General features: G+C 36.0%; 2 protein-coding genes across 3 annotated transcripts; one reads left to right on the top strand and one right to left on the bottom strand.

Moving 5' to 3' along the window:
* Positions 1–23,052: 23,052 nt before the first annotated feature.
* LOC128992999 (uncharacterized) lies at positions 23,053–62,475 on the bottom strand. Its single transcript, XM_054416750.1, has 21 exons — positions 62,396–62,475; positions 56,894–57,156; positions 55,230–55,529; positions 54,219–54,354; positions 52,850–53,079; positions 50,665–50,787; positions 49,519–49,666; positions 48,258–48,344; positions 45,506–45,698; positions 45,146–45,201; positions 44,902–44,990; positions 43,461–43,541; positions 38,554–38,981; positions 37,552–38,293; positions 31,128–31,298; positions 29,418–29,555; positions 28,017–28,304; positions 27,275–27,410; positions 26,213–26,469; positions 25,460–25,567; positions 23,053–24,759 (listed from the first exon to the last, which is right to left on the bottom strand). Exons 1-21 carry the CDS (start codon positions 62,427–62,429, stop codon positions 24,595–24,597), a joined length of 4,173 nt encoding a protein of 1,390 aa, XP_054272725.1. The 5' UTR covers positions 62,430–62,475; the 3' UTR covers positions 23,053–24,594.
* Positions 33,866–48,499, top strand: LOC128991547 (BTB/POZ domain-containing protein 6-like). Of its 2 annotated transcripts, none has more exons than XM_054414532.1 (6): positions 33,866–34,004; positions 35,828–35,973; positions 36,776–36,915; positions 44,820–45,027; positions 46,698–46,848; positions 47,618–48,499. In XM_054414532.1, the coding sequence occupies exons 1-6, from the start codon at positions 33,917–33,919 to the stop codon at positions 48,355–48,357; spliced, it is 1,473 nt and encodes a 490-aa protein (XP_054270507.1). In that variant the 5' UTR covers positions 33,866–33,916; the 3' UTR covers positions 48,358–48,499. The 2 variants fall into 2 exon arrangements, with proteins under 2 accessions (XP_054270507.1, XP_054270508.1); XM_054414533.1 differs by lacking the exon at positions 33,866–34,004 and adding an exon at positions 34,037–34,402.
* Positions 62,476–72,089: the final 9,614 nt, after the last annotated feature.

Genomic DNA, 72,089 nt, shown 5'->3' with positions numbered 1-72,089 from the left:
AATTTCAGCAATAAAAAGTTTGGGAATTGATAAGGAACATTATTTTATTACCCGTCGAAAGTCGAGTGAGTTCTACAGATTGAGTGGTAAGTAAATGGTTAGGGGAACTTTAACCTAATTTCCACCATTTTTATTTTCTTTTAACATGTGTCCACTTTAAGGTTACATTTACCTCTAGTAATTTCAGCAATAAAAAGTTTGGGAATTGATAAGGAACATAATTTTATTATCCGTCGAAGGTTGTCTGTAAGCTAAGCGCCAATTCGTTAGCTGGACTTCTAGCTCAAAATAACTAACATTTTATTTATATATTTTTTTTATTTGTTATGCATTTAAGTATTTCCCCCATTTAAATCGTTAATATGAGCTGGAAAACGCTACATTATGTGTTATATTGTTAAAAAAAGGTTTTAAAATTTTTAATAAATTTGAGGTCTATTTCCGTTTTATTAGACTGTACACAGAATGGGTGGTGGGGGTATGGAATTCTCCGCCCGCCGTTAGCTGGCGATAGCTGTCTTCACGATCGTTAGTTTGTTTATGTTTTGCAATTCACTCACTTATTGTACTTTTAACTTTTATGGGAACTGCAACTGAGTGAGAGAGAAAGTTACAACTATTAGGTTGTTTGAGGTAAGTTATTATGATTATGAGGTAATTTGAGGTACCCTATTATGATTATGAGGTAATTTGAGGTACCCTATTATGATTATGAGGTCGTACATTACTTTAGTGTTTGAAATCGATATCGTTGGATGGTCAACATAGCCTAGGCCTAGGTCATCTAGGCCCCTACATTAGATTTTCTTTATTTAATCGATCTTAGTGTTAGGCCCAGTCATTCACAGTTTTATCGATTGACGTAGGCTATAGGTATTTTAGGCCTAAGTTAGTTGTTTAGGACCCCCGCTTCACCTAAACCGTTCTGAAATAACTTTGAAGCTACCAGTAGCCTATTAAGCGTAGGCCCTACTCGCTTGCATAATGGACAGACATTGATTTTTAACCATCCACTATTGTTTCAAATTTTAACACAGACCTTCACTTAAGTTATCTCACCTGTGTCACAAAAACAAAGGAACTGATCGTTTGACTGGTAGCCTAGGCTAGGCCCTAACTTAAATGATTTTTGGGCAAATATTTACTGGGCAAATAGGCTATTTGATATATCAACAATGCGATATTGTGTAATCTTTAGATGTCTACTTACAGTATTTTTCACGCTGAATCCAAAAATGCAATCAGTTTTTGTCGGAGAGATTCATAAGTGGCCGTAAAACGAAGGTTAAAATTACGAATCTATGGTTCATTGAGCTATACTGATGGTAATTTGGCGTGGTCTTGATGGGTCGGTATGTGTACTGTGGACTGAGTGAGTAGGAGAGCAAACATCTGTTTATGCTAGAATTAATGCGGAATGAAATCAATTCGTTTTGAAACCAAATAATCAGTTCTTATTTAGGCATGGTGAGGAATGTAGGTCGGGTTTTATGCGGATTCGTGACTGTATTAAGTGTTTTGAAGTGAGGTTAGATTAGGAAGGTAAAGGTTAGGTTACCTATAATAAACCGGTTTATGAGTATTCGTGACTACATTAAGTGTTTTGAAGTAAGGTTAGATTAGGAAGGTATAGTGTAGGTTATAGGTAGGCGATCGGGTTGTTTATTTGTGTTGCACCATATAATTTTTTAACTTTTGGAATGGAATAGTTGGTTAAGGTTAAACGGGGAAACGATTTCAAAAATGCTTGCATACGGTCTTAACTTAACAAACCATCTACAGTATTCTAGCTTTGACTTTATATAAAGTCAATGATTCTAGCAAATTATTACATACTGACCAAAAGAAAAGAGAACATTTGGATTTGTACCTTTGACCATAGCAAAACTAACATATAATTATGGAATGTGAAAAGTTGTATATCATTATATACTATTCTGTAATATTAATAATTGTCCGGCAAATCCTCATTTTAATGGCTCGGCTGAAAATGGAATCTGCATTTTGTGAAACAGTAATTTGGTAACAATTCAGTTATTTCAAATGTTGATAACAGTAGCCCATCCTATACAAATACTGTTATTTGATTGCCAAGCCACGGACTATACATACGTCCAGTTACAACCGTTGATAAGTAAACCTGGGCTTATAGAAGTACACTTTTAACCACGGTATGGATAATTCTCTAGGCCTGTCCAGAAGTAGGCTACTAATTTCTAATTATATTATCTACATTGTATATTTAAGGCATGTCTTCCCTACTTATTATATTATTCTGTTTTCACTTAAATCAGCTGAATGCGATGTTTACTTATTACTTATGTTTAGGCCTACATTCCAGCCATTTTATGTTGCACGGTTGAATTTAAATGTCAAATTTCCCCTCCTGTTGTTATACTTTAATACTCGTTTTTTTATAGTTACTGTTTTTTTTATACTTAAATACTTTAACCGATTGTAAGGGTGAAAAATGTAGCCGTTGCATTTGAATGTTAAATAACCTTTCTCATTTTTATACTTTACTTTTTGGATGTTAATATCAGATTCCAACTACTGTAATATTTTTCTGGTCAAAACTACCTTATGATTCTCTTGTTTACATTTTTCTTGTAAACAAAAAAACTGTCATAGCTACTTTAGTCCCATAAGCCCAATGTTAAAAATTTTAAATTTTAAGTTAGTTTTAAATTGCATTAGCATTATCTAATTGAAATTTGTTTGTTTACAAACCATCTCATTATTAGTCTAAGTAGTCTTGTTAAGTTTGGCTGAAATGTGTTCAGCCGTTATTGAGTGATGGTGTTATATTGTTTGCATTGAAGTTGATCCCAAAGAGCTTCGCTCGCTTCGCTCGCTCCGCTCAATAAACCGACTCATTAATTTATGCAACTTCCAGACTGTTTTTGCACAATTGAATAGTGGGTGAAACACAATGAGATAACGATATCAAAAATGCGCAAGCATAAGTTAGTAATGGCATAGTCCATAGTGTCCGAAGTACACCAATGTTTGCATACACAGAAGATTTGGTAATTTTTGCTTAAAATATACTCCACCTCACTCAGTTTGTCCATAAGAGATTGAGCATTTACACTGAACATTTTTACTAGGCTCGTAGAATGTCCGAGGTTAGTTAGCGGGTCCTCGGCTGCAACTGTCAAACAAGTTTGCTTAGAACTTGTATTGTCTATTCTAAAAAAACGCTACCATCAGTCCTGGGACCAACACCATTAAATTTAGGCTTGAATTTCATAACTAGTCATAGCATCTAGAGGAACTCATTCAATTAGGCCTATCTACGTCAGTAGGCCTAGTTAATGACGCAAATCACTGGTAAATGGCTTTAACATAAACTCGGACAAAACACAATAAGTTAAATTATTTTTAGGTTAGCAAGTTTAGGAACCTTTTAGGAATTGATCTAGATTGTGGTTTAACTTCGGGAGAATCACTTAAAAAGTGTCAGTGGCAAGTTGTCTAGAGTATTGTGTCTTATTAACTTATTAGGAGGCTAAGAGATTTACTTGGGTGAACCTGGCAATAACTCCAGCCATAAGTAGTGCGCACGCCCGAAAAATCTATTGCTGGCCGATTTGCGGCAAAATACGGCCGCGTAACATAATTCCGATGATGTCACCAGATAGAGGACACTTTAAAGGACACGTCAGTATCAATATCATGTACCTGGGGGATAAGAAAGGGGGGGGTAAAGTCAGCAGTAAGTAGTAGGCTTGCCCGAAAAAATCTATTGCCGGCCGTTTTGCGGCAAAATACGACCGCGTAACATGAAACCGATAATGTCACCAGATAGAGGACACTTTAACGGACACGACAGTATAAATATCATGTAGGGCCTACCTGGGGGATAAGAAAGGGGGGGGTAAAATCAGCCATAAGTAGTGCGCGCGGCCTCAAAAATCTATTGCCGGCCGATTTGCGGCAAAATACGGCCGCGTAACATATTACCGATGATGTCACCAGATAGAGGACACTTTAACGGACACGACAGTATCAATATCATGTACCTGGGGGATAAGAAAGGGGGGGTAAAGTCAGCCATTAGTAGTGCGCGCTCCCTCAAAAATCTATTGCTGGCCGATTTGCGGCCAAATACGGCCGCGTATCATAATACCGATGATATCACCAGATAGAGGAAAATTGACGTACGTTGAACATTGTGGTTTAAGTGTTTGTGAACGAAGACCACTAAGAGGGAAATAAAGTATCATAGGCTATATGTTTATGGGGTTCAATTTAAGAGAGGGGTGGTTAGGCAATTTCTGCTTCAGGGCGCTCCAATCCAAACCTGGCTACGCCAATACAATACCTTAATGTTGATTCAGGGACTTACCATGAATAGGCTATACTGGGATGGCGAACAAAATGCCTGCTGTAAAATGTAGTTAAATGCCAACCGAGTCGCCGAAAGCGTCCCTTGGGCCAACACATACCTGGTGGTTGGAATGCTCGGTAAGTTGCAGGAAAAATGTAAATAAAACGTCAAACTCATTTACAATTTGTGTGTAGGGACAGTTGTAACATGTTGGCCATAAACTAATAACCAGAATAACTGTGCATAACTTGCAACATAATAACAGCTACTTCCGTAACATGAGGATAGTATTTGTAGCCTATTATTGGTTAGAATAATCTCAACATCCTTTATTACTCATAGTTTGGAATAATGGCACAATATAGTATATTTCGTACCTAGGGCCAAAAACGAGGTTTTGCCGGCTCGAGATAGTTATTAAGTTCGATGCAAAGTCGAACACTAAAATCGATCGAGAGCTGCAAATCAATTTCGGTCCGTGGTACGAATACTATTTTTCACCACACTACTACTATATTCACAATAATAGTAATGAAAACTTATAGTCAACGAAGTTTAACAAAAACGTTATTACAGGAAATCAGCTGATTATACAACAAGTCGTTGCACCACTTTCAGTGGCACTGACAATACACGAAAACATAACCTCTCTAAAAAGTTATCAGTAGTGATTGTTAGTAATTAAATCCAGATTGATAGTAATTAAAAAAACGGTCGTAGGTAAAGTAGTGTACGCAACTCGCGTTAATAGTCTTTACGACACTCGTAGAAGTTTTTAAGGCACTCGCCAAGGCTTGTGCCTTAAATTTTCTACTTGTGTTGTAAAGACTCACTTAACGCAATCGTTGCGTAAACTACTATTATTGCATGTATTGTATATATTTTAATTTATTGCAATATCTGTTTACAGAGCAATTTCAATACAACGAACAATGTGTTATTAACATCCTCCGCGGCTGGAGGATGTTAGGAAGACGGAGGGAATTCGTACGAGGAGGTGCGAGAGGAGGTGCGAGAGGAAGTGAGAGAGGAGGTGAGAGAGTGCGTGAAAGAGGAGGTGAGAGAGTGCGTGAAAGAGGAGGTGAGAGAGTGCGTGAAAGAGGAGGTGAGAGAGTGCGTGAAAGAAGAGGTGAGAGAGTGTGTGAAAGACAGGAAGAAAGGGATTTGGAAAGAAGAGCGGAACACATAGTAATGAGAGGCCTAATGGACGAAGAGAGGAGAGGAAGAGAAGAAGGGGATAGGCATAATGAACAGTAAGTTATCACATTACCAAAACTGTAATATTAAAAATCCAGGAGTGCATATTAAAAATATGCAAACCTTTATTAATTTATGGTTACCTATACATAAATTAATATCATACAGCACAACAGTTACATAAATCTTAAGTGTAAACAATCCTACTTTGACAGTTCTCATTGTGTATGACAGATTTAATATCATCATAACTAAATTGTATGTCGTAAGGTTGTACAACACTCAAAATATGTTACAGGATGTTTACACTTATGTGTGATTTCAATATTGATTTAACAGATACAAAAAAATATTCAGTGAAAAAAATATAATGCTATTGCATTAATAAGACATTTTAAAAATTACATAAGTTATTCAATTAAACTAAACTTATTGTTCTGAACAAACTTTACCTATAGCAGAAAATATGGGGTTAGAGGTATCAATAAAAGACAGGAGTTGTTAAACATACAAACAAACGAAATTGGAAAACAATGTAGGTACACAAAAACACATAAAAAATACTACTTTTTGTTTTCAAACTAGCCTTAGCCTGATGGACTATGTTACCTTTGAGAATGAAAGTGTATTATTGCATGTCAATTATTCTTTTCCAAACTAACCTAATACATTAATTGTAATAGTATCAAATATTATAATGTTGGTTAGTTTGTTTTGTTACTGTTGGTTGGTACTTCTTTTGTTTGCCTGTTTTGGTTAGGTTAGCAGTGTTGCCACAAACCAACGTCTAGAGGAAAATCACTAGAACGTGTAGTCAAATATCCCTAGATAACGATTAAATCTCTAGAAGTGACAACCTGATCTTAGGATTCGTAGACGTAGACGTAGAAGTAAAGGGAGTGAAGAGAACAATAAATGCAAACAAAAAAACAAAATCGATCATTCTTGGATGGACTATAATATAATCCCTAGTTCATTTCTCATAAAGTGCTCCTCTTGAATCACAAATTACAAATTGTCCCGATTTGCCATTGAAATTCCCATATTTTAAAATACTTTACAATTGGGTGAAATCCGCGCAAAATCCGCTCACAAGCCTAATCCCCACAAACATCCGCGCAGCCCCCCAAAATGTGCGCAAAAAGTGTAACTACGCGTAAAACGGCAACACTGGTTATAAACTGTTCTTGAATAATCAGTTTTTATTTTTTTTTACTTACTTTCACCTCAAAACACAAAAATATGTACTGTCGCATGTATGCGACGTTTGGTCTATTTCAAGAAAACTATGATAATTTTCACTATTTTCTTCGCTGTAGACCGGGCGTCGCTTATATGCGCCATTACAAAAGGTTATAAAAAATACAAAAAAACAAGAATAAATTATTTACAAACACGATTGTAGCGTATTACAATGTAAATGATCATTGTTTTACAGGTTTTCGCCCGTGGTCTGTGTGTACTGATATCCAAGTGACAGCCGGTCTATGTGTAAGATTCAAATGTATACCTCGGTCTGTGGCGATGACCGCGGCGTCGCATATATGCGACGCTCAGTAGCGAACGTGTTAAAGTTAAAGTATTGAAGTAAGTTAAGTAGGCCTATAGTAAAATATAGGATTGACACTTATGTGAGTTATAAATGTTTTCGGATGTACTGATCTTTACATAAGAGGCTATACATTATTTGTAACGGGATTGATTCTATGTAAAACACGAGGGTGTTATGTACAAGTTAAAAAAGTTAATAATAACAAGTCTAAAATCTTTGAAAAAATTTCTTACAATCAAATCTATTCATATTTCGAAAATAGTGATTTATTTACCAATACACAATATGGTTTTAGATCTGGGAAAAACACTATATCTGCTGTCTCAGATTTCATAAATCAGGTTTCTGATGGCTTGGATGGGTCTCAGAGCACAGCTGTGGTGTTCCGTGATCTATCCAAGGCATTTGATTGTGTAAATTACAATATATTAATGAGTATAAACTTAAATATTATGAATTTTCTGATATGGCTCTGTCTTGGATGCATTCATATTTGACTAACAGACATCAAAGAACAATAATCGTAAAAAATTTAAAAAAATGTATTTCACAGTGGCTTAACACTAAATGTGGGGTTCCGCGAGGGTCAATACTAGGCCCCTTGCTATTTTTTAATTTATTAATGACTTACCTCGAAATGTATCGTCTTACCTTATCTTATATGCTGATGACACTACAGCAATAGTTAAATAAAATAATTTGCAAAATCTTAAACAAGAAATCAGTCTTTCTATTCTTAATTTATCTAATTGGTTTACAGCCAACGGGCTAAAACTTAATAATTCTAAAACACAGGTGATGTTATTTCAAACAATTCTGAATAGGTTAAACTCCACTGTTGAACTATCTTATGATAATAATATTATATCCTTTACTGAAAATGCAAAATTATTGGGGTTAGATATTGATAAGAATTTAACATGGAAAACATACATAAAAATGGTAGTTGGTAAATTAAATACGGCTTGCTTTCAAATGTATGTTTTGAGAAATGTAATAGATTTAAAAACTAAATTCACAGTGTACTATGCAATGTTCTTTTCTGTCTTGCAATACAGGATTGAATTATGGGGAGCAACTTTTTATTCTAAAGCAGTTTTCAAAATTCAGAAGAAATTTATAAGGATTTTATCATTTATGCCTAAAAGAACCTCATGCAGAGCTTTATTTGCTAAATATGAGATATTAACTTTGCCTTCACTTTATATATTTAAAATGATGGTGAATTTTAAAATTAATTATCAAATGTACAATGATAAACAGATCAGTCATACGTATCCTACACGCTCAAAAAATTTTCAATATTCAACACATCGCCTATGTTTATATGAAAGATCTCCTTATTATACGGGATTAAGGCTTTAAAACCGTCTACCCACTAATTTCAAAGAAATTAACAGTATTTCAAGATTTAAAAATGATTTAAATCACCTTTTACAGAAAAATTATTATAAGATTTCCGATGATTTAAATGATAAGTAAATATATTTTAGTTTAAGCTATGTAGATTTTAGTTTTGTTATGGTCTTAGTTTGTAAATGCACAATGTTAAAATGGGTTGAAAATAAAGTTATAAAAAGCCCTCATAACTTTGGAATGGATGGAGATTTTAAAAAACGGTTTGTGGCATTGTAATCAAGGCAAAAATCTAGTTCGAAATAATGGGACACAACCCCACCTTTACATTTGAAAAAAATATTTTGCATCTAATATGGCGAATCCAAGATGGCGACCGGAAATGACGATCTGGTCAAAATGAAGTACTTCCTACCCAAAAATGTTTGGAAGTGGTCTGAGATTTATATTTGAAAAAATGTAGAAAAATTTTGGGGGGGGGACGATTAAAACTCACCCGGTATAAAACTAATTTAGGCATCTAAAATGAGTTATAGATAGGAATGTGTCGATTATCGGTACCTCTGATAACACCGACATTGGTATTGGTATCAAGAATCGATTGCCAAAAGTTGATTCCGATGTCAAAGTAACTTTTCATCCATGGCCCTAAAATACTATAAGTTACCCAGGCTCAATCTGTATTGTATTTGCAAAACATTGCATTACAAAGATCTTAAACTGGCAACAATTATTCTACTTTTAGTTTTGGAGAAACCAAAGTTTTTGAAACTTTTTTAACCAAGTAGAAGGAAGTAGGCAGAATTAAATATTCTACTATCTCACACAGACATAGACAACTACTGGATGAGAACTGTTGGCGGCCAGCGTGTTTTGCCAAACACGAGTTGGGCAAGAGAGATGAACAAAACCATTTCTGAAGAAGTCACGCGACTCGCGTTTGTCGAAAGACCAAAAGAAATACAACAGAATATTTCAATTTGAGAAAAAGAATTGAAGAAAAACTGGGCCAAAGTCATGTCTCTTTCTTGCAGATGCTCGGCACGTTATCAAAGATAAATGATATTGCGACCTTTGTCCTGTTTGGAACAAACATGGACGGGTCGGTATTTGCCACTGCCAACCTTATATCAAAAACGATTATCCTAACGTGGAAGATGAATAGGCAGTTTCCAGTGGTGGCCCACAGTGACTTGATTATAAACGTTCACTGGTCTCTATCCTTCGCATACGTGACGCATCTGCAGGGATTCGGACAGTTCTAGAGGAAACCTCCAAACCAGAACCTCGCTGTACGATTGACGACTTCCTCAGGGACGGGCTTGAGTTGGACGGCTCGTACCGAGAGTAGACAGCCGGGGTCATCCGGACGGATGGAACTGAGTCTGCTGTTTCCTGATTACAATAAGTAAATCAGTTAATGTAGTACTGGACTTTTTTATATGGAAATTGTTTTGTAAAAGTATTATAATTCATATGCAGCTCCTTGGATGGAAACCAAACTACTTTAAATACTTCCGTTGATCACAATAGTCATCCCCTATTCTTGCCACGACTGCCGGCACACTGGTAGGTCCCAAATACTCAAGTCCTATTTTAAACGCTGAACGTTCGAGTACACCGTCTTCGCTATTGGACAAACGCTGGTGGGGATCCAAATAGAACGCCATCAGTGCCGGGTAGGTACAGAAAACAGAAACACATATTATTTTCAGACACGTATAAAGACATCATACCGACGTACGTACTCTTAACGAGATCCACGTCATAACAGATCGGCTGACATGCGTCTATTCCTTGATTGTGACCCGTTTAAATGAGAAAGGCGCTTCTTTTGCCAACCCGTTGTCTGTTTCAAGACCCTTACATACACACACCCTTTCCTGGAAAATATGGGTTACAACTGATGGTATTACAACCGGTTTTATCGAAAAACCATTGAGTCACGATCGCCATTTCGGTGACCTCTTGCAAGTCTTTATGTTAAATCTCATGTTCGAACAAGCTCGACTGTATCTCGGTTTAAGCATATTAATTGACGCATAGCCACACGCGAGTGACCGTATGAAAGCCTATGTGAGGTGCTTTCAACAACAGCTAATTGCGTCTGAATATTTTTTTCTGGTGCGAAACGAATAGTGAGAGATTTCTATTATCTGTGTTCGTTTAAAACGCCATGAACTAAACTTAGTACTACTCGTGGCAAAACCAACAGTGAGTGAATAAATACAGGATCATTACATCATCCCACTGTAGTGATTTTCCCTTAAAAGATTTTTGCCAATCAGAATGTCGAATGTTTTTGTTAATTAAAAGTCCCTTGTCGTCAAAACCTGAGATTGATTTTAAGATGTTTTTTTATTTGCAGGATCAGCTACCACCTCAGTCAGTTGGTTACGGAATGACCAAGGAGTTGGCAGAATCGACCAGCCAACTGTCGACTGTCTTGGATCCTCAGGTATCCATTCCTTCCACTGCTGAGAGAGAGACATCGGCATTCTTTCCTGTGAGTAATTCCTTGGCTGGGCAAGCTGGATTACCGGAGCATCCGAATGTACTGGATGAAGAGATGGTTACAACAGACACCGATGTGTGTATTATGGGGTTGGCATATAAGTATAAAATCATTATTGCAGTTATGGGAGAGGACACGGTTTAAGAACATATGGTTCTTTTAATTTAGTTAGCTATAGTATAGCACATCTACCATAGCCATAATGTTCTACCACTCCACCTAAACCATAGAAAAAAGTAAAGTTCTGATTGTGTACTACAGCTTTTTGTTGCTAGTTGGTTCAAATTATCTGTTCTCATAAAGGCCAAAAAATAATAGTGCAGCACCCTGTTGGTAAACCTTATAACTTTTAATGCTAAATATCATAGAACCAACTTGTGTAGTTGAAACAGCTAACAGAATTTGTAAACTCATCCTAATTGACAATACGTACTAATTGACTTACCATAGAATGATAGCGGTCATATTGTCGGGACCACGTAAGTTTGCAGTTGAGGGAGGAGCCTATTTACCATATGGTTTTGAATGAACCAATGAGAACCGTGCGGTGTTGCCAAATCTGTTAATACCAGCTGATTTTAATATATTGCTTAGTATATTTTAATTAGTGTTGTCAACGGGCGATGTGGCAACGTTGCACTAGCCTTGTCTTGTGATTGGCTGCCACCAACTGCAAACTTACGTGGTCCCGACAATAAGTAGTGTTGCTCATGCAGTGGATGTTCCTGGAGACCGGAGTATCCACTGCCGATGGACATGATGCCGGCCACCGCTGCTGTGTTGACGTCCATCTGCTGGTTGTTGTTTTCTTCAGACCAAATCACGTCACTCAAATTGCACATTTCACACTTACACTTGTACCCAGATTTCAACCCGTTTGTTATTTCACCTTGGAAAACCATGTTTCCAAAATGGCAATCAAAAGGCCCGTCATGGTGGCTAAGCCGCCGGATTTCTTCGAAGAAATGTTTTATTTGTACAATGTGCCGGCCGGTCAATTCAGGGAGGTTTTCTCCAGCGGAAGAGGAAGTTTCCATGGGCAAGGGACTTGACGACATTACGGGTGTTTGGTATGCAGGTGTGTGGTTAGCGTTGACTGAGGAGGGGTCTTGTCTTGGGTGGAGTTAGGACGACTGCACCACGACAGTTTGTCGTAGTCATGAGATTATCGTATAGTGGGCGAGCGCTCATAAGATCCAATGAATGGTTCACTACTGAAATGTTGTCGTTCCGACACAGTGTCTTACGACCGAAATCGTTTAGTGGGCGAGGGGCTTTACTGGCAGTGGTGCCGGTTCAGATAGAGTTGGTGATATTGACGTTGACGCCTGGTTTCTATAAGCCGCCTTATGTCGCAGCAACCGCCACTCCACCAACCTTTCACCTCCAACGGTTGCACCTCCGCGGTGCTAGAGTTTGTAGGCCTACTGCGAAACCAACAATGAATAAACAGTTTTACGTGAAGTGATTAATCTCGCCAGTGCCAATTTTAAGTGTTAATATATCTGTAAAGTTTTATTTTGTAGTCAGGCGTTGTTAGAAACATATATTGTTGCACCAATATACGAAAGCTATAACACTTATAATAATAGTAAACGTTATTAAAATATCTAGGGAATTGTGCTCAAACTATATTTTTAATACAGTACTCGCAACTTAGGCCTACCAATTAGTGCTTCTATCGCACTCACGATACGATGAATATCGTAGTTACTGTAGGGATAAGGTTGTATACCTCATGTAATAGTAACGTCACGGAATAAGCTACGTCATTCTTATGTATGAACACAAATTACTGCGTGAATGTATGGAAGCGCCTCACTTTGCTGCCAGGATCGCTCAAATCAGTGCGCATTCCGCGATGTAAGGGTTTGCGCGGTCCCATTTTGTGCCCATATTTTTCAACATATCAATGTAATACAATATTATTTGAACAAATAATACTCTTAACTACTTAAAATGATTTTTTAAATTTTGAAAAAAGACATAAAATAAGTTATATTAATATCCAAAGTTGATGATTTTCAGTTGACAATACAAACAAATTATTTAAGTTATCGAAATTTCTAAAAAGCAATTCTAGTAGTTTGGACTTTTCTCGTTATGAATATATTAAGTTTATAATTTTCGCTCAATTACTGGGGCGTCTATATGGGACCGCGTGAAAGCTGTTTTATGAAATTTGCGACTGGGTGTGGAGGACTCTTAAGGTGTCAGTAGGATGGGCTGTACTTCAGGTCGCCAATCATAGAGCAACTTATTATCCCCACCCTACCCTTAATATTGTGGTTAATTAAATTAATATTGTTGGTTACTAAATCATTAATTATTATTATACTATTATAGTGTTATATGTTATGTTATAGTTAATTAATTAATTAACATTGTTTGCCTATTTGCCTTATCCTTTCTAACTGCATTATAATCAGGATCTTTAGTTAGAATCAGAATCAGAATACTTTATTCTTGAACGTAGAGTACAGAATAGGCGTCAAACATTACAGAGATTTAATTATAAAACTGCATAAATTTGTTAGGCTTTGAGGTGTTGTCGCTGTCGGTTACATTTGCTATAGCCACTACAATCACACGAGGAAGAGACAATTTATCTTTATTATTTATAACAATTCCTCCTCGTGTTCTACATTCCTCATCAAACGTATTGTATAACCCCGGCCTTACTCTCCCAGAACCTATAGAAAGGTTAATTCTAGTGCATTCCACTCGTTAAATTTGATGGATTCAGAGTTTGATTGCACAATACCACCAAAGATTTGCCACAAAAAAAATTTCATCAATATCTTTTGCCGGACAAAAATGTACATAGCCGGGTTCTTAATATTTATCTAGAATATCTCGTTTAGACTTAACCAACTGATAACTGCACTTACTTTCTACAGCACTCTTATTTGACGGAATCCACGCCTCAGTAAAATTGGGAATCGAAGGAAAAAAGATAATGTATATTGGATGTAATGCAAGCAATGAGCTCCCCTACTATTGAGTTACATTTGCATATTGTTGTTAGGTTTCACAGTTTTTTTATAATTATAATTGTATGGTAAATTAATTGCTACTAGTGTACATGTTGCTCGAATTCGAGCAATTGCAAAGTATTACAGGAGTTATATCAAAACGAATAACAGTCATATTTACAATGAGTTTAAAAGAGTCAACTCAAAAATTACCGGTGTGTAACTCAGACCATGTTTATCTTTGAAAAATCTAAAGTATTCCGGCCGGTTTTCTTCTTCTTATAATGCGTCGTAGTACGGGCAACACAGGTCATTGATAGAGGGCCAATTGAGAACGAAAAGTCGTTTTGGGGTAGTGTTAGGGCGCATTTGTAACCTAATAGTTGAGATTGTCCAGGGTCAGGTGCTGACTGTGATGAGTTAAGCCTATTACGCGCCACTGTTAGCTGTGGTCACTATCACGATTACGCCTCCTGTCTATGTTTCGTTGTCGTTGCGTCGGAGGCATTTAAAAGGAAAAAAACGACAAATAAACAAATTATAGCTACACAATACAACTATAAATGCACAAATTTAAGTTACAAACATGCTAACACGATCCGTCATAGCGACACAAAACAACTATAAATACACACATTTAAGATACAACCATACTAACACGAATCGTCTTGGGGGTTATGTTTACACAAACTCAAATAGTAAATAAATGTACTCAATGCGTTTCATTGAATTGAAAAATAAATAACAGCAATTAAATTATACAGCTGATCAAGATCAAAATGTAAACAATTATGTTCTTCATAAGAATAACATGGAAACTTTCAATGCCACTGGGGCAGAGCCCAAGGGACTTTTTCAAAAATGTAAGGCCAGTTTGCAAATCTACGCGACACGCTCTTTCCAATGAGACGTCAATGGATAAAATCGGTTAAGAAATGGCGGAGGAGTTCAACCGACAAAGTTTCATGTAGCGTATTAATTATATAGATGCTTATTTTACTAAGTTATTGTTAGATTTTTTTATTTTTATTGTGTGAAGTGTGGAGAACTTTTATTTTGATTTTAAGCAGCCAAATAAGGACTCTATCATGCACTGGTCATTGTGACCCATGTGATATTTTTATTTGATTCATGTAATGCTGCAAAATAATTTGTTGTAAATAAAGAATTTTTCTCTCTCTCTTACTTTTGATTTAAAGTTGAGACTCTCCCAAGTAAACCCAAGTTGATCATTTTCAAATGCTTGCTCTTTCATACAATTTAAAATTTTTGCAAGCCCTTGTCTCAACCAATCAATCTCTTTAGTCTCTGGAGGTGGATTGGTAAATTTAATAGGCTACTGTTTTACTGACATACAATCAAAATTTATTTACAGTACTAATCAAAGTAACAGGCTCAGCTACTTTAACGGGTTCAACTACTTCATCAGATACATTATCAGACATACTAACACTAACATCCATTGTCGTCAAATGCCAAGAGCAAAGTGAAAGAGACACAAGATCTAGTGGGAGTACAGCCTGCTCACGCATGAGGCTGAATATAGCACAGCGATTGCACAATATGTTACACAAAAGAATCAAAGTTCACTCATCATAAAACATGTGTTCTATACCCTAAATAATTAGGCTATCATTAACGACAGTAATAACTGGCAAAAATAGCCTTTAAAACATCAAACACAAGAGCACACGTCTAACACGTACAATTGCCAAACGCAAAGTGACAGAAAAGTAGTACTGAAAAGTATAAGTAAACTACACTTTGTTACGCTTGGTTTACACGCACTTGGCTTATGCCAAAGTGGTGCATAGTGAACACACTTAGCTCGTTGATTTGTTACAGAACCTTGGCAATAAAGAAGAAGAAGAGGTTTGAAGATTTAACAAAATTTAGTCTTTGTAAATATTTTTAGAAACATGTAAATATAAATTGTAGACAAATAGTAGTATTAAAACATATTCTATACTGAGCATTGTGTTTAACTGTCAAGGACGTGTAAAGTTCGGCCAAAACTTCTTTGCGCGTGGACGGGTCGCTACTAGCCGAACTAAAACATACGGGTACCGGCTATTGGCAGTGCTGGGGGTAGGGGTGAGTGAGTAGTAAGAATCAATAATGTTTTCACAAAAGTACACCCGCCAAACCCCTCACCTAGACTCAACCAGATCTGGTCGCGCGCACAGAAACTTTGGCCAAACGTTACCTAATTAGACCCGTGGGCCGTGACCCCACAACATTTCCAGGTGGACACACTATAGTATTTGCTGGGGGCGTGGCTTAAGGGTGGGGTGGAGATGAAATGCTGCTCTGTGATTGGCAGCCTGAAGTACAGCCCTTTCTACTGGTGTCTAAAGGATTCTTTAAGTGCGGTACCGGTATTCATTAACTATCTATTGGTTTATTGTTATCAGGCCTATTGTCCCGCTTTAAAGCAACCAATAAATATTTAGTGAGCACAACTTACGACCCTCTTGTAGTACACCCAGGTATTCCAGTGAAATAACATTGCTACCCACATACACCTAAACATGTCCTTCATCAAGTTATATCCCATCATCCCATCACTTGGGCCCATTGTCTGGTTTTAACGCCATCAATAAGTTTTGAGCAAGTGCCAATAAAAATATCCACTATCTTGAGTTAAGAAGTTTACAATAAGGTTTTCTGCTGCCATTAGACGGAGTGTTAAAGAGAAGTTCTATAGTCTGTATGATGGAACTTGTTGCCTGACCCTCTGTCTACCTGGCGACTAGCCAATAGTTTAAGGCCCAGGCCAGTCCCAGGTGAATATGTGAACCCAAAGACATTTACTACCAGTCTTTAACTGACCGGGTGAGTCATCAGCCCTAATCCTAGTCTGTTGGTCATCATCCCTCGAGGTACTGGTCGATGGACTAGGGAATACAAATTAATTACACTATGTGTTCAGTGTCCAACATGATCTCTCTGATGCTAGTCGTTAATGATTTCATTCAAAATTATTTATATCACAGGATATGTGCATTTAAATTTGAGTGAAGAAGAAGACAACGAAGACACAGATTCGGAATTTGGGGTTAATTGAGGGCCGGGAGGGTGGAATGAGGTGGATATTGGGGACTGGGATGCAACCTCAGGGTTTAGGGTTAGTGCTTGGAACTCTCTTTAATTTCCAATTTCCATGCTAATCTTTTAATTTGAAACTTTTTTTTATGATAATAAATTTAGCCTTTGATTTTTTTTTTTACTAAATAATTTTATATCGAATTTGGATAAGATTGTTCTAAAACAAAAGTCTTTACTTGAATCAAGATTTTAGGCTATAGAAATTTTAACAGCTATGAGGCTACTCGATCCACCTCAGAAGTAGGCTAATGTTCTCAAATTGTCCAACACCTAAATAGGATAGTCTGTAATAATAAGATGGAGATTACCAAGTTTCTTCCAAGTTTCCACATTTCTTCTTGTTTAAACTATTTGAAATAATTAGACTATTTTGGTTTAGCTTTTCACTTTTTACTGGAAAATATTATAATATAAAAATCATACAAACTAGTTTTTAAACTCTCACCCAGGCTAGTTCATGGTAGAAGAAGGAGGAAATCCAGTTGTTACCTAACACATGTTTTTCAGCAACAATGTATTCAGGTCTTCTAGATCTTGAAGTTCACTGTTCACTTTTAGTCACTCAGGCCAATTAATAGTATATGAAATTTAATTTGGGTAAATTACTTTTTGAGTTTTTGTTTGATTATATATATATTTATTTTTACTTTAACTTGTGTTTGAAATAGATTGTAAACATAGTATATTTTAAATAGGCTTTTAGGCTTAATTGACTGGTAATAGGCTATTTATATATTATTTAATTATACAAAATTGTATGAACTGTTGCAGGGAGGACTGGAGTGATAGTGATAGTGATTCAGGAGTTGAAATTTTGGTGAGTTTTTTTGAATTTTAAACCCATATGGAAGTGTATCATAATTACTACCATGTTTCCTCTTTGGTCCCGTAATTTTAAACTGTTTGACCTCACTGATTGTAACTATATTCCTATCCTTTGTTCGTCTGATTCTATTTTCCTCAATGTCCAATGTTTGTGCAGCATCACCAAGGACCATCTCTTTCAAACTGTCAAATCCAATCTTTTTAGAAGTTTTCATGTTTAATGTAAGCCCTTTTACTTTACATACAGGAATCAATTTTTGTTTGTTTGTTGACCACACGAGGTATGCATAGGTTTTTGGCCCTCCAGATACAAATTCTGTTATGTATGAACCTGGTCCATACTCGGCCAACTCATCAGTCATTTCCCCTAGATAGTCTCCCGTGGGAACTTTGTACAAACCACCCTTATATACATATAATACAGAATCAGTATCGTAATACAACACTTGACCACCCAGAGCATCTAGATGCTCATAGAGCTTCAATCTCGCTTGGGCAGGGGTGTAAGCAGCCACCACGACATTTACATTTTGCAATGGCTCCCCAACCTCATCAATGTACTCCCAGCTTACAACAAGAACCTCATCATTGACAATCTATACTCTATTTACATCTATTTCAGGACTGGTTAACATTTTGAAAAGTGTTTTGGGGTCCCTGACGATTGTAGCTTTGGTCTGATTTTCACGCTGTCCAAATTTTCCCCAAAACGAGTTCAACATCAGTTTAGCCAAAGACCTCAAGCCACCATTTTTTACAATTTTGTCTTTTTCCAGTTGGACGCCCTCTTTCTTAAAATAGTCGTCAATGTACTTGTTTTTGTCCTCATCAGTTTCACACCAACTAGGGAACCCAGACGCTTCCTGTTTCTTTTTTAAAAATTTATTTATAAAGTCAGTGAACAATCCACCGTTTTCATATGTGGCTACCTTATACTCCCAAAGTTCATACATGTCGAGTACAACATAACGGCTTTACACGGCTTTTCTACGGCTTTACGAATTTCGTCCACGGTCCAGGTTCCAATTAGTGCTCTGTCACCACTTTCGTGGTCGCAATCACTTTGAATCTCACCATCTCCACAAGTCGCGCACAAAACAAACATTAACTTGTCATTCATTTTGGCCGGGAGCACAGGATGGTAAAGATCGCGTGGTGGGAGTACTTTACACTTTAACAGGCCTTCGACATTAAGACCTCTCTGCCTACACTCTCTGTCACCTACATAGATTGTCGGATGGCCTACAGGGTACTTGCCGTATTTACATACCCAAGGATAGAGAGAGCATACATCAACGTATTCAATAGTTTCTCCCTCTACACACTTGTGATAGGTTTTGGCATTACCGGTTCGACCCCCCAAAAATGCTTGCCTCGGATTCAGGGGTAAATTGTTGAGGATCGGCAACTTGTCTAGATGTTTCAGGTTTTTTTTTAACTGTCTAAACTCACATTCCCACATTTGTACGACGTTATCACCCAGTTTTGCTATTTTTGATTTAGTCCGTTCATACCGCAAATGGAGTGAGTCAGAGGGGTCCTCTTTCAAAGCAAGTTCACGATCATAGGGAAAGCATTTAGGACAGCCCTGAAAGTAGCAGCCTTGAAATTCATAAATATTTTGACCATCATACCCATCAACTTTCATTCCATTGATCTTAACCTCTTTTACACGGCCAGCGTGTTCAATTCTAACTCCATGTTTCTCCTCTTCCCACGTTAGCCACTGTAACGCGACTGCCGATTGGGCGTCTGTAAGCCTATAGCCGTTTTTAGGAACGATGCCGATAGTATTTTTCTTCAAAAAGTTCCGACGGAAGGCCAGGTTACAAGCACTGGCAATGGTCACAGCCTCGAGAAACGGGTCCACATTACACTCTTCCAGGAAAATTGAACGGAACTTTAAACAAGCTTGAGCCAAGATATCAACGTCAGACATACAATACTCGAGGATTTCTTTCTTAAAGTCAAATGTAACGCGGTTTGCAACCTGATCATTATACCAGTTTTCAAAATATTTGTGATTTTTCAAACATAGATTCTGGACAGTAAAACTCCTTTGCTGGCATAGGGCCCACATAATTTTGATTCTCAAGGGTGTTGAAGAGGTGGGGAAAATAGCCTTTCTTCTTTTCTGGAGGCAAATCAAAGGCCTTGGGCAGGGCAGCAAGAGACATAGGGAAATAACTAAGTGAATCAACAAACCTCACATTGTCAATCTCCATCAAAATTACCTTAGTTCTCCGCATTACAAGTTTCGGGGTGAACTTTGTATATTCTAGCACATACTTGAGCAAAAATTGGAAGTCAAAGCCCTGCCCATTGTGAGCAATGACACAGACATCTTTGAAATTTTTACGGACTTGCATCACATAGTCCATGAACTGAGTGACTGGTTCAGAACTAAACACTCGCATACAATTTTTACAAGCCATACAAAATTTAGCCTCAATACACTGATAGCAAAACTGTTGGGATACACACAAATTTACTTGATGCAATTTAGACTCGGGATCTGAGGGCAGAGACTCATCTTGACGGGTTTCCAAGTCAAAGAAAATAAAAATAAAATCTTTTGACTTAGGTAGGCTTTCTCGTGTCAGGTTTCATGAAGCATTTGTGGTTAGGGTCTTCAAATGAACCACATGGTTTACAGTATACTTCACCACATTTGTGAGGCTTGGACCGTTCTCTAATCCAGACCAGTTTTCCACAATTAAGACATTTCTTTACATTTTTACACTTGTCAGCTTGATGTGCAATAAAACATCTCTGGTTTTTATAAGTCATGTTACATTTAGGGCACAGAATACCGCCATGTTCCTCTACACAAGGGGGTGAAATAGTCCGGCACTGTAGGCAAATGTTTGAGCAGCGGTGGGCTCCTTTGTGATCATACGGGACGTGGCAAGCTTCACAAAAATATGCACAAACAAAAGCGGCAGTCAAACTATTAATCAGATTGTAGTGTCCATCGTGAAACAGTAAATTTAGTGTGAATTTTGCATTTTCTACATTTCCCTCAAAGTAAACATCACGTCCTTTCCTGTCATAGTTGTACACAACAATTTTGTAATCCCTTAAAAACCCCTGAAATTTTTCAAGTTCCGGGATCCCAACTCCACCCTCTAGGGCATTACAACCCTAGCTCAACGCACAAGTTCCTGAGCCCTAACTGTTTGCCTATTTGCCTTATCTTGCCCCACAGCTTTATATTCAGGATCTTTAGTTAGATTAGCAATAGCCACTACAATTGCACGAGGTAGACACAATTTATCTTTATTATTAATGACAACAATTCCCCGTCTTGACTTGCATTCCTCATCAAACGTATTGTAAAACCCTGGCCTTAACCTCCCAGAACCTACAGGAAGATTAATTCTAGTGCATTCTACTTTAAAGGTGTCAGTAGATTTGATGGATTCAGAGTTTGATTGCACAATACCACCAAAGATTTGCCACAAAACAATTTCATCAATTTCAGTAGCCGGACGAAAATTTACATAGCCAGGTGCTTTTGATTTCAAGTTGAGACTCTCCAAAGTAAACCCAAGTTGATCATTTTCAAAAGCTTGCTTTTTCGTACTATTTACAATTCGTGCAAACCCTTGTCTCAACCAATCAATCTCATTAGTCTCTGGAGGCGGATTGGTGAATTTAAATACAGTTTTACTACCATACAATCTAAATTTATTTACATAAGTTTGATCAGTACTAATCAAATTAACAGGCTCAACTACTTTTACGGGTTCAACTACTTCATCAGATACGTTATCAGCCATACTAACATCCATCGTCGTCAAACGCCTAGAGCAAAGTAAAAGGGACACGGAGACACAAGATCTAGTGGGGACACGGCCTGCGCGCGCACACAGCTAAATATAGCACACCAATTGCACACTACAACACTGAGACACAAGATGTGGTGGGGATACAGCTGCGTGCACACAAAGCTGAATATAGCACACCGATTGCACAATACGTTACAATAAAAAAACAAAGTTCACTTACCACTGATGTACCGTAAATAATCAAGCTAACATTTAACACCAGAAATAACTTTCAAACATTACCTCAAAACATCAAACACAAGAGCACACATCCAACACGTTCAATTGCCAAGAGCAAAGTGAAAGAAAATTAGTACCGAAAAGTTTAAATAGTAAAAATTGACCAATCACACAACAGATCACCTATTTATGACCAATCAGGTACAAGCTTATTACAACCAATCAGCAACCAGGATACACACCATTAACACTTCCTTGTTTTGTTACAGAACCGTGATGATGAAGAAGAAGAAGTTTTGTAGTGTTTGTAAATATTTTTAGAAGTATGTAAATATAAATCGTAGATGTATATATAGTAGCATTAAAACAAATTTTAGACCAAACAATCTGTGTAATCATTCAGGACACAGCTTTGTGGAGGTTATTCAGTCATTAATCAGTGGAGGTTATTTCATTCGGCAAGAGTTGATCATTACGGAGTTATATAAGTTGGCAATACATATGCAATACGTAAAGTGAGGCTTGGCGGGAAGGTGAGGTTACGTTGTTTGGCGCAATAATAAAAGTGAGGTTATGTTACTTAGCGGTAAGGTGTGGTTTTTTCATTTGGCGGGAAGGTGAGGTTTTTTTTCGTTTGGTGGGAATTGGCGGGAAGGTATGGTTTATTTCGTTTGGCGCGAAAGTTAGGTTATGTTACTTGGCGGGAAGGTGAGGTTCTTTTTTCGTTTGGCGGGAATTGGTGGAGAAGAAGTCAGGTTTTTTTCGTTTGGCGCGAAAATAAAAGTGAGGTTAGACCACGTGGGACACCAGGGGGCGTGGCCTAGGGGGAGGGGTGGGGATGAAATGCTGCTCTCTGATTGGCGGACCCAAGTATAGCGTATCCTACTTGTATGTTCGTGTGTTTCCTCTCCGTACCCTACTGGTAACAAAATGTCACTGGGAGCAAAAATCTGGACTTTGTTCTAGGTAGACGAAGGATCAGGAAACAGTTGTATGCATTATACAGACAAGTAAGAAATTATGTGTTTTAATAAAGTTAGTCCCCTTATCTCCAAAACCTTAAAGAAACACTCATCGTAATTTCTGGCAGTAATTTTCCTTTAGCGTTTCATCATTGTTCTACAATTTAGGACTTCTATCTTTAATATCATTAGAGATGAACTTTTAGGAAATAAACTCACTGGTTTGTATGTAAAATTATTTTAATATCCATGAAAAGTTTGTCCTTTTGACATGTCGAAAACATATTGTATTATTAAAACTAAATATCTCTGTAATGCGGATAGAACCATTCATGTGTACTAAAGTAGACATTCTATCTACTGTATTCTGCTGAGCTGTCTACGTTTAAGAGTTTAATTTCGTCAACATTTCTTTCTACCAGTTACCAATATAAATCTGATAACTACCAGTACTAAATTACCACGTAATTAATCAAATACTGTAAATACATAGTTTCATATAAAGCAAAGGTCAGTAGTTAACAAAACACTATCTACATCTTTGAGTACTAGCTGGCATTTTATTACGTTGATAAGAAACACACATATTTTGAGAAAGCTTTAAGCCGCACACTTATCAACTGCATACTTAGTTTTTTTTTTCCTAAGGGCACGGGCCAAAATTTAATAAAAGGGTTGTATTTCATCATATTTTAAAACATTGAATATTTGCTGCTTTTACATTTGTTTTTATTTATAATTGTTTTTTTACTTTTCCTTCAGTACACTTAGAAGATTCCCATCCTTACAGAAACGGCAGACAATTTTATCGTTAGTTCTGTCCAGTGCACTGAAGGGGCTGTATTTTGTTTTCAATTTGTTTCTTGTTATTCCAGTCGTTTAAAAAAAAAACCTCGTTTAACTAAATAAAACTATCTAACCATAAGCAATAACTTGTCCTCTAGTTATGTAACCAAACAGTAAAGCACAAACTATGAAATTAACCCTAAAATAATAGAAACCAAATTTCATTGAATAGCAATCAGTGTCACCAACTTGAACTAGACACAAAAACCAAGATTCAAAATGTAAAATGGGATGAGGAGTGTACATGTGTTGGTTAGTGTATCTATGGTTAATCTTTTGAATTTTTGTCATAGTTCTCTTTGTTTACATTACGATAAAGTTATTAGTATTGATTGAACATTGATTCTGTCATTGTCAATGCTAATAGTGACAAGCTTCTACTTTAGTACACACAGTAAATTATTAGAATTTTAATATTTTCAATCTAATCTCAACGAAACCTTGTGATTGATGGTTGATTTTTCAATACTAAATTGAAGTAGACACCCCATCTATACAAAGCTGTAGCACATTTTCAAAATTAACATGGTTCAGTGTTTTTGTTTTTTTTTTTGTCCTAGGATGCCAGGCACGAGCCTGGGATTGTTTTCACATTATGTCAAGATAGACTTAGGGGTTGCGGCATAAATCTTTAGATAACATCCATTGGTGATTAGTGGGATTTGAACCCGGGACCTCAGGGACCAAAGTCCTGCACTCTACCCTTCACAGAACGTGCTACTTTTAAAATTCAATAGTCCTACTAAACAGATATCAGTAGCCTACTTGACATCGGCGCACTTTGTCTGCGGCTCAATTCCACTGAACTACCGGTATGATGATTTTTATTTTAAAACTTAGCTACAGCCTTAATATAGCTTTAAAAATATGGAACGGAATGTCTACTTGTCCTAAAAGTCAAGAAATTAACTCATTTTATTGTGGGTAGTTGTAGACCCCAGCAAAGAGAAGTGTCTCCACCTTCTTGTCGTACAGCAGGTACACAAAGGGTCTATCACACGAGAAGCTGTCCCCAGAGATCCTGTCATCCAACACCACAGTCACCGCGGCAGCCTCAGTTCCATACTCGTCCACTTTCACCTTAGGACATACATCAAACTGTGCAATAAGTAATGCCAACTCTCAAAGAATATGGGAACTCAATTTTTGTACTAGAAAATAATTTTGAGGTGGGAATCAAAAGCTCTAAGGACAATATTTGATAACTTTCTGTGATTGTGTTTAATACAGCTAGATTAGAAGGATAAAACTGAGAAAAGGGAGAAGTTTGATACCGAATATATTTAATTAACAAAACTAATTAGATACCTGCCTTGTATTTTGCTTTCTCTTCAATGAATGCAAACGAACATTAGTGTGTTGTCAGAGAACATAACTGGTTATAACTTAACAGTCAATTAGGACTTACTTTAACAGTATTCCACCACCATTTTATACTATAAGTGTTAGTAGTTCATATACTAACTGAGACAGCATTCTAAAGTATGTACCTTTGTCTTTGTCAAATCTGAAAATCAAATCAGGTAGCCTACAATAAAACTATTATTATAATCTAATATTTTACTTGAGGCTAAGGCTCAAGTTAGAATATTTATCTCAATTACCACTACGAGTCAGCAGTGCTGAGGTTAACCATAGACGAGTGAGTATAGTTTACGCAAGGACTGGCTCAAGTCAAAGAAGAATTAAATACATTTGACTTACATAGACAAAAGACCTTGATGTGTCACACCACAAGTATAAGGAAAACAGCATGCAAGTTGTGGCCTTATTTTCTTACCTTTGCCTTGTGTATTGCTCTACTGAAGGAGATACTGGGACCTCCTGTCAGACCAGTCAGGTTGGCCGATGGCTTGAACAGGTCACCTACTCCCATTCCTTCTAGGATCTGAAACACCCAGTGAAGTTATGGTTGGATCTCATGCCATCGTATGTCAGATGTGTTGTCTGTGAAACACTCGCAAGCATATATTGTGGCGATAATGTGATTGTCTCCTACAATCTCGGCTACAATTGTTAACATATATTGCGGTCTTGGCGTAACCGATAACTCCTGCAATCTCGACAACACCCGTAAACATATAATTTGGTCTGGACAGTGGAGATATCGTTGTTTCCCGCCGTTGCAGCAACACTTGTCACCTATGATGAAGATGTCTTTGTGACCTTAAAAAAGGCAATAAAATGCCGTCAATGAATAAAACCTCGACAAAGGATATTTATTGATCTTTCAGCCTATACCAGAATCAGTGAAATTAAACTTTTTCTTCCCAACCAGCAAAGTACATTATGATCTCCAGTCTTCAGGTTGGCTGGCTAATGTGTATGAAAATATAGCAGGTAGAAAACAAGCAAGAATATATCATGTTTATGAGGGGGTGGATGGTAAACTTACTGCACTGAAATATGACTGGCCAGCTTTCCCTCCAACAATTTACAATTTGGCCCCTGAGGAAAAAAGGTTGGACTAGATCTCTTGACAAGAAAGCCATAAAGATAAGATATCACCAATAAAGATATAAAAAATCCTCACCGGTGTCAGCTCAAGGAAACTCTCCAGCGAGAACCTTGGTAGTTTGACTTCCACCTTGTTCTCGTTCCTGGGGTCGCTGGATTGCTTCACAATGTCCAGGAGGGCAGCAGAGTCTAGTCTCATGACCAGGTCTGTGGCTGGGTTGGGTTTGTTGGACTCATCAGGCAACATCAGTATGAGGCTGATGTCACTTTGGTTCTGACTTTGCCCCAGAAATTGCAGTTCCAACATCTCAGCACCCAAACGATCTGACCTCCCTGCAGACAAAAAATAAATACTCAACAATGATATCACTTTAAAGGCATTTTGTCACATCTATGAATAATTGAAATCTTTTAATGGATTATGTAGCTTAAATGTCTCTTGTTAGCAAGATTCTTCTAAATATGTACACAATTAAGGAACCGCCTCTCTACACTTTACACCCGACCTTCGCTCATATTTGGATTCAAATGTGCTCAGAAAGAGCTCAGAGACTTGATGCTGCAAGTTCATCAAGTACTGTATTACAGTTTTGTGGAATCCGACACTAAACCACCAGAAAACTACAGATGATTAAGGTCAGCTCCAACTCTATGTCGGTGTATGTGTGCACTATAGCCATGAGTAAAGTTATTGTACTCGTATTATTGCATTGTAAGCATAATATTATAACTAGCTTGATTTTAAGGCAATTTAGTTATTTAGCCAAGTTATACTATAGACTAAACAACACAAGTAGACTTCTCATCCCATTGTAAATTTTGAAGCACGTTTTTCGTGTCTAGTTCATGTACTGGGCGCTAGTGTCGACGAAATTTTGTTTCTATTATTTTAGGGTTAATTTCTTGATTTGTGCTTTACTGTTTGGTTATATAAATAGGGTACAAGTTATTGTTTATGATTAGATCGTATTATTTGGTTAAACGAGGTTTTAAATGACTGTAATAACAGGAAAAAAATTGTAAACTAAACACGACCTCTACATAAACCGTACAGAACTAACAATAAAATTTTCTTCAGGTGTTCCTTAAGGATGAGAAATCTACTGAGGGAGTATGTTTTATCTATGGTTATACTTACAATGGTTGAAAAAGTTGATTTGAAACATCATAGGAACTTGTACCGTTTTACTTTTGTTCACTTGAAACGGCCTCATTTTTGTATCCATGGGATCAAATAGGTTTTTCCATGTGCCTTTGAAATATGCAACATTTGCCTGAAAGATTAGATCAGCATGGATATAAACATGTCAAGTACTATAACAATAATATTTTGGTAAACTACTTGTTCTAGCTTTTATATTAATGTTGGTTAATCTAAAAATAAAAATTTAATGTTGACTGATTTGACAGTAATAGTAACAGAAAACCCTGGATTTTCCCGGGCAGAAATACAATGTCAACAGTAATGGTTATAGAAATTTTTTTTATGTTTCATAGTTAAGTACTATTAAATCTAAATTTGAAACATCTTGTAGTTTTTTTGTCTTAGGACGCTAGGTACGAGCTGAGGATTGTTTTTTCTCATTACTTCAGGCTATAGATATCGGGGTTGCAGCATTACCATTCGAATAAAATCCATTTGTAAATTTGGTGGAAACCCGGAACCTCAGGGACCGAAGTCCTGCGCTCTAACCACTCCCCACCTCACTCTTCCCCCATATTTGAAGAATCTTGTAGTGCTATTGTAACTTTTAAAGAAACTTAAATTCAACTTTTGGAAATATTGTACACATTATCTGCTTACCGTTAATTGGTGCATATGTAACAATAAAATTCACTTAGGCAAATAAGAGTAATCAATTATTAATATAAGAACTTACCAAGACCATCTGAGAATCCGGACTCACGTCACCCTTTGAAAGTAGGTTTTGGATCTTGTTATTTGTGTGACTGGCTACCCAGTCATTGATACTTTTCAATGCCTTCTCCAATCCATTGAAGAAATCCACTGTTTCAATCTCATCTCTAAATATGACATCCATACAATCTTTGACCGTTTGTTGGACAGAGATGAAGAACCGATTTGCACTGTGAACCTGCGACTTGTACCTTCCAATGAACAAATTTTGCTTGTGCACTGAGTAAGCTTTGTACATATCTGTCTTGTCCTGAAAAAAATAATTTGATTAAGTGTGTGTATGGGATTGTTAACTTTTCCAATTAACAAAGACTGTTTAGATAGATTATTGAGGATAGGTAATTTTTTTTTATAAAAAAAGAGGTGGATGGCCTTTTTTAGCCTTGTATTTGCCTATCCACATTGACTATACACATCGGTGAGTGGATCATATCCAACAAAGCAAGGGGTGAGCTGCAGAGTACAAGGGTGAAGTGTTCTGGATAAAAAGTAGTATGGTTACAGGTGGTTACAAGTAAACGTGAATAAGAGGATATGCAAGTTACCTTCATTTTAATTTCATTGAAAAGAAGTAACATTTTTTGATACCTCGGTATTGTAGGACAAATTTTTTTTATAACTTTGATATATATAACATATAAATGGCTCTAACCAAGAATGGCTCAAGATGCTGAAGATCATGCAACGCTTTTCCAAAAAGAATGTATACTGCACCCAAAAGACTCACCAGCTCACACATACTATAGATGCACCATGTAAAGTTGATAGCCATGTGTTGCTTAATTTATACAGTTACACAATCAACACATGGATTCTGAAATTTATTGAAATTTTAATTTTCCCCAGTAAACAACTAGGAAAAGTGGAAAAGAACTATGTATCAAAGTCACCAAAGATTTTAAATTTTTTTGCAATATTGTATATAGAAACCCTTATTTTTCATCAATAACTGAAATTATATTGAATTTTAGCCTCCTGATTGCAGTTAAATACCGTACAGATAAGGAGTAGTAAATAACTGCATTTATGCGATCAATTTGTTGCTAAATTGCAACCGGTTTTGACTCACAAAGGTGTCATCGACGGGCCAGTACAGATGTCTTCTTGCTTCATTCATTGTATTTACTTATTATGAATTGACAACCTAGTCTTTACAAAATGCAGGTATTTACACCAATTATTTAGTAATAACTTTAAAAAAATGTAACTTAAACCACATATTTATTAACACATTACACAACCTAAATTGTATTCATACTTAATATTGTTTTTTATAATTTGTCACTGTTGAGTTTTTTATTTGAGTTTTTTGCCAAAGCAATCTCAACACCTAGAAGCATCGGTCCACCCGTAAGAAACATACCTGGTTTGGTGGAAGAGAGAGAAACTTTCGCAGGCTCATCTCTGTGTGACCCCCAGAAACGAAGTACGCTAGCAACATTGTGTTGTAGATGCTCAGCGGTGAAAAGAACACATTCTCTGACGGCGCTCCTTTCGCTATCTGTAAAAAAACCCCTATATGTGATTAAAATTGAATGGATTTAAATAAAGTAGAAGATTAAACACTAGAAACACTAGAGACCAAAATATTTTATGTCGGATTTAGGGGTTTAAGGGGAAGATGATTTCAAACCATCATAAGCTGATCCTTACTCAGAATGAAGCCATTAAAACAACAACCTTCATATTACAAATGTTTGTATTTATTGTACCCAGGCTTTACAGACACAAGGCTACTGAAAAAGAGGTTCCTCAGTCGCACATATGATGTCACCTGCCGACCCGGATGGTGTTGATGCTTTTAATTCATACACCTGCCACCTGTTAAATAATTTTTTTTTGTTGCTTGTTTTTAATTCATTTATTTTCACAAAAACAAACAAAAAACTAAAAATTTTACAGGTGACAGCTGTGTGAATTAAAAGCATCACTATCCGGGTCGGCGGGTGTCATACGCACTACTGAGGCAACCTCTTTTTCAGTAGCCTTGGGTACTATATAACAAGTCAGCTGTCCAGTTAATACTGCTATCATAGAACTTTTGTAATGTGTAGGCCTACTGTTTTGCAACAATGCTGGATTAGTACAATGGGACATACAGACACACCACTGCTACTGGTAAATTTATCAAAAGATTAGTATGCGTAAAAAAGCTATGTTTGTCCTTTAAACCTGTGAGCCCCAACTTCAATTTGAAATCCTCTTGGTTTAGGTCTTCCACATTTTCTCCCTACCATGCTGTCTCATACTCATCAATTTTAAGCTTACCATTTTGGGGTTTAGAACATGCATTTTTATTTACAACTGTCTGTCTATAGGTCTGAATGTTGTGTTACTGCTGCCTTTAGCAAAAACAGCATTATTTCTTAATACAGTAGACTCCCTCTTTTCCGGACTCCTCGGGACCGAGGCCAGTCCGGATAACGGGTTTTCCCATTAAACTGACATCCCCAAAAACTCGCTCAAACGGACCATTTAAATACATACTATATAAGCCATCAATAATGATTATTACATAAGATATTGTATTTAGACACGTGATCACTGGTCTCAAATCTTTCCCAGGAGAACAGTCGGTTCAGTACAACCCACTTCCTGCCGATCTTGTCCGGTTAAACCGATGTGCTGATAGAAATTGTCTGGTTAAAGAGATGTCATTTCCGCCGAGTGTAGTCAGGTTAAACCGATGTCCGGTTGAAAGGTGTCCGGATAAGAGGAGTCTACTGTAAAGAAAGATGAACAGTATCGTCGAAACTCCCATCAAGTAGGCATAGGTACTGTGAACTACTCTCCTGTAATCGGGGCAAGTGTATGTTGTTCATGGACAGTATCTTTTAACAGAAAGAAAGGTATACGAAGACTGTCAGCTAGATCTGTTATCCCCTTCACCTGCATCTCCAACCACTTTCAAGAATAAGTTATTCTCTAACTCATCAAATTAGTCATAAAGGGATTTTTATCTGACCAGAAAACACTAAGGAATCAAGTCTTGCACTTTTACTTGACCACTGAAACTTTAACTTCAATTAAACATATTTTTTTTTTTTTTAATAGAGTACCGGTAGTAGCATACCTGTTTGAACAAAGCGATTGAGAACTCGAGCCTGCTGCGTAACTGGTCATCACGAGCACCAGAGTCTGACTGAGCCGGAGGTCCGTGATTGGTTAGACATTGTCCAACATTTGACCACTGACCTATGCCTGGACTGACTGCTGCTAGCAGCACTAATAATATCGGCAACATCTGTAAACAAAGATAGTTTATATAGTCAGTCAAATTAGACATGTGTTTCCTGAGAAATCTTTCAAAGCTGGAAAGTTTACGCCTGTTGAAAGTCCTGAACAGAGTCCTCGTTTGTACTAAAGCCCAATAAAAATAAAGGATGGGTGTAGATACGTGTAAAATGCTCTGTTATGGACTAGTTTCCTTAACCAAAGACCATTTATTAAAAGAAAGATCGAACATCGACTAAATTACTGGGTATAAGAACTAAGTTATTTAAATTAGGAGTTTTGGTATGGGAAACTGGACCAAAAAAGTCCCCAAAAGAGTCTTTTGAGATAGCAAAACTGACTCTCTGGCATGTGCTCAAGTTTCAAGATTTAAAATATTACAAAATGTTTTAATTTTTTCATTATTTTAAAACTTCTCAGTTAGGCATCATACAGTAAATATATTTCAATTATTATTTAATTTATTTTACTGTTCCAAAGCATTTATGATTGATGAGCGGGCAAAAAGCGCTAATTATACATGAACCACTTTAGCACTGTTTAGCGTGTTTACTTATGGTGTTCTGAATAACCTCTAGCTAGATCCTCCAACACTGTTGTTTTTGTTATGTTAGTGTGTTTTGATTATCAGGCAGTTGGAATGTGACTTTTTCTGTGAATTCTTGGAGGATTAGTTACATATAAATCGATTATTGAAATACTTACAATAATTTTTTTTTTTCTCATTCATTGGTCAGTGACAAAATATTCGCTCTCTTTATTAACATTATTATTTTTATTTGGGATACATTCAGAAAAGAGGATTTGAGGAAACAATACATTTACTTCTAAAAAGAGTATTAGGCCTACTTTAAGGCAGGTATAACCTTAGACTTTTTGTCCTTTATCTAAGAACTGTCAATTTCAATATTGTTCAACACTATTCTGTTTAAACAAATTTATTAATAAAATAAATAGCTAAAAATTTTAGAATTATTTTCTTAAAACTCTTTTTAAGTGTATGTGGTTGTTTTTCCTTTAATTTGTTATGGATACATTCAAATCGTTTTATATATTTTTGTACCAAAACAACTATGTTATAGAAACCTTTCATTTACAAAATTGTATATGCCCTACCTTACTTTTAGCTTTGGCAATTATATTTTCTAAAAATAATGTTAGTTTCTAGAGCCTTAAAATATAAAAAAGCATTTTATTTTACAAGTCCAAAAATATTACCATTTCTAGATGTTAAGATAGCTGATAAATTAATAGGTTTATTCAAACAAAATAGACTGAAAAACTTAAAAGCTGAAAAGACTATCTTACGGTACTAATTTAAGATCTATTTTAAAACATAAATTTGTCCAACTTAAGTGACCAAAGCTGATTTACTAACACAACATGTTAAGTAGAAGTGGTCACTATTGGTTATAACTAAATGTTGTCCACTCACTTGGCTTAGAGATGTTCCCAGCGTTGGTGAGGTGGAGAAACTGAGCTGATGCTAAACTACTCCAGGGTCAAGGTTACAAACCTGTCCAGGAAATATATGGGAATCCCATCTATTTGCACCGAACCTGCCCTGCATATTTCCTCATTGAAGTGTTCACAAAGATATCAGATAAAGAAAAATCTGGAATATTTTCTTTTTGGAACAATCAAATTTGTTGATCTTTTAGAAATAATTGTAAGTACCATGTCTAAATCATTGGATTTTCTTACCAGTATTGACTTGTGTTGTTTCTTGCCTATTGACACAGTTTGATGAAAATGTTGAAAGACTAATGAGGAAAGATTCAAATTTGTGTTGATATTGGAGGTCAGCTTTTTTTAGAATAATCAGTAACCAATACCACATATTGAGCGGCTGAAAAAAAACTAGTTTTTTATTTCTAAATCAAAAACTAGAGATTGATATATTGTATCTTAAAAATTGAATATACAGGGTGCTTCAAAATTAATACCTATTGCAAAAGTAAACAGTTGTATTTTTTGTTTGTCTTGATTGAACTAGTAAGCTGTGTTTTTGAGTTTAAATTTGTTTGAACTGGCCATTACTTTTCTGTTCAGCAAAACTTTCTCACCCAATGTAGTTTGATGCAGTTTTCTTACTGAATTAATTTCAGAAGCTTTAAGAGTATGTACAAATTTATAAAAGGCTGAGTGGTTCCATAGACTAACCAACATTAGGGAGTATGTTTTGTCCATGGTGGTACATACTAGTTAAAAAATAGGTAATATGGTATGGTTAAAAAAAAACTCAGTACCGTACTTTTTAAACATAAATGTTAATTTAATTTATTAATTAAAAATCAATCCAGACAAAGGGAAATTCGCTCAGTCGGCAGGTTTGCTGAAGCATGTATAATGGATATAGATTTAATCCTAAATAAAAAGAGAAAAAAATATCATGTTTTCATAATTCAGGAAGAAAAGGGTTATAACTTAGAACTGATGGGACTCTATACCTAGAAACTACATTTTTATGTAGCTTCTAGGAATAGAGTCCCATCAGTTCTATAGTTCCAATAAACTCCAATAGGTAGCAGAGATATCCATCAACAGACAACACACACAGTTCTAAAAGTAGACTACATCTTCCATCCAAGGACTCTTATAACCCAGATTCATGATATGTTTATTTAAATGTTCATCTGTTTAATCTTTGATTTCATTTTTTGCGTCTGGTGGATTTTTTGTTTTGTGGTTGTATCAAAAGGTTTTTCTGCATCAGGTTAGACTACTTAAATCACGTGATTGTTTTAGCTCTAGGGTAACGGTAATATTATACAAACAAGTTTGTTGATGACATTTTTTTTCTCAAATTCAACCATAACATTGATTTTCCAACAATATAAGTAAATGTGTGAGATCATGTGAAGGAAAGATATTTTTGTCATGAAGTGATGGTCTATTTTTAACTCCACTCCTAGTTTTATTTTTGCCAGCACTTTGACAAGTTCAGTAACCAAAAACTTAACTCGGGTCTCTCTATGTGTTAAAATAAACCTGTTAATTAGTGTTTGAGTTTTAATAAATAACTTATTAAGTGAGTTTATTGGTATACACTTTTTTTGTGTGTGGTGATAGATGAAAAAACAACTCACATTGTGACACTTAGCATTAATCAAAGTAAGTAACTAATTATTATAATTAAAACTATGTTATAAACACTTACACAATTATCTGCATTACTATCACATACAAAGTTGCTGATTAAGATAAACTGAACTATATACAAATTTTGTTGTTTTAACGCTATACTTGATGCACTAGTGCTGTCTGATTATATTGCCATAATAGAAGAGTGGCTTATGACACAAACTGATGTGACATTAATGTTAAAATATTGAATTCTAACAGAACAAATTTAACAGCTTTTAAATACAGACATAGACATGAGTGTAGGGCCTACAATAAATTAAATTCTCACAATAGATCAAAACATTTAAGTGTTATTTTTTTGTATAAGAGGCTTCTTATTAGGACTATTAATTGTTGATATTCGAATATTTTTAATTTTAATCCTTTGCAAACAAAAACTAAAAAAAATTATAACAATGTCAAAATAATTTTTGAGCAAGGTATCTCTGGAGAACACCTTCCACATCCCGGCATACCTCATGCGTATCATAGAGGATTATCTCCGGCTCCGCCTCCTCATGTATGACACTACAGAGGGCCCACGGACGATGAGTGTAACTTCCGGTGCTGCCCAAGGTTCCATACTCGGCCCAGACCTCTGGAATGTCGCGTATGACAGCCTCCTGAGGTCTGAAAAGACTGAGGAAACTGTTTTGGTTGGGTACGCGGACGACGTTGCAGTTTTGATAGCTTCACGTAGCGTTGAGCTGGCTCAGCTAAAGCTGAACCGAGTTATGCGTACTATAAACGCATGGATGACAGACCACGGTCTCTCGCTTGCTTTGAGCAAAACTGAGATTGTGATATTAACAAAAAACTGATTGACACCATCGTGCCGTTGAGGGTAGGGGCCGTCGAAGTCCAGACCGTTAGTTCTGCCAAGTACCTTGGGATTATGGTGGACAGCAAGCTTAGCTGGCGGGATCAGATTTTAAGTACGGCGGACAAGGCCGCTAGGGTGGTCTCCTCTCTTAGCCGGTTGATGGCCAATGTCGGAGGGCCTCGGTCCAGCCGTAGAAGGCTGTTAATGTCTTCTGTCCAGTCCGTACTCTTGTACGGTGCTGAGGTGTGGGCAGACGCTCTCAATAAGGAAGTATATAGGATGCGGCTCGCCCGAGTGCAGCGTCAGGCAGCACTAAGAGTTGCATCCGCCTACCGAACAGTGTCCGAACCCGCCGTCCTGGTGGTTGCTGGAGTCATCCCCATCAAACTTTTGGTGGCGGAGAGAAAAGAAATTTATCAGCGCCGTGGGGAGCACAAGGTACGAACAGAGGAACGCACCCGCACCTACCAGCTGTGGCAGGTACCAACTGCACCCTTGCTTAATGTAATTTCATCAATAATAATTCATCTAAAGTATGTTTTTTATATCAACAAACATTAAGACAGTCATTCATTAGTTTTGTATTTCAGGTGATAAAAAGAATAACGAAATGGCAGCTCCAGTTAACGATGGGGATGCTGAGCCAGATAATGAACAGGCAGGAGATTTCTTACTGACAACAGAGAGGCTTCATGATTGTTTCTTCATTGTGGAAAACCCTGCCACAGGGTCATCAGTGAGTGGATGTGGTTTGAATAAGTCAGATTTGACCACATAATTTTATATTGTCAGTAACTGGTAGTTAAACTAGTTATGCAGTCACAGTTTTCCCAATGGAGCAAACAAATATGTAAACAAATAGAAATAATCTTCTTTTAAATACACATTTTTTATAATCAATTAAAACCTGAACATATCAACCTAAGTCATTTATCAATGGTTTAAATAGTCGTAATAGCTCCCAACATATCATTCTTATACTGTAAAATATAGATATATAATTCTTATGGATCAGTCAAACTATTGCATGTAATCTGGTAACACATTATTACAGCGTAGAGCACAAATGTTGAAACAAAATATACCTTTGAAAGAGGGAAACAGCATTAGCACACTCAAATGGCACCAACACAATTACAGCAAGGACAGCATTTATATAGATGTATTAAGGAACCATTGAGGACAATTCAAATACTTGCTTCATCAAACAGGCCTACAATTTTACAATGAGATTACAAGTTTACTTGACAGTCTCAAACAAATTATTACCGATACTAACGGTTTATTAAGTACTTTATGTAGGGAAAGTTCTTAACGTTTTGGTGAAACCCAACTCTAAAATACTATGTAAATCTTAATTGTATATGGGCCGGATTAAAGAATTCCACATCTATAACAGGCTTAAAAGAAAATTAGAACAATGAACTACTGTACCAGTATTTTCTTTGTATTTATCTAAGGCAATTGCTTTTTTTTACTCTTTCTGTTAGGGAATATGGCCCTGGTCTAGTTTGGGCTTAAAATAACCTTATTTCTAGGAGAGGATTGGAACAGTTAAAGCTTGTCTGATGAATCAAAGTCGAGTGTTTCGCAACATGTTGCATGACAGTCGGCTTGCCGAGAAAAATGACGTTCGAGTACCAGACATTGAACCTGCTACCTTCCGACTGCTGCTTAGGTAGGCTTGAAACACATCTGATAAAACTTATTTACTACTATCATAGTGGTTAAGGAATTCTCCCTTTGTATCAAATCACCCATATACAGTAGAACCTCTTTAATCCGAACCCCTGTAATCCGAACGTCCACTAATCCGAACGCCTCATTGCTGTACTCTATACACACACAGTACAGTAGTTCTTTATTGTATACTGTATTTATTGATATACGCACCGTAATTATTTCAATTGTAATGTACAGTACTGTTTATTCCCTATGTTTACTACTGTATTAAATAAACACTGTATAGGGTGAGTAAAAACATAGGAATGGAGTCTTTTGAATAAAGTCCTAAGATGTTGCTCATGCTCTTCAATTGATCGGGAAAACACTAAAATATCATCAATGTAGCTGAACGTAAAATCTAGGTTTTGGGTTACTTCATCTATGAAACGCTGGAATGTTTGGCCAGCATTACACCCAAAAGCCCAAAAGTCATGAATGGAAACTCGAAAAGGCCGAATGGAGTTGTGATAGCAGTTTTGCATATGTCATCTGGGTGTACAGAGATTTGTTGGTATGCTTTTACTAGATCTATGACAGAAAATATGTTACAGCCTGAAAGATTATTTGAAAAATCATGAATGTGTCGAACAGGATACCTGTCAGGAGAGGTGCGTGCATTCAATGCACGGTAGTCTCCACACGGTCTCCACCCATTTTCTCCTTTCGGCGCCAGATGCAGGGGTGAAGCCCACGGACTGTCTGATGGACATGCTGTACCACATTTTACCATGTCAGAAAATTCACTCTTTGCAATGCTGAGCTTTTCAGGGGCCAGTCGTCGTGGTCGGCAGAATACAGGAGGTCCTGGAGTCGTGTGTATGTGATGTACTGTCTGGTGCTTCACTTCTCGTGGCAATCCTGGAGGGCGAGTAATTTCAGGGAATTCATGTAAGATTTTAGAGAGGGGAGAAGTAGTGACTACGGATTTTACGCTACTTTGAGTCGTAACGGAAAGTTGTCCTCCCGTAATAAGTCCAGTTTTGGCATCGTGAAGTCGCAACAAACGACAATCAGGAAGCAAATGGTAGTAACTGAGGAAGTCCGAGCCAATGATTGGAACACTGACGTCTGCAACTGTGAACTGCCATGCAAAACTAAGGCGAAGGCCTAGGTCCAATGTCATAGAACAGGTTCCGTAAGTCTTGATAGTACTACCGTTGGCGGCACTTAGTTCAAAGTCTGTAGATGTGCGACGGTCTCGTAGAAGACGTTTTGGATAACATGATACATCAGAGCCGGTGTCAATCAAGAACCGGAGATTCGACTTTTGATCCGAAACAAAAATTCTGCGGCTGGATGCTTGACAGTCAGCCGCCGCTGTTACTGGCCGTCTTTGGAGTTTCCCGCGTAAGAGCAAGGAGAAGTACATCTTGACGCGTGCTCCCCGAATTTGGCATGATACCAGCAAATTTGGATTGTAGATTTGTGCTGATATTGATTCGGCTTCTTTGATGTTTTCTTTAGACTGGTCGAACGATCGTGACGGAGGGATACTTCGAGTGCGTCAATCCTTTGCGTCAGTCTCGTAATAGCAGCAGTGAGGTCGTCATTAGACTGTGTGTGTTCACGAGTTGTCGTAGCATTTACTAACACTTGTGGCGTTCTTGTAGAAACTTCAATGACTTTATCGGCTATATCTGCAAGTTTGTCAAGCGGAAGTTCATTTTGAGCTGTGATAATCGCTTGAATGTTAATAGGGAGACGACGAAGCCAGAGTGCTCGAAGGATGTTGTCCTGTAGTTGGGCTGGACCGATCAGAGTACGTAGGTGGCGTAAGAACTGCGATGGCTTGCGATCTCCGATATCTTCGTCGCTGATCAACTGGCGAACACATTCTTCTTCACTAGTTGACAGTCTTTCAATAAGCTTCGAACGAAGTACCGCGTAACGATTTGTTGCAGGTGGATTTGTGATGATGTCCTCTACTTCCACTGCGTAACATGTTTCAAGCTGAGAAACGACGTAGTGGAACCGAGTGTCATCACTTGTGATGCCTGAGATGGAGAACTGGGAATCTACCTGAGCAAGCAAACCATAGACTAGGTCGATCGGCCCAGAACGGTGGAAGCTTTACTGCAACTCGATTCACTGATACATTACCAGGGTCGTTGCGTTGCTGAACGTTGGTAGATAGTTCATCTTGTTGCTCTCGTAGATTCGCCAATTGAGCTTCGATTTCTTCTAGCGACATTGGTAATATTGATGAAGGAATGTCATGTTTCTGGTTGTTGTTGTTCGGGGTCACCAATATATAGGGTGAGTAATCGGTATGAATTAATTTCACCACTATATGAACGAATATTTGATTATGGTTTATTTACAAACGAATACTGAAGTGTACTGAATCATAACATAGTCAAAAACTAAACATTTTAACAATCTAGCAACAGCTGTAACATAATAAATATTAAACTAAAGTGAAGACCAAAGGCATCACAGATGTGGCTAAGTTGACGCCACAACTGTATTTTACTTTGTAAAGCATTTTTCACTTTTCCCTGGCTATTGGTATGTAAAAACAACAATATGTTCTGTAATCCGAACTATTCAATAGTCCGAACTACCCCCGGTCCCAATTAGTTCGGATTAAAGAGGTTCTACTGTAAATCACATTTCTACTTTTGGCCTCCCTTATGTCTGCACATACGTACTGGTACATGTGAAGTTAGATGAATTTTTAGAGTATATATCTTAAAGAATACATTTGTTTACTTTTGGAAGGTCTAGGGTGTTGCACATGGATGTGAAACAACATATTTTCTGCTTAGATTTAATTTTTTTATATTTATTTTTTAATGTCTTTCAAAATCTTGAAAGCGACTGTCTAGTATACAAATTGTCATGCGCCAAGTTAGAGCTTTTTAGCTAAAAGGGAATAGATTCTTAAATTTTCTGCCGCAAACTTACCGAGGGGTCAGTTGAGTGGGAGGGACGAATTTTATATTTTATGTTTAATAATACAAGAGAGATTAAACCAACAGATTATCTATCGTTTGTGCTCAAATATAAATATTGAAGTTATCACAGCTTGTACACACCTGTTGTGACACCGCGATCTGTGGACCAAGGAGGACCCAGACTAGCGAGTACACTGCCACACAGTGCTCATCTCAACGACCGGCTTATCTCTTCCCCCTCCCCTACCCACCACCCTACACTGTCCACTGCTGTTTGTCTCTCTCGCTCTTTATCTCCTCCATATCCCAAACACATAAAGGTGGTACACATCAATGCCCAGTCTTTACGTGCTCACATTGATTAGGTTAGAGAAATTTTTTATCCCGGAAACTTTGATTTAATTAGCACTTCTGAATCCTGGATAAGGCAGAGTATAACCCAGACAGCACACTTTCTCCTTAGGACATCCCACGGATATTGCGACAGGATATGCAAGATATCCCATAGTAGTCCTATGGTCAACTTGGGATATCCCAGGATATCCGCAGGAATGCGTAATGTCCCCGCCCGGGGATGTCCTACGGATAAGCTCACAGCATTTTTTGTAGTCCTCAGGACATTCTCAGGACATATGGGACTACTATGGGACTACTATGATTTTGCCAATTCTGATACCCTCTTAGATCTAATCGTCAAGATATCATTTATCATGGGCATAGCTTCCGTAGTCCCTTCAATATCCGAAAATGACCTAATTTTCTGTGTGTACTCAATCAAATCTCTTAAAGCCCAAAGCAAAGATTATTAAATATAAACATCTTAAAAATATCAATGTGGCTCAATTCACATCATTCAAAATAAATTTAAATTCCCATAATGAAATGGTTCATGAGCTAAATTCTTCCATATTAAATCTCTTTGATAAGCATGCTCCCATCCTAACAAAATGTGTGAAAAAACTAAGACCTGTTCCGTAGATGACCCCTGAAATTAAAAGTTTGATCGCTAAACGTGTTAGCTTAGGTTGCAGGGCTAGGCACTCCAACAATATCATACTAAACCAACAATATTGTAATCTTCGTAATCGAGTTAAACAGCTTTTGCGAAATTCAAAAACAGCCAGCGAGAGTTTTATGATGTAAAGTTAAAAGTCTTGGGCTTGGGAAACAATTTGATTATCAACCAGTAATCATCCCTCTAAATGAGTTAAACATTTACTTTTCTTCTTGCAGTAAAAATAGTAATCAGTATCAAGTTAACAGTTACTTGAATGAATTAGTCAACTCTGCTACCATGCAACTAGGATATCTATATATTAATTTGAAACTGTTTTTCTTTGTCATAGCTATTTTGAGAGAACGGCTGGGCGTAGAAACTCGGTAGGGGTGTCTAAAGAAAGGTCTTGGTCTGTAGATGAGCCATCAAAAGAGAAACGTGGTAAATTCCCTCGGGGCTCTGCCCCAGTGGCCTTTAAAGTCCCATCCCATGTTATTCTTATGGAGGAAAACGGGGTTTTTGTCACAGCTAATTTGAGAGAACGGCTGGGTGTAGAAACTTGGTAGGGGTGTCTAAAGAAAGGTATTGGTCTGTAGGTGAGCTTTCAAAAGAGAAACAAAGTAAATTTCCATGGGGCTCTGCCCCAGAGGCCTTTTAAGTTTACTCAGCAATTTTGTTTACATTATGACCATGTGGATAATTTTACACTACTTTTAATGAACCAGCTGTTAATATTAAAATTGTATTCAAAGGAAACTGTCAAAATTAAATGTTTACAATTGATTCTCCACTGCATGGCAAGTTTTTTTATAGTTTCAACAAAATGATGAATTTATGATACGTTTTAAATGTTTTGTTCAAAAATCTATGCTTTATTGCTCTTAGAAAACTTTAAATTATGAAATAAGTGTGACATATCATTTTCAAAGGAACATATAATTATTCCTTATCGGGTTAGCTTATATGTATTGTAAGGTTGGCACTTGCCTTTTTTCCCTACTTTCATTCACCATTTTTGAATTCAAGAAAGAACACCAGAAATTAATTTATTGGTATGAAAGTTTTCGATAATCGGGTTGAAAATTGTGTCATAGATGAGTAACTTACGTTGAGGATGAGAGCTGTGTTCAAGTTTTGGAATAGACTAACTACGGAGTATTTTTCATCTATGGTTTTGGTAAAGTAGGTGAACTAATGTCAATTCAGGTATTTTAAAAAAATGTGTAGGCCTACAGGGTTTTTACTTTGATGTACACATGTAGCTAGGTCGAACAACGCATCTAAACCTCACTACATACAAAACATTGGGAAACACAACAGTGTCATCACATCTCATCGCATTTGCATAATTTGTTACTAAGGCTGGACTAGGTTATGGATTTGGTTCCGCAAATGTTCAAGATTTGTGATCAAATTTCCTACAATTATGGTTCATTCCATCCACGAAAAACATGCACAGCTTTATGTGGTCGATATGGCCAGGCAAAACTACCCCATAAGTTAATGAATTATCAAGTAAGAATCCTGTTCTGATTAAATACATGGGTCGATGTGGCAAGAGAAGGAATTAAAATTGCTTGGATCGAAGTAAGAATGTTACTGCTATCTGGAGAATCAGATATTTTTATCAAATACAAAAAAAAAACTTATTTAAATGTTGATAAAATTCTGTATTTTTATGACCAAAGATGAAGATTTACTTATAAATCTGGATACAATCTGAATGATTTTTCTAAAGCAGATGGAATTAGTTGTTAGTAATAAATATTGACTCTTTCCGTAACATGAAAGACTAATTATATGAACTCATTCTCCCATATAGTGAAAGTGGCTTTGACATGATAGCGGACAAGATAAGTGGCTTATTATTATGCTTATCCTCCCTTCATTTAACTAAGATTTTAATTACTTCACTCTATCTATCGCAGTTAGCTGAATTTACATGAAACCTCAAGATTAACCGTCGATTTCGACGGGGTTCCACTAGTTCAATTTTAATTTCAAACCAGTTATTCATCAGTCTGATGTTTTGATGGCTATCTGCAGAATCTGAAGCAATGCTGTCCTTCTGATGGGATATCTATCCGCTTTATCAAAGACATCCTCTATGCCATCCTTCCCATCACATTAATTTTTAACTTAGGAGCACTATTTCTTCCCTTCAATTTGGAAGTCTGCCATTATCCGTCCCCTAAAAAATATCTCAGCACCAACCCTGGTTGGGGATTTCAGACCAATAAGTATTTTGTCCGCTGTATCTAAAGGCTTAGAAAGGATCGTTCACTGTCAGATCATTGAATTCTTCACTGAAAATAAAATTTTATCTAGCTATCAATCTGGTTTCAGATCAGCACACAGTACATGAACAGCACTCTTTTGAGTGACTGAAGACGAGATACTAGCTATTGAGTGTTGACAAGGAATGTTTCTAACTCTGTTCGATTTTTCCAAAGCATTTTACTGTGTTAATCACAACTTGCTGGTGCAGAAATTAAGGACATTAGGGTATTCCTAGAATTCTCTTAAATGGCTGAGATCTTATCTGTCAGATAGGCAGCAATGTGTGGAGGTTGGTGACAAAAGATCAGACTGGATGACTGTTACATGCGGTGTGCCCCAAGGATCGATCCTTGGACCACTGCTCTTTGTACTGTAAGTCAACGACATGAACTCGACCTTGGCCAACTGTAAACACCATATGTACGCTGAGAACTTAACTTACAAATCTATAAATTTTACCGCAAACAACGAAAATGGCTGTGTCAGAAGGATCAATGAAGATGTCATCCGAATAGATACTTGGACTGAGACTAAATCACAAAAAGACGAAACCGATTTAAATGTGCCACTCTTGATTTTGCGCATCAATTGACTTAGACTACATGAACACAATCATAGTGAGTGGCAAAGCACTTCCCTACTACGAAAAAGTAAAAAGTCTTGGCATATCTTTCAACTCTTACTTACTTGGGACACAGCAGTTATGGACACAGAAAAAAAGGTTTTTGCCTCCAAACAAATACTGAAAATATTGCAGAATGTTTTGCCTCAACACACTAAACTAAATTTGATCAAATCACCCCCCATTACCCCACTTCAGTTACTGAAACTCATTGATCAATGATATGACTGTGATTCAGGAAGGTATGCTCCACAGTCTCAGAATTACTGTTTGATATTTGTGTATGGTCTGTGAAGTAAAGAGTATGTCACGCCCTCCTTGAGCCAAATACATTGAAATTAAATTATCAAAGATCCTTCAACATTTTATCATTGACTGTTTTAATTTTGAAAACAGGCTCCCCAAAATATTTTACATCCGATTTTAAATTTGTGTCTCAGGGTAGTTCTTGTTCTTCTTCGATCACATTGCGTATGCCTCATCATGTGACAACAAAAAAATCTCCACTTTAAACAAATTGTCTCGGCAGGCGTGACCTAAGGCTTCTGTGTCTTTGCGCGATTGCTAGTGCGTGTGAGTGTGTGAACGCTTATTATTTTGTTAAATTGTATTGTTGTTTCATTTGTTCGTAATTTGTTAAATATGTAGATTTATATCAGTTTAAGAAATCTTGTTCTATTTTTATTTCTTATATTTACGTATGTAAGTTAAGTGTAAGACAGTGACATTTGGCCCTAACTTTGCTGGTAAAATAAAGAATTTGTCATTTAATTTCATAGAAGCAATTTAGATCCATAGACATATAGAACTAAATATAGAACGACAGCAGCGCTGCTGTTAGCCTCTGGCGTCCATCACTAGGAGCGCCGTTTTGTTATGGCGCACACGCTACGGAACTGCACGGCGCTCCTAGAGGTGGACACCAGAACATATGCTAACCGCAGCACTCTGTCGGTCTATTTCTAATCATATTTGTCTATGGTTGATCTAACACCGGTAGTTACATTGATCCTTATTGTTAGAGTCAACTAAGACATTTATCAGTTTACTATCTGTGACAGGCATTGCTACGGAGGTTTGGACAGTTGCCGACAGTTAGATCCTGAGGTTGCAGTTAAACTGTGCTATGCGGCTGAGAAATACCTCATTTCCACCCTCAAGAAGAAAGTTGCTGAAAGGTTGAAACCCGAATGTGTCCCGGAAATATTCCCCGCTCTTCACTGCCTGGTTACCTACAATGTCAAGGATCTTGAACTTTATGTTGCAGAGGTATAAGCTGATATACTAAATTTTATACGGTATTATAATTGTTACCAACAACTTTTTAGACTTAAATAGTTTTTAGTTTTTTTGGTTTTCAACAGCTTAAGTGTTGAACCTCACTTACCATGGTTGTTGGTTGTGTGATAGTTTTCTGAGACGAATGTCGTAAGGTTGAATATACTGACAGGCAACCCACTGGTGTCTTAGATATCATGTCTACAAAAGTTTTTGAGTTCGAGGCATGTCACTTGTAGACCAACCTGTGCTTGTGACATATTTTCAAGACATCATCTCTGTATTGGGTCGCACAAGACCAGTTGGTCAGTGTTTGGTGCAAAATCTCAATGGTACATTTAAGCGGTGTGTAGCACTAGTGCTGGTGTTTAAGGCAAGGTCCCACACCTCCCCCTAGCCTTCTGTACTACAATGCTCACGTTGGAGGAAGACCCTGAGCCCTGATATGATGTGATAGGAATTATCTCACAGTGCTCGCCGTTCAGGCTCTTGTTTGCTGATGGTCACAGGTAAACTTCTGCCCGCTGAAAGCGCATGGTTGTCCCATAAGCTTGTTTCCTCTGTTCGTAAAGCCTCGTCCACACATGGCGATTTGTCTGCGGAAACATTGTCTGCTGACTGTCTCCAGAGTGTTGCTATTTTTTCTCCAGTAAGTCGGCCGACTGTCGTCAGACAAATTTCAGTGTTTCTGGAGACAAAATACAGTGTTTTCTGTTTCCCGTTTGAATGGGAAACACGGAGACAACAGACAATACTTTTGTCTCAAGTCTGCATGTGTGGACGGACGTGTCTGGAGACAGGAGACTGGATACAAGCCGAAGGTGTTCAACATTCATCCCATTTAGTTAGACTGCAAAGCGGTAATATTAAGATTTTTGGGCGGTAATAAAAGAGCTTGATTGAGTTTGTTGAAAGTTTTGGAATTAGTTTTCAATGATTTATATCATTATATGACATTTTATTGAATTGTTCATCTCTTAAGTTTGAAATCTTAATTAAGACCAACAAAGCTCAGCCAAATTTCAAAATCTTTATAAGTCAACCTCGTGAAGTTCCTAAATCCCCCACATAATCTGAAGGTCTGATAGAAGATTGTGACCACAGTACGAACCTTGCCCGATAAAATGTTGAGTCCATCATCGTCTCTTCCTAGATTCATTAGGCCAATGGTTCAGAAAAATGAAGCCCGCACAGGATATTATTACGCCCTCTTTGGTCACCATACCAACAAAAATGGAAACACTGGCTGGCTAGTGGACGCAAAACACATCGGAAACTTGTATCCGAAACTGTGTTGACAGACTGTCTGCCGACTGTCTGCGCACAGTCGGCCGACTCAGTCTCCATGTGTGGACTAGGCTTTAATTCTCTGTGGTGCAACAAAGCTAGCTTTAATATTTATAAAATTGTCTACAAAGAAAACTGTTAGGGATTGATTAAGGATTAAAGTTTTGTTTCATAATATAATATTATCGAAACTTAGGTGAGTTTATTACAGTTTCTATTGTAGAAAACTGACTTGATGTATCAGCCAATGCATTTCAGTATGTGTCACATATTCAAATTTAGAGAATCTTAATTGGTTTGAGATTAAAACTAAAACATCAAAGGTGGTCTTAAAAGGTTAAATGTTCCTAAATTCTTTATTTTTCTCTCTCCAGATGGTCCGGGAACAGACAGACAAAGTCTTTGCAAGTGAAGGGTTTGTTGAGGTGGATGTAGACAGTGTGCTGTTTATAGTCAGACAAGATACATTGAACTGTGCCGAGGTAGACATCTGGCGAGCCTTAGTCAAGTGGGCTACTCACAAAGGTATGATCATATGATAATATCATCGACTTGAACAGTACATGTAGACTTCTCTTCCTGTTCTAAAGTTGTACCATAGATAAACATACTTCCTAAGTAGACTTTCCATCCTTATGGAACAGCTGAAGCCAATTTTATCGTGCACTGTAGATGTTGTGTTTTGTTTACAATTAGTTTCTTGTCATTTCAGTAATTTAAAACCCCGTTTAACCAAATAAAACGGTATAATCATAAGCCATAACTCATACTCTAGTTATATAACCAAACATTAAAGCACAAACCATGAAATAAACTCTAAAATAACAGAAAAAAGATTTTGTCGACACTAGCGAACAAAATTTCGTTGCCGGACATGAACTAGACACGAAAAATGGTTAGTCTATAGTTGTACTATGCAAATTTGTTATGGGTTTTTCATGTTGTAGAGGTTGAGCGCTAGAGTTGTCAAAATGTTTTTTTCTTTAATTTTAGGATCAATTTAATGATTTGTGCTTTACTGTTTTCAGTAGTAGGCCTACTAGTTGCAGTATTATTATGGTTGATATTATCTATTTTAGGGGGGCTCTAAACTACTTTATGCACATACCTATAGTAAAACTTGGTATGGCATTATAGAAATTTGTGATTGTCAGATGCAAAGTTATAATACATCTTGAATAACTAAACATCACACTTACTTCCATTATGTGGTTTTCTTCCTGAATTTGATAAAACTTATATTTGTCTGTTAGTTTGTTGTTGAGTAATGCGAATGAATTTCCAATGATTACAGTCCAGACTGTCGAAGGCTCTTCAATGAGAGAATGGATGTCCCAACCTCTGAAGCACCTTCGTTTGATGACCCTCACCTATGAAGATCTCTGCAAAGAAGTTCTTCCTACCAAAATCCTGACATTTGAGGAATTCACTCAAGTTTGTGAAAAAAGTGAACAAGAGTCTCAAACCATATGTACCATCAAGGAAAAGCGTTTGGCATTTCAGGAGCGGTGGAAATGGTGGGAAACAGTGGCAGTTCTGCATGACACAAGAGAGGGAAGATTTACTCAGTCTGATTCATCCTACAGCTGTATCGTCGTAGGAGATCGCAACATCATGCTTGAATCAATCACTTGCTTGGGTTCCACCTCTCGAGATTTTCACGACTGCTTTGGACTCAGTTACGCTTGCCAAGTAGATGTTGTCATAACTAGGATAACGGATTACATTTCCAGCTCATCATCAGAAGAACCAGTTGTGGTCAGATTCAACGGTAATGCCAACTATTACGAACAGTTTACGATACCCACATTGGTAAACGGGGAAAGTATTACACTCCAGGCCAACGGAATGTACAAGATCAAGGTGTTGTTTGTAAGTGAAGAGGCTAAACTTCATCCTTGCTGGAAAGCTCCTAACTGCAGTGAAGGACATACCTTCAGTCACGGCAAGTTCTACTGTTCGTACATCTACGAAGAAGGGATCGGATGGAAACCAAGTCATTTGATAAAGTTTCAGTACAGCTACAGAAGGTAACATGTATTAATTGTACATAAATTGTTTATTGTTGTAAATAAAGTCATTACAGCACAAAAGTGTTGTTCTTAATTCTGTTTCAGAGACAAAAGTCACATTTTAACTTTGAAGCCATAACTTTTTCTCCCAATTGTAAAACATGATATTAGCTTTTCAGAGTCTTTGAGAATTTAATGTTATTTATTTCCTCTTTCTGGATTTTGTCTAAGTGATAATGCCGCAACCCCTAGGTCAAGCCTGAAGTAATGAGAAGACAATCCCAGGCTCAAGCCTAGCGTCTGAAAAAAATACACATGGTGTGCACTTATAAGTACTCAAAGGATATTAGGCCTCTTTCAAAACAATTGATAATAAAATAATGGCACAAAACTATACAGCCGCGTTCAAGCCCTGTACACACAAAGCCAGTAGGCCAAAAATACACATGCCTCTGGTGTATTTCAAGTTACCTGAGGCAGGTACAATGAGGCTTACCATGCACAGATACCTGCTTCAGTTAGTGTATTTTAATTTCAGTTACGTGGGGTAGATAACCTGCCTACCTACTGCCTTTGTGTGAATGGGGCTTAAACTATGTATGGTAATTCATTTTCAAGAATGATTCATGAAGAGAATGCACATAAATAAAAGTCTAGTATAATTTATCATAATGATGATTTTATGATTTGTATAATTTATCATATTTCTATATAAAATAGGTTTGCCAATAGTAAAATTCATCTTGAAAATACAATAAATAAATATAAAAACACAACAAATATTGTCACATTCCTATATACATCTCTACTTATCATAGAGCTCACATTATAAAAGAATAAACTATGCTTAATAGTACCGTAACAACAATAGTTGATAAAGTTCTTACTATAGGTCTAATAATGGCGTGTTAAATTGACAATCAGAATGGAAAATTGTACACTTGTCAACAAAAGGACTTTGTTAGTGGTCTCTCAATTTTTAGACGTTATACAAGTAAAAAGTTTCATACTTTTTTGCAAAAGTAAAATCTGAAACACATAAGGCTTATGTGAATATCATAATCCTGAATTAGACAACAAATAAATTCAAAACGTAACACAAATTTGTCAATGGCTTCATTCATTATCACACTTTAATTAATACTGTTGGTTTGGGATGGAGTGAGAACTTATCAAAATTATGTTTCTGGAGAGTTGAAAATTCCCGCAAACAGTAAGATATTTGCTTTCTTATCGTAAATCAAGTAGACAAACGGATGATTGGCAAAGAAGGTGTCTGCGGCGAAGCGGTTGGCAAAAATGGCTGTAGCGGCAGCAGCAGTTGTACCAACCTGAAATATAAAGCGATCTTATAATATTTTTTTGTCATCCCAGTTTCAAGAATTTCAATTATAGTAGATATACATTTGTTGTTGCCTGAGTTTTTGTAGGTGAGATGTTAATGTTACACTATGTATTACCATAGACCAAAAGAATTAAAAATATAGACTATCAGCCGTGCTGTGGTTACCATGGTTACTATAGGTTCTGGCGCACACCGCTTGGATCGCCATGTAGTTACGTAGCGTGTACGCCGTAACTACATGACGCACCCAGCGGTGTGCGCCAGAACCTATGGTACAGTTGTCGCAGCTAGTCTGGGCGCGCGGCCGCGCTAGGGTGCGGGGTGTAGAGGGGAGTGTTTATTGCTCATTTCCAAAAACATCTGGCCCACACGGCTGTCTGGGGTTGTTCAGCGCCTCACTGCTGTCTTCATGGCTTTGGCGTGGGGGACGGTTAGTACACAAGGGTCCGCGCGCCCAGACTAGCTGCGACAACTGTAACAGCAGCACAGCTGACGGTCTATATTTAATTCTTTTTGTCTTTGGTATTACTGCACCTTGTGTGTCATCTTCAGGGGTCTTCTAAATCACTTATCGCTAACAACTATATAAATTATGGATATGCTATACTGTATGAACTCCATACTGTATTTACAATAATATCTACACACATAGGGTCACTAGTATTGTGTTCGGGTCCATTGGACAGCATGATGAATGACACGGAGGAACGGAAGAGTGACTCCGCTGTGTGTCCGTTGTCACATTGTCCGATCGACGCAACCCCGATACTCATGAACGTTAACGTGGCTGATTGCAAATATAAACTAAACTTTGTAAAAAGAAACAGCATCCATCTGAACATGAAAAATATTTAAACTTACATTTTTTATCATCTTGTATATTCTACTGTTCTTATAAAACAACATTTCCATTAGGAATTACTTGTAGTTGTAATTAATTATTCAATGGAAGCTTGTTAGTGATGTGTTATGTTTAATATTTACCTCATCCACAACAATTTTAGCCTTATGGATGGCTTTGTCTAGTTTCAGCACGTTTTCCTCAGTCAGTCCGCTCAAGTCAGCTGTTGGCTGAAATAGATCTCCTACTCCCATCAACTCCAGAATCTGTAAACATAAGTACAAAAACGTTAAAGAGTTTGCCTATTCCTACAGTAAAATATGGGATTTATGTACAAAGTTTGTTAATAAGGGCTGCAGGAGACATGATGGTCCTTGAACAGCCTCAGTCCAGTGGGCTTTCGGCTTAAACATCACAAAACAACGACATGGTTTATTTGTAATTCATATCCATACTTAATTTACGGGATTTTTTGTTACATCTCTTTTCCATTACTTAAATAATTCTTTTGATTGAAGTGTCGTTTCATTTTTAAGCTTAAGCTTATATGGCCTAACACAAGGACGATTGGTAAATAAAAATATTGCCCCCTAACCTGGAGCTTTCAAAATTCCAGTGCTACCATAGACAAATAGAATAAATGTAGACCGTCAGCTGTGCTGCGGTTATCATAGGCTCTGTCGTCAACGACTAGGTTTGCCGTTTAGTTACGGCGCACACTGCTGCAGCGTTTGCTGGTCACATAAGGCTCCTACGCTCCTCGCCTGCAACAGTGTGCGCCGTAACTTCATGGCACTCCTAGCGGTGGGTGCCGGAACCTTCGTTTGACAGTCTATATTTATTCTATTTGTCTATGGTGCTATTGACCAACTTTATGTATTACAGTTGTTAAGTGTCAATCTAACAGCTGATTTCCTTCAGCTGAATTATAAGTAGACTAGGTGAAACCCGTCAATTTCGACGGTTACTTTCAAGGCTTACGCTAATTCATCTAAGTGTAAAACAATAATGGTATTAATTGCGTTAGTTACCAAATATTGTTGATCATTCAATGAATAAAACATTTCCATACCGTACGTCATCGGAGTTATTATTAGTATGTTAACTGGTATCTCTCTTTTGGAAGAACCATTAGATAGTATTCAAATCGTAGTTAGGAACTTCCGCGATTTCATCAGTTTAACAAAGATTAATCTATGATTTGATTTGGGAAAGAATATCTGTTTGTTGAGAAGACACGTTCTAACTTCAAAGGGAGGTCCATCCGTTACAGTGTAAGTTTGAGTTTTCCTTCGTCACGTCGCGTCAGTTCATATCGTACTTCTGTGCCAACCCTCTAGCATAGTTTTGAGAAATCATTTGTGGGTTTACTAATAAAGCTTCTTAATAAGACACTTCTGCACTTGTATTATTTTATATTGTATTACACAATCAAAGATTTTTCCAATTATTGAAAACATGTATGACAATAATCTCAAGAACCTATGATGATCTGTCTGGAATAATATGATAAAATATAGCCAAAAGTGGTGAAAAAAGCAGACACCAACCGTACAATAGATATAAGATAGTTCAATAAGAAATATTGTAAGACTGTGATAAAAGGATATTTCACTGATTTTGTAATGAAACGTTATATTGCAAAACATGACATGATACAGAAGGAAATCAATTTTAAAATCAGAAAATAACATTGCAAATACTTCTTTGGACAATTCAGTGACTCCCAATAAATGTGTGTTGTTTAAAATACAGTTCAAAAATTAAAAACAGCCGTTTAATTGAAAAGTGTTATCCACATGCCCAAAATGTAAACAAATCTGTGGAGGGTCTTTAAAGGCTTCTGGGGCAGAGCCCTGAGGGAATTTACTTCGTTTTTCTTTTGATAACTCATTTACAGATCAAGACCTTTCTTTGGACACCTCTACCAAGTTTCTACGCCCAGCCATTCTCTAAAATTAGTGGAAACAAAGTTTCCAAATAAATATTTAGATTCCCCCATGTTAATCTTATGGGAGAAAACCCAACTTTGATGGAAGATCCTACCCAAACTAATAAAGATTTCAAAAAACGAAAAACATTTTGCAAAACTACAGACCAGGGACACTTTAATCATTAAAATCGGTCCAAAAATGAGGGAGGAGTTCTGTTTACAAAAATCGGCTTAGCGTATTATATAGATTTACCTTTGTTGTTGTCTGAGTTTTTATGTAGGTGACTATGCATTTCTCCACCATAGGTGGCATAAATAATATTCATAAAAAAACAGTATATTTTTGCCAAACTAATGTTTGGGACTCAGTTGTACAAGTTATCCTCAATACTCACCGGAGTCATTTCTAGAGTCTTATCAGCCATGAACTTTGGAATGGTCACGGTCACATGATTCGTCTCGTTATCACTTTTGAAGATATTTAACAGAGTTTCGTCAGTGGTTTTGTTGAGCAGATCAGAGATGGCCGAGGGTGAAGGCTTTAGCGGCAGAAGAATAAACATGCTGATGTCAGCATCTTGGTATGGAAGCTCCAATACTTCTACACCGAGGTTTTCATCCACCACTGCAAGAAATTTATAAATGTTGAATAACTTGAGTTTCTGATGCATGCAATCCTCCTGTTTAGACTTAGTATCTTACTAATTTGTTCAACAGACTCAAACAAATGTTTAGAATGAATTAGTCAGTTGGATGAAATTGAGTTTTTATAAAAGCAAGGCTCGGATGAGAGACAACGCATAGGAACGGGTTCCAATAACTTATTCCTGCTACATGGTCTTTTTATTACAACTACAGATTAAAGAGTGGGTGGATATAAGTAGATACAGTATTATTTGTGTTTTATGGTATATTTGCAGTTGTGGTTTAGATAACAACAGCAGGTTTTGTATTCATCGATATCTATTTGCTTTAATCACAGAGAAGTAAGATACAAAGGATACATTCAATGGTACATTTAAGTGGTCTTTAGCACCAGTCGCTCTGGTGTCTAGAGCAGATTTCATTTGTCTCCCTTTCTGCTCTGCTTCCCCCCTTGCCATCATTGTTGCGCTCACACTGTAGTAAGACCCTGTGCACTACGCCGCTACAACTGTTGTACAAAAATGCTATGTGGCCATTGCCACATATTTTTACATATTTTTTTGGCCCCAACATACCAGAACTAAAAGCAAAAGATTGTCTCATAAGCTTGTATCACCCATATCTCTTACTTGCTATTTGATTGCAATTCATGGTTCGCCGGGCGAATATGTTTTACATGGCAATCAAATTATACATTGCATAGATGCATTCCAGGTTATAGGGAATATGTCAAAGAAAAGAAGATAATTTAATACAAGTATCTAAAATACTTTGTTCTTATTATTTATTAATTCTAACTAAAAATATCAAAACAAGTTTGAGCAGCAATCATGCAATCAGGGAAAAATATATGATGTTATTTTACATTAGGTTAAATAATCTTTATAACAACAATACCTTTCTGGCTAACGCATAATGTGTTTATGGGGGAGAATTCAGTTTTATGTAGAGGATCTGGTGCGGACATCTCTTGTTATGCCAAGAGCAAGTGCCTGTTTCCGAGCTTTAAGTTTGGTATATTGCACTACAGTCCTTACTTGTTTGACTTTTTGTGATATAACACTCTTATCTACATGGCATATTCCCTCTAGATTTCTTTTAAAGTCAAGTTAAACTTACAATGATTAAACATGTTTTCTTGAGACATCATTGTAATTGGCACAGATGATCCGTTGGAAAGTTTAAACATGGACGGTCTGGTGTCGTCCGGGGAGAATGGATTCGTCCACAGACCTCGGAAATAAGCAGCATTCAACTGCAACCAAGACACACAGCTGTACAATTTGTCTAGAAACAGATCTAGCAGTGCAAATGCAACTTGATTAATTTAATAAACTTTGCTTAATCTATACTTATTCATAAGAAAGTATTTTACTTCCTCTTCTCTGTTTAAAATGAATTCAAAATCACTGTGACAAATAAATTAACAAAAGTAATACTTTTTTATGATGTGATTTATAAAATAACAAAAAATAAACATCCATGATAAATAGGGCAGTAGTTCTTGAAAATTAAATTTGTGATACCGGTACACAATTTCTGTGATGAAACCAAAAAAAGTTCTACCTCTCCTTGCAAAAAAACCACTATTTTTGTTTTACTATTTAATTTTAATCCTTATCAAATAAATTACAGTACCATCGTCTCTTATAGAAATTTAAAGAATTAAGTTATAGAAGGAAGTATTTTAGGAAAACATATAAAGAAATAAATATCACTTAATATCTATTCCCAAGGAATTACAACTTTCTTAGTCAATTTGGGTGTTAATTTTGGCATGTCTTAGTTCATTGTGACATTGGGAGTGTGAATTTCAACATACACCTTGTTTCTGTTTGAGTATCAATACAGTAAAACAATTAGAAACGTTTCTATTCTACAAAATTCCCTGTGTGACATACTTAATTAAATTCTCCTAATATATTCACTTGTTTTCTTCTTTGTTCGTATAAGATAACAAAATGTCCAGGATTTGATTTAATTAAACTTATATTTCTATTCATCTACACTAAATTTTTTGATAGAGTAAAATAAAATTATGGTTTTCAATAGATGGACACAATAGTTAATAAACACTAAATATGAAACAAATCTAAATAACGTAACCAAACTAAATCATTTGGTACTCACCAGTACTAAATTTGTGTTCTGATTCAGTGAATCTGGTGAAAGTAACTCTTTAATTTCATTATTTGTGTTGTCCGAGACGAATGTGTTGATAGTGGATACGGTGGATGAGACATTATTTGTGAAGTCCGCCATGACGATTTCATTTTTAAAGTCCTTCTGAACACAAGGGCGGAGTGTTTCCTTATCACTGACGTACATTCTGTTGACACTTCCGAGCATGAACTTGCCGGAGCCACTCACAGCACGATCCTTCTGTTTTTTGTTTCCCCACATATACGCACCGAGTAAGTTTGCATTATCCTGAAACAGTCATTTTAAGACATTAGGCATATTTATTTCATAAAACATACTCCATGTCAGTGCAGCTTGTAAATATGTATTACAAATTTTGGTGAATTTTGGTGAAAGATGTTATGAAATGGTTAAAATTATATATAGCAATTATTTCGCTAATATCCCATTTTTCATGATAAACCTTTGGTTTAATCTTTAAACACATGGGTTGCTTATAATAATTCTAACTAAATAACACGATTTTATTGTCACTGATTCAGTAACTTGCAACTAATAGAATTATTTGAAAAGTTCCAAATCTAGTTTAAAATATTTTCAAGTTAAATTTGTTTAGTTGTTTTTGTTGCTTCTGTGTGTTAGTGTTAGTGATATGGAGATCACACACAAGTTGGTAAAATGCATAAGCATAATATGAATACAAACTGCTAGCTCAAGAATGCAGGCAAAAAAAGGTAATTATGTGATATTATTTTATATTTGAAATCAGAATAATCTGTGTTAATATTGAAAATTTAATATTTTGGTGTTGAATATTCACTAATGTTTTGAAACCTGAAATTTAAAACCAATCGCCAATTTTAAACTTCAAACCAAGGAGTTTTATTTATACAAATATAGAATCTTTGACCCTTAACCATATACTTTTTAATGGTTTCGTATATTTTAGTGAGTCATAATCAATCAATAAAAAAACAAAGTTGAACCCATTGAGACTGAATGCAATATGTTTGGAAGTTTTAAAAATGATTAAGTGGATACAAAAATAAACTATTTTAAATACGAGTCCAACATTTTACAAAAAAAGTTGAGAGCCCACCGATTTTAGAAGGTCTCTATTATACACAGAGAAAGCGCTTTCTAAGTATCAGTTTCACAAGAGAGAAAGGGCAAAAGAGAAGAGAGAGGATTACATAAATTTGGATGAATCCACAAAAAATCTCATTACTGTAAGCTTATTAAAGCTTATAGAACCAAACATTTTAATTAGGAAGAATATGGAACAGTAATTATTATTTTAGTTCAACTGTAATAAACAACCGGTTTTCTTATTTATAAGTTGATGATTTATGCACTCAATTATTATTCAGAAATTCACTTTTATCACCAATTTATTTAATTTAAAATAGCGTTAAATGTGAATAAATTAAAAACAATAGTATGTTATGATCAAACTACAATTTTTTTACTTTTAGTTTATTTAGAACATTAGTAAAAACTTAGCTACAGTACTTGTAAATAAAAAAAACCTGTGGTTTTGTATTTCTAAATAAGTTTTAAAACTAGAACTAAGGTAAAACACATTAGTATGACAAGCATAATTATTTTAGCTTATCAATCAATTTGAACATCATGTAAGTTTAGGAACCTACTATTTCCTCAGGAAAGCGAAGAATCTCTCTGAGAGAATCCTGTGTTTGGTTGGCTGATGCAAAGTAAGCCAACAACAATGCGTTGTAGACACTGGAGGGGGAGAAAAACACATTTTCTGCACCGTCCAGTTCTCCTATGTTCTGCAGCAGATCTGCAGAAAACTGCAGCTGGCTCTGCAGCAGCTTTTGGTGAGCTAGCTTGTCAATCTTCACATCTGGGCATTGGCTGCAGCAAGTGCCCACTGACAAGATGAGGAAGATCTGTTAACAAAATCAACGTTTATATGTTTTGCATTCATAAATTATTTAGATAATTAAGTTTTTCCTAGTTGTTATAAAACTTTTACTTTGAGTAGCCTATTTCAATGGATTTTTATTGCCAATTTCTTCAGGTGGATTGTTAACCTAGTGCAAGAAGATGCTATCGATCCCCGCATAAGCTAAAAAATTAAGGGGTTTGAAAACTACTAAAACAGACTCTTAATCGTCCCTAAATTTGTTTCATACATCCATTCCACATTGCTCAGAACCATGATTTGATTAATATGCTTGAGTTTTGCAATATCTGGTTTAATCGATTTTTTACTCAAAGTAGATTTTACACTACTAGTCGTGGACAGACATACAAAATGTGATAACTAAGATATTATGATTATGTATAAACCAATAGGCGGGTGATACGCATGCTGGGGTAATGCAGAGAAATGCAGGTTTTCAATAAATTAGCACAAATACTCGTATATAGTCCTGCTGAGTTTAGGAATTAGGAGTTTCTCCAAAGGTCGTGTTCGTGGTTAAATATGTGCTTAAGGGCCATGAAATGCTATCATGGTGCAATTAGTTCTTCTACTTTGGTAGATAACCAGGGTGCTACCTTACACTTAACGTGGAAGTGGTTTTGGTATATGGTATATACCAATGGAAAACATGATGAAAAGCTTGCGTTTTTGATGGTATACAAGACTATGCTACTTACTATAGATGTAAAAAAATGCCGTAACAATGTAATACTTCACTTAATTGAGAGTTAGCAGAAAAAAATAAAAAAAAATAAATAAATTGTCCCTTAAAATCTCCACTGTACAGGTTTAAAGAGTTAGCAATACTTTTAATTGGCCTAAATTACCTACTTTCGTATAGTCACTATTTCAGAGTAAAGTATTAAAGCATTAAAGTCTAGTTGTTACAAAAACTTACTGCAAAATGCAGTTTGCTATAATTTGTGGCTACAACCACCACAGATATTGAATTCAAAATTAGCTTTCTTTGTTACCTATTTAAAACACATATAAACTCTGGTGAAAGCTTTGATTAATCCATAATCCGTCATCAGAAAAATATTTTAAATCCTGGAAAGTATCACTTATAATCTTATACCATTGAGAAATCTGATCATACAGCCAATATTACGAATGTAAATTTTCACAGTTTTGACGGAAATCCTACAGACACAGCAATTTGAGAACAATATCACGCGCAGGTTCAAGGACTCCCAGAGGAGTGTAATTTCATTCAATATCCTCCTTGTCCTTGACTTTACCTTGGTTAGCTTACGTTCCTGGCAAGCCTAGCAGCATAGAATAAACGCTATCATGATTAAAATATTGCATTATTTGGGGTATTTGCATTACCGTTGACTTTGGATAGTGCAAGCCGATTTCTACAATAGGAGGGTCAACTATCTTGATATGTTCAAAAAGTGCCAGTAACTTTTAAAAAGTTGGAGTTGCAGTTTGAAAACCTGTTTGTGATTTTATCAAAGTTGTGGTTTGGTTAATATAGATAGTGATAGTGGTTTTTATAAGTTGCAGCTATAGTTTGAATGACTATCAGTGGTTTTAGTGAATTTCCCTATAGGGAAGTAGCTATTACCGTAGGTGGCACTGTAAGATCTAGGTCCAGGACCGAACTAGTTTTTCATTTTCATCTCCCCAGAGGCCAAAAACACTATTCGTCCAAATTTATATATATGTATATATGTGTGTATTAATATGCCTGTGAACGCGATAACATAAATAATTTTTGTCCGATTTTTATGAAGTTTAGTTTAAAGATGTAAGGCGGGATAAACTTGAATCAGTTCGCGAATCAGCATGATCGGACCATGGGAACAGGGTTTAAAGGGGGTTATGGGGTAAAAGTTGGTTTTTCTCATTTTTGACCCTAAAAACACAACATTTTCTAATTTCTCTCTAGACCATTTTAAAGAGCTTAAAAAACAAATAATTTAGTACATCAAAGTGTTTTTGTACGGTTATTGGTAACGGAGAAAATAAAAATTTTAAATTAAAAATCCCATGTTATATATGGAGGATATTGTAAAATTTGGTAGTTTGCTTGTTTTGGATATATTTTGACCAAACTTGGCAACTTTATTCATTTTATACTAAGCTATTAGTACTTAACAAAAAACAAAAACAACAACAAAAAAAAACACATTTTACTAGTTTCCTTGTAACAGCAAACCTAAGTAGGCCTACTCGTTTTAAAACCTAATGTTATTTAAATAGATTTAATTGAAAATCAATTCAGACAAATGGAAATGGGGTTAAAGTTCTGGCTTCATTAACTGATAGTTGTTTTCTAGTACAATACTACAGATCAAATCATCTATGGATTTTTCGTAGCTAATAAGTGGTTGTACACAAGCCAAAATTATTGAGCGTTTACTTTTGTTCATTTATGTTCTGTCATGTTTTGTCATCATATGTTTTGTAAATGATTTTATTATTTTACCTAACCCGCCATGTTAAACTTCCCTATCCCAAGCGTGATGTATACAACTTCCTTACTTCTTGAGTGATGTAAAGTATCAAAAACTCACTCGGTGATGTAATGAAACCCATTTAAATAACATTGAGTGCTTAACTTAAAAAATATAACTCTATGGAGCCAACGACGTTCAACGCTAGAAATCAGCTGTGCTCTTGAATTTTATTGTTATGTTTTGAACAATTGTCCTAACCTAGCTTTTGTTTGTAAATGAACGTTACTGTTAGAAGATGAGTGAAATGGATAATGATTAATATTGTTTGTAACCTCCTGTATATTGTCGGGTCAGGTAAAATCTTGTACGTTACACGTTACGCAAGAGCGTGTTTACATCACTTCGGTAAATTATGCAACTCGCTTCCGCTCGTTGCACAACCTTCACCTGCGTGATGTAAAAACGCTCTTACTACACTTGTAAGGTAAATAGCTATTACATAAAAAGAAAACTACTTTTACTCTGAAAACAAACTGAAACTACTATTTTGTTGATAAGCTAAGGTACAATAGGAATAAAAGATCCACCAGTACAATAGGAACCGTCTATTCACCTTCAAAAGGATTCGGGACTTAAAGTGATTAGTTTTATATACATCAACTTGTAAAAGCTACTGGCTTGTTTGTAAAAACTAATCTAAGAGAACATTCCAATATACGTTGGATGTCAGGTCCTATCTGGTGATTCCCGAAGTATTCAGGCAGTTATACCAGTCAGCATAACAATATAAAACAATTAAGTAGTGTAAAATAAACTAGAATTTAATATTTAAACTGATATATTAGTATGTTATTTGTCCACGCTACGAACATTGGCTACGCATGTTCATACATTAATGAGTAAGATTGTGGGATGATCGTATGAGTAAATTACTAGTTTAAATCAGTGTGGATAGTAATTGGTAGAGTAATAACTGTCATTAAGTCGGGGTCTCGTGCTTTTGAATAGCTTTGATAGCTTTCCGTCAAGTGATGCTGAATATTTTACGATTGAATGTAGCTATATTAATGTAGCATACGTGTTGTCATTAATATAAAAAGTTATAATTGTTGAACATTTTATGATATTATAATGAATTCAAATGAAGAATGATTTAGTTAAACAGAATAAATTATTATAAGTGTTACGAATAATAATTGGTCATACAAATAAATTAAAAGCCGCAGATTTTGCAGAGATGTTCTTTTGTATTTCTATAATATTTTAATGCAAAATAGCAACAAGGCTCTTTAAGAAAGTTTGTATTGCTTGATATTATCGGGATTTTTGATACCAATTTGTTGGGCCTTTGAAAGAATAACAACTATTAAATGAATGCATACTTTAATCCATTAAAAGAGCATGATAACTTTCATCAAGATAATATATGACAAAGTGCGATGTATATAAGAATTATATAACGCCATCAGCGGATATTTCTGCCGGTTAACCGCAAATAGTAATGTTTAAGTGGTTTTGGCTATAGTGGATTTGACACAAGATCCAAGACGTACTTTAATCATTTTTCGGACAGAAACACCATACTGGGACGGGTGGCGTCGTCCTGTAATCCAGCTACTAGGAGGTCACGAATTGTGGATATTTATAGGCATGCACTGTGGATGCGATACTCTCTGGAGTGGATTAACGTCCGCACGAGTGAGTACTACGACTATCCGCAGTGCTATCCTGATAATTAGACCAATTCGCATATACCAAGGCAAAAATGTAGTTCGTATTCCACTATAAACTATAGGTCCCTTAGTTGCCATAAGCTGTATGGGCTATTACGACTATTATGTTAGCCCTATATTAATTAACAGTTGTGTCTAAGGAATATGTCGGCATTAGTCACTAACAAGACTACAATATCGCGCCACTCATCTTACACTCATCTCCATTCATACTTGGCTTAAATACCTACTTAGTATGGTCGCCATTTCATCGAAAAAAGTATAACAAGTATCAAAGCAATTAATACGATCAGAGTACCTATTTTAAGTTGATTATGACTACAGATGAGTCTAGCAGTATGCAGCTGGACTTGCATCTTTATTACTGACTAAGACCAGCTGTTTCTCTAGCTACTCCAGCCAGGACCATTTATTAAAAGCCAAGGACCATCAAGGACAGCTGGGTCCAGATCCGCACCATAAAAAAGATAGTTACCAAATTGTAAATCGAACCGGCTACTTTACTATCCATTCATCTAGTTGCTTTTAAATACAAAGAAGTATACAAATACTTTACGTACAATCTTTCAATCCAAACAACAAAACAATTTTGAGAAATAAACAAACTTTTCTGAATTATAACTCACTATTATAAATAACACATTTAGGTTTACCCGACATAAATGGTTAACACCCCATGTACTTATTTATACTAGAGGTCGTCGAGTGGTAAACAACTCGACAAAAAATATGTAATGTACACACTTTTCTATTTTCACCTCACGCTGTAAATAAAACAAGTGATTGGAATTTATTCCATTAAGTTATACTTTTATGTTTATATTTCGTTGTAATTTCGTAATCATAATGGCAAGCCATATTTTTTAATTCATTTTTTGTGTTTATTTTGACCCTATATTAATTTGCAAAGGGATTCTGCACACAGGAAAATATCCTTCTAACAGTATGCGCAGATTTTCCCTACGATGCACACTAGGTGAGAAAAAAAGGTTTTCAAGAAACATGCTTGCCTATCAGAATAACGCTGATGGTAGGTTATATATAGTCAAAGTGTACTCACAGCAACTGAGGCCAGCGATGTGAGTATCCGTGTCATCTTCTCACCGGTTCACAACACACTGAACACTGAACACTGCTCCTCGTGAGGCGGCGAGGCTAATAAACAAGCGGCAAGTCACGACCAACGCTGGGGAATTTCGCGCTTTGTTGACTAAAAAATGTGACTAAAGAGTAAAAACTGTCTTCATTACCGTGATGCTATCTGCGGTGCGTCATTTGACTGTGGAAACACTGGAATGTAGTAGAGTTCTTGGAGGTTTTTGAAAGAAAATGTTTTTGTGAAAAAATGTATATTTCTTTAGTGAAAATTTAATAATCTATTTCATATTGCAATGGAAACTTACTCCAGGAAAAAAGTATACTATGAACGAACATTTTTTAACCACTTTTCGTGGCGAAGACTTCTAAATTAAGCTGTAGTACAGAAATTGAAGACATTTGATTATACAAAGCTGAAACCATTATGGAAACGATTTGCTGTTCTTAATATTAATTTTTTCTATAAAACGTGATGTATAAACAGTATTATTGGCTCACTGCACTTGTCGTGTACAATAAACTTTAGTCAGCTTTCGTGCAAACTGTATAACGGTCAAAGTGGTAGACAATAAGAAGAAAAACAATAAAGAAGCTAAAAAATAGAAATGAAGAAGTTTGTAATTCCAAAATATAAGATTCATCCGAAACTATTATTTTATAATAACGTTAGCTAAAATTCACGATTTTAGTGTAGTTTATAATAAATTGTAAAAGAGCAGGAAGGTTAATAAGTATTGTTTATAACTCATAAAAAAAATATTTTCAATTTACTTAATCATAGGTTATGTTTTCCAAATGTTGTATCAATAGACAATATCTTCTACGAGAGCTGAATGACACGCAAAAAGTAGAGAAAAATAAAACGTTACAATACTTGGAGAAATTTATGTGAATCACTACCTTAACAAAATAACTTGGAATTGTACTAGCGATGAGATAAGTGGTTAGTGTAAACATTCTTATCTATATCACCAGGTTTTACCAGAGAATGTGTTACATCTCGTCATGATGACTTTCAATATCCACCATGTACACTCATGCCTGTACTCTGAAATGCGTACTCTTATTTTAAACGATATTTGATCGTTTAGGCATCAAGACTGATTACTATTTGCTTTGGAATCTCGCTTGTGTAGCCTAATAATGCCTGGTTCACCTTGGGCTTAGGAATATCCACAAACATTCAAATGTGTTTGATTAAACTATAGTTTTAGGACTAATCATCTTTCAAGATATATTTTGAATAGTATAACCCCTACTAATGATAATGATGAAATAAGGAAACCCAATAAAATAAATGTAAGTTACCTACAAACACAGAAAAGAACGTTCCACTAGAGCATAGGAAGACCGGAAAAGGGAAAGAGTTTCTTTTCTTTTAGCAATATGTTTTTGTATATACAGTACTTGATTACATTTTGGAAACAACATCCACAATGAAAGCAAACCAGTTCTCTTTTAGCTCAAATTTAAGCTAATTATCTTGTAATGAGGGTAATCAAGGAATGAGGGTACCCCCTTGCATTTATGCTAATAGAGTAGACCTACTACTGATGTGGCTTAGTCACATTGCTTTCAATTTCTTACAAGTTTCAATGACGCACATAACTCCACCGACGAAGGGGGATTCTGCATAAGTAAATCAAGCAAGTACTATTTTCTTGTCAATCAATTGTAGCCTGTTCCCTACCACATCAGCCTTGAGACTAGAGTGATTTACTTGTGGTTTTCATATTGGATAAACACTGATATGCAGTAGGTAATTGATTGGAAATAGGGATGTCGTGACTATGTAAAACCATAGACTAAGCAACAGTATGATTTATCTATGGTTAAAACTATGTGTTTACTGGGAAAACTGTTATTTGTTTCACTAGAAAAAAAAACTTGTTGGAAGAATACATATCCGATAGGACTTAAGTCTGTTGAAGTACTATTTGTATTTATACGATGCATTGGTTTAGTTAATTGTAAATATTTACTACAATATAGAAATATATACAGGGTGTATGTAAAGTCCCGCACTGGCTTACTATTTTCTAAACGATAATAGATAAATCAATAAGATTTGGTACATCAACACCACACCTAAAAATCTACTTTTTCAAGGAACTATGAATTTTCTGTCATATCATGGAGACGTCCCGCAAGGAGTCAGAAGAAAATCTTAAATAGAAGCATAGGTTGACATGAAGATCAAATTAAAGGTCTTTACTAGCAAAATATAATGCCGCAAATTTGAGCTCAAACGGACAACCGAGCCAAGAATGACAGTTGTTCAAAGATTAATTTAATTTGCATTGCTATTATACGCTTACTCCTCAAGGGGCACAACCCTAGGAATCGTTAGAAAATTGTTAACGTAAGCATAGGTCGATATGCAATCAAATTAAAGGTCTTCAATAGTAGATTACAATGTCGTAAATTCAAGCTCAAAAGAACGCCTGAGTAAAAAATGGCAGTCGTTCAAAGATTCAAAATGGCAGATTCAAGAAATCTTTGAACGGCTGCCATTTTGCGCAGGATCAACCTTTTTGAAGTGCGGTTTGCGCCATTGTATTCTACTAAAAAGATCTTTCATTTGATGTGCATACTGACCTATGCTTCTATTTAAAATTTCCTTCTCTCCTTGCGGGACTGTCCCCATGAAAGGCAGAAAATTCATAGTTCCATGAAAAAGTAGATTTTTAGGTGTGGTGTTGATGTACCAAATCTTATTGATTTATCTGTTGTCGTTTATAAAATATATAGCCCGTGCGGGACTTTATATATAGCCTACACTGTATATCTGTAAGTTGGCGATTGTCTTTTCGTAATTTTAATAGTGTGTTAAGTGAACACTATAAACACATCCTAAAATGATATAAATAAATGCTGTGTATTTGTAAATAGTGAAGCGTTTGAGAGAAAGAAGCTCTAGGCAAAACCAAAAATATAATACTTTAAAATATATTGTTCTACTTGCAGTATCCAAACTCTGTCATTTTACTCAGCAACAGTCTAAATTACCGTTACCTGGAATTATAAATCCAATTAGAAAACCTTGTTGTATTTTATCAAGATTTTCCTGCTATATCCTGATCAATTATTTTCCATTCCGGTAGATTTTCGTTACAGTTTTGTGGAAGTGCTTTTCTGCTAAGAAGCTGTAAATCAAACTATGTTTATCCTTATGGTTTTGTCGCTCAACGCATTACTACCTAGAAAAAGATAAGATGGCGGATTTTCCTACTAACTGGTGCAAGAAAACTGTAAACAGTGATATCTATGTAAGGAACGAATTACAGTGATACGTTTAGCCGATTGGTGGTTATGGATAAGCAATTTCATGGATATCTCCAATTTTGTCTTTAACCTAAACCTAATAAAAACTCCCTTAAAACGTTTTAGTTGGTAATTTACGTTATTTTTTATTTGGTCTCTTACCATGTTATTTGTTGTTATTAAAGGGACTATTGTGAATGACTATCTATGATTTTTAAGAAACCGAAAACAAGTAAAGGTAGTAAAACTCATTGTACGTCTACAAGTAAACAATTAAACTTAAATCAAAGAAAGCATTCAGTTTGAACACAATAGACTATGTAGGCCTATATGGAATCAAAGGAGCAATTGCCAAAGGATACTCATACTTTTGGACTAAACCCACATTAAAAATATATTTATTTAGATATCTATATGCACATCATATTCTTATCTAGATCAGATCCTCGGTAACAAAGCACATTGAAATATGTGTTAAAACATCTTGAATGACTGGTTCGGTGCTTCGCAAACTCGGCCTATAACTTGATCGTATCAGTGCCCGTTATGGGTGCGGGTTATTCCCTTTGCGCTTCTTTATAAAACGATGTTCATCTCCGGACAAACCACCACGTGAGCGGACGAGATGAAAGATAAGTTTTATAGCTGGACGCAGCCTCACGAGCAGGAGATCAGGATACGGATAAAACAATGACGTAGCCAATGACGTACAGGAACGTCATAGATGACGTCAAGAACGTTCACGGTATCAGTTGAGAAATGCAAAGACGTTTTGTCTTAAGGCGTCTGATGCACCAGAGTAAATGCAGTTTGCGCTCACTGCACGAACACAAGACGCAAAAATAAACGTATTTAGATGTTCCTCAACTGTCTGGCAAATGTAGCCCAAAAATGAAATGTTATCGAACGAATCCTAAGACCTCTTTTTTGGACATTACCTTTACACTTGTTCACCCTTTTCCACACTCCATCAGGGGTGTGTAGGGGATGACGTGCACCATGTTTTAACGATTTAAGGCGCTTAAACTAAGCAATATAGAAACACAGAAATAGAAAATCTATTTAGTCGTGCTTTGGCGTGTTTGATGCAGTTTGCGCCCAGCCCAAGAGGGACCTCAGTTTATTATGCGGATTGTTGATTTCAGGAAACACCGGATTGCGAAATTACTTTTACATCATAATCATGGCACTTTAGCCTTAATCATAGGATGGCCTGTTATTCTTCGTTAGATTGGCTGCTTTGTAAGATGTCATATACAAACCAAATAAGTATAATATCAACGTTATGACATCAGCGAAATGTTTACTCTATAGAGTAAACATTTCGCTGATGTCATAACGTTGAGATACAGCCAGGTTATAACCTGGAAATGAAACTGTGGATACATCGCAATAGGCTCTTCCACATGAAAACAAATTCCACACACTTTTTATCGCAAGACTGTTTGATCTCTACGTTTCTCATGACTGAGATGGTATTTAGAAAATTTCTGGAGAACGCAAAGTTCTTGGAACATCAAAGATGCCTTCTCAGGAAATACCACCTTATATAGTATAAACTCAGTTTTGTGTTGATAAGTATGATGTGTTTGATAACCTTGACTTCGGTATTTGGCACTGTGATGCTAACACTACTTGGTAAGTGTTGCGCTGCTTGGTAAGTGTTTGACTAATTTGCAGGGTCACATGTTTTCTAGATTTTTTTGTATTTTTTAGTTGTTCTGTTTAGTAATTTAGTGTGAGGAGACAGTGAATACATTGGAACTACGAATACTAATCTTTATGCAGGCTTTTCCTAAGAAGAATGGAATTTACAACAGTGTAAAGTTTAAGCGAAATGTAAGAAGAGGGGGTTTTTAGTACGGTAGTAAATATTCGTTTAAAAGGGTCAGGAATTTATGATTACAAGACTATTTTTGAAATTTTAAGACACATTTCAATTCACTTATCTTAATATTGTAATAATCACAAATGAATTAAATTTCTTAGTTTATTTACAACTAAAGGCCTTTTAGGATATGCTAGGATGCTAGAAGTTTTCTGATAATTATCGAATTTACAAATAAAACATAAGATGAATAGGTAGGCCCAATAATAATAATCTATTGTGAAATTGTACTAATATTTCAATCTTTCATAACTTTCTAACAATATTTTCGGCCACGGTTTTGTGTTAAATCCAAATTCAACAAATTCTTAACATTTTAACATGTCCAAAACATAACTAAAGAGATACAATAATTTAGTTTTCCCTATAATATTTCATCCGTGATTATCATAGGTGTTTCACGTTATACCACATTGTTAAATTGGTGGTGACTATATTCTTTAGCTGATCTAATTATCCATTATAAATTATACAACTTTGAAAATAAAGTCTCAGAAACAAACACATTTTTATACAATGAATATTATTTATAATAATAGATTTTTAAAACAAACACACTATTTTGTGAGTTGTTGGTTTATTTTAATCCAAAATAAACGTTTATTTTGTACGTTCTTAACGATAACAAACATAATATAAGGTTTTAAGTGTCATTCTATGACATGATTTGACCCGCTAATCGCTAATCAGAAGTTTCAAGTTTCGCCTTCAATAGATCTACTGTAGTTTACAGTAAAGTACCCTATCTGGTATATATCTAACTGAAGGCGCTCAAGAGTAGCTCTATGGTTGTTACACCCTTGTTAACTGTACCACCCTCCAAAAACAGTGGACATTTTTGTGAATTCTGATTCTTTCGAATAAATAAAAAGAAAATTAAACTTGTTGCTTTTAAACGCGTATCATCAATGAAATAAGTGCCTGAAACAGCTCCTTATATTCGCTGGCAAAACGGTACAACTCCGGTGTTTGTTAATTGCAATTATTTCCCACCAATCATGTTTCGTTATCAATGGCAAGATAATTGGACACAGTAACCGTCCTAATCCAATTAAACTGACGACGATCTGGTTACAAACTAAACATGATTGTAACATTGACGCATCGGCTTAACCGGTTACACGACTTGTAACCGTTGCAACGGATCATTGATTTGTAACGTGACAAAATATTGATTTAGAGGTGAATTAAGCGATTATAAAACCAAACATAGCTGAGAATAGAATATTATGCAGCTTGTGCGTAAAGTACTACTTTTTTAAAGCAGAGGATAATCTTTGCCAAATCGTAAATTTCATCTAGTTGAGGAATACAATTTTCACACTACCTAGACAGTATATTTCGGTCTAATTTATTATACGGTTACAGCCTCTAACACTTAAGTTTAGAAGTACCATAATGTAATACAGATTTTTACTTCGTATATTTATAACTAACCTGAATTTGGCGGTGACGGAATGAACAATACCAATGCTAACTTGCTACTGAAAAATACTCTCAGTTTACATGTTGTTAATAACATTCATAAAGCATTGAATCATTTTGAACTAAAACTTGTTGTTTACGCCAAACATCTTACATACAAGACAAAATATATTCTGTTTACGGACGATTTCCTTATGATTCTAATTCAACTTTTTTTTCTTCATTAGTTATTCGAAGTGAGCAAAGTTCAGTAGTGGGAAAGGTAAGATTTTGAGGAATCAACGGTTTTGAAAACTAAATCAAGAAGAGAAAATTCCACTTTTTATGATAATTGTATACAAAAGCACATTTAATATTTTTGTTGTTGCATCATTGACTTTTGTATATTGTAGGACTCTTCTTTTGGGTCCCATTAAAAGTCAAATTTTGTATCGGTGCTGTTAATTAAATATTGTTAAGCTCAAATTTTCGCTTTGTATTTTGTAATACAAATGTTATTTTAAATTAAAACGTTTTTATTAGCTCGCTTTCTTGTCCGGTACAAATTTTGCAATCAATTTTATAATAACTTTCCGATGAGCTAGAGACTTGAAACTTGAAACATAGCTCACAAATGGAAGACAATGCAATATTATATCATTTAATTTTCATATTTCCCTTGGACCACGCCCCATGGGCTTGTTTTTATTAGCTCGCTTTCATACAAATTTTTATATCAATTTTAAAAGAAGTTCACAATGGGCTAGGGACTTGAAATTTGAGACATAGATCACAAAAGGACGAAAATGCAATATTATATCAATTGATTGTCATATTTCCCTTGGGCTACGCTCCATGAGCTTCAAAATTTTCCATGTTTACATAAAAAAAATAATTAAATATATCAATTAATTTAAGTCAGCTGTAAATAATTACATTTGACAGTTCGAAGAGCAGAGGTAAGAGATACAAGTTATGCTCCCAAGAAAGCAGTAAAAGACGCAGCAACCTTTATACAATAAAATACGTATACTCTAGAAAAGTTGCTATGGCATTCTCAGTTTAAAACGTAGCTTTGGATCCTAAGAATCCTTTATCCTTTTAAATGCAAGAAGCAGAGGCGAAGACAAGACAAAATGTAATGGGTACTAGAGCAAAAATATGCGGACTATTTCAGTTCTTTATCGTTATGGTCTGCGAAATCCCTGCTTCAAGAACGAGCTCTCTATTTTATTGCGAATAGTTTTCAGCCCTTATACAAACTTAGATGACACAGGATTTAAATACTCATCCTCGTATATTTAACGTTGCGAGCAGATGTAATGTTATGATGATGATATGCTAATACTTTATGTAGATTTTAAACCTTATTGACCTGTATAAAAAAATATCATAAATATATTTTAGCGAATTTCCCATATAGGGAATAAGCTATTACCGTAGTACTCATGGTAAGACCTGGACCCGGGACCGATTTTTTTTCGTTTTGAGGTCCCTAGAGGCCAAAAACACCATCCGTCCAAATTCATATATATATATATATATATATATATATATATATATATATAATATATAAAATTCTCGTGTCACAGTGTTTGTCTGCAAACTCCTCCGGAACGACTTCACCGATCGTTATGAAATTTGGTGTGTAAATTCTGTAGGTATGCGAATCGGACGTAAACTATTTCCCGTTTCGTTGATTGAGCGATGCGAACGAGATCATCTTGAAAATTAAACGTAACGGTACTTTCTTTCCATCGGTCTGTCTTAGGGGAAACCTATAACTTAGGCGATACGAAGTTCGCCGGGTCAGCTAGTATATATATATATATTTATATATATGTGTGTCCGTTAGCGCGATAACTCGAGCAAAAATGATCCGATTTTAATGAAATTTGGTACAAACGTGTAAACCTACGTTTATTCGAACGAGTTCGCGAACCAGCATGATTGGACCATGGGAACGGGGGTTTATGGGGGCTTTTATGGGGTAAAAATGGGTTTTTCCCATTTTTGACCCAAAAAACATAAAATTTTGCAATTTCTTTCCAAACAATTTTGTAGAGCTTAAAAAAAACAAATAATTTAGTATATTGAAGCGTTACAATGCGCCTAATGGTTACGGAGAAAATTCCAAAAAATTGTAAATTTAAAATTCTCATATTATTCTTATGGAGAATAAGTAAACTGTTGTAGTTTGCTTGTTTATTAACATGTTTTGCCCAAATTTGGAAAATGTTTTTATTTCTTACTAACTATTAACATTTTACATAAAAAACACTTTTACCAAACCTCATGGTTTGTGAACCTCATGGTGTTTGTGCCTGTTGCAGCAAACCTAAGTATGTGTTAAACTGATTCTATTTAAATAGGGAATAAATGTGATATTTTTAAGGAGATATTTTAGTGTAAATCCAATCAGGCAAACTGAAATTCGCTTAGTCTGCAGGTTTGCTGCGGCGGGGGTATTTTTAAAGTATAATCTGTTCACAATTCCTACAAATTGGGTTTGTCTTATACATGATTTACCACGAAAAACAGCCTGTTAAGATATGATCATGTAAATGTCATACACACTCTTTAATATCATAATATTTAAAATTATTCAAACAAAAATTTACATATACTGGTAATTCATAACCATACCTTAGTATTATACCGACCCCCCAACGACCACACCTAATATAACCTAACCCAAGTGTGGTTAGGTTAGGTTAAAAATAGTTTGTTATTAAACTAATTGAAAGTTATTTGGAAGTCAATTTATTTGTGTGGTCGGTATAATACCAAAGTACCGTCATTACCTTAAAAAATATATCAAATTATCAAATTCATAGTACCATACTGGTGCTTCTATAATACTAAAAGTTATGAAAAACAATCTGATCTATTTTTAGAAAGAGCAAGAAACGTAACATAAAAACTCTATCCCGAGGCTGAAGTTACAACAAAGTTAGCAACAGTATTTTCAAGACGACTCTGAACTTCTCTTAGAATTATTCAAGTGTCGCAGATATTATTTTTGTATTTTAATGAAAAAAAAACAACACAATGAAAGTGGTTGGATTTGACTTTGTCAACATTTCTCTCCTTGAGCAAACA

This window comes from Macrosteles quadrilineatus, unplaced genomic scaffold (assembly GCF_028750875.1).
Source record: "Macrosteles quadrilineatus isolate MER2022 unplaced genomic scaffold, UCM_ALF_1.0 Scaffold_4__1_contigs__length_99947679, whole genome shotgun sequence".
NCBI classification, from domain to species: Eukaryota; Metazoa; Arthropoda; class Insecta; order Hemiptera; family Cicadellidae; genus Macrosteles; species Macrosteles quadrilineatus.
The sequence above is the reverse complement of the archived record's forward strand: the minus strand, read 5'-3'. Positions and strand labels throughout refer to the sequence as shown.

What these genes read in the sequence shown, in the direction of transcription:
- LOC128991547 (XM_054414532.1), top strand. Translation starts at nt 33,917, where the DNA reads ATGTTCATCTGTTTAATCTTTGATTTCATTTTTTGCGTCTGGTGGATT. An exon ending in ACCCTGCCACAGGGTCATCA is followed by an intron (nt 35,974 to 36,775) that starts GTGAGTGGATGT and finishes CCTTATTTCTAG; the next exon opens with GAGAGGATTGGAACAGTTAA. An exon ending in TTGAACTTTATGTTGCAGAG is followed by an intron (nt 45,028 to 46,697) that starts GTATAAGCTGAT and finishes TTCTCTCTCCAG; the next exon opens with ATGGTCCGGGAACAGACAGA.
- LOC128992999 (XM_054416750.1), bottom strand. Translation starts at nt 62,429, where the DNA reads ATGACACGGATACTCACATCGCTGGCCTCAGTTG. An exon ending in CGGATTCTCAGATGGTCTTG is followed by an intron (nt 27,411 to 28,016) that starts GTAAGTTCTTAT and finishes CTAATCTTTCAG; the next exon opens with GCAAATGTTGCATATTTCAA. An exon ending in GTTTCCTTGAGCTGACACCG is followed by an intron (nt 25,568 to 26,212) that starts GTGAGGATTTTT and finishes TGGGTGTTTCAG; the next exon opens with ATCCTAGAAGGAATGGGAGT.